General features: G+C 36.2%; 1 protein-coding gene and 1 long non-coding RNA gene across 4 annotated transcripts; one reads left to right on the top strand and one right to left on the bottom strand.

Moving 5' to 3' along the window:
* Positions 1-16,917: 16,917 nt before the first annotated feature.
* On the bottom strand, positions 16,918-39,425 carry SLC38A11 (solute carrier family 38 member 11). 3 transcript variants are annotated; one of them, XM_053948230.1, is made up of 12 exons: positions 39,271-39,425; positions 36,853-36,970; positions 36,414-36,488; positions 35,680-35,814; positions 33,947-34,012; positions 32,259-32,365; positions 32,018-32,097; positions 24,009-24,079; positions 23,016-23,177; positions 21,207-21,319; positions 20,405-20,536; positions 16,918-18,522 (listed from the first exon to the last, which is right to left on the bottom strand). In XM_053948230.1, exons 1-12 carry the CDS (start codon positions 39,316-39,318, stop codon positions 18,277-18,279), a joined length of 1,353 nt encoding a protein of 450 aa, XP_053804205.1. In that variant the 5' UTR covers positions 39,319-39,425; the 3' UTR covers positions 16,918-18,276. The 3 variants fall into 3 exon arrangements, with proteins under 3 accessions (XP_053804205.1, XP_053804206.1, XP_053804207.1); XM_053948231.1 differs by lacking the exon at positions 39,271-39,425 and adding an exon at positions 39,008-39,084; XM_053948232.1 differs by lacking the exons at positions 36,853-36,970; positions 39,271-39,425 and adding an exon at positions 36,180-36,272 and having other exon boundaries at positions 36,414-36,458.
* A 93-nt stretch (positions 39,426-39,518) lies between these two features.
* LOC128790983 (uncharacterized) lies at positions 39,519-54,884 on the top strand. Its single transcript, XR_008431921.1, has 4 exons — positions 39,519-39,662; positions 45,447-45,499; positions 52,300-52,348; positions 54,788-54,884. It is a non-coding gene; the product is annotated as an uncharacterized LOC128790983 (long non-coding RNA).
* Positions 54,885-55,197: the final 313 nt, after the last annotated feature.

The raw sequence follows: 55,197 nt of genomic DNA, 5'->3' as shown, positions 1-55,197 counted from the left end.
AAGGCTGTGTGTTACAACTGAATGTGGCTTTAAGTCTAGTATAAGATTCATCACGGGGAGATGAAACATTAGTTACAGAAATTCTTTGAGGTTTTAATCTGAAAAATTATTACTGCTCTGAGTTTGAAAGCTTGCATAAATAATTTCAAGTAATTTCAGAGCCCAGCTTTGACTGCTTCTTTTCTGCAGTTTGCCATTGTCTCCTTGTAGAATTACCTCTTTAGTGAGCATCTATGAGTAGTCAACACAGCTTGTGCAGGCATGTCAAAGACAATTTTAAATTAGCATATGCGTAAAGCTCAGCTCAAGCTAACAGCTCAGTTTCAGAGCCAGGTTTCTGGAGAATGTAGAAGTGAAATTATTTCTGTCCTTGGCTATGCTTAACAGCAGTACACAGGACAGAATAGCTCAAGGTATATTCTCTGGTAAGAATCCACCAGTATATATATCACTATATCTGCTCTGTAAACAAAAAATGGTAATTAAGCAGCAAAGCAGTCTCGCATATAGCAACATGCTTCTGGCAACATAGACTGAGGAAGCTGTCTTGCCTTTGTGAGATGTTGTATAAAAACATAACTTGTATCCACACCTATTTGCTATTGATGTACCAAACTGCAGTGTATATATTCAGCATCATTAAATGCTTCTAATTTAAGCAGTTACATTTTAGTTACGTTTAATTTTATTTAAGAAATGTTTGAAGCATTGTCTAGCACTAGTTTTCCCATTTGTTTCTAATGGAGGGATTGTGTCTACAATACCATAGCATGCACTCTTCCTGGCACCAGAGATGCTGTTCTTTCAATTTTCCTTCCTTCCAAATTGCTGTGCTAAAATCACTGCTTACTATCCACTAAGTAAGACATAGTTGGGAAAGTTTTATTTGTACCTTGCCACAATCAGGATGGAAAAAAAGCTTAACAATCTAGTTTGGATTTGTTCTGTTTACCATGGCATAAAAACGAATATAATAATGCTTAGAATTCTCACATGCTAGTTACTATGCATACAGGCAGCAATTTACATTGCTTCTTACTGTAAATTAACATCTGTCAATTCACTCTAGTTAAGTACTGTGTATTAATCAGAAACGGAAGTTGCATGAAATTGTAAAAATATTTTCATAAAAATAAAAATATAAACACATTATATAAATATATAAATATAATATATATAAAAATAAAGCTAGGATAGGCCTTTTAATATGGAACCTGCAAAAGAAATGCCCTTAGCTCACCCAGTCTGATTCAGGCATTAGGCCAGATTTAGAAGACTGTGCAATGTTCTATTCTGAGCAGTATGACTGCACAATTAAAACATCTGAAGATTCAGCTTTTAAGTAGCTCATTAAAGGTATTTTCAAGCTTTTTCTTTGAAAGAAAAACCCAGCTAAATATAGCAAAAAGATTTTGAATGCATCAGTCAGTCCCACTCCATGACCAATGCATAGCTCCCATGTCATGCATTTGTGCCAGAAGCTACAAAATTGCCATTATCATTCTAACTGGAGCTATAGGCTACTGAGCTGCTATAACAGCACTATAGCTATTTCTGACTTTGTAGAATGGTGCCAATGTTTTTCTCAGAAATAACAGTTAGAAAATTAAAAGAGCACTCATTTTATCTCCCCTGTCTCTTCCTGGAGAAGACTGGGAAAGTTACCAGTAAAGAAATTCATCAAGAGTTCTTAAATACAAAGCACCATCTCTTGCTCAGGAAGTTCCTGAGCCACAGAGTGCTTGATGATAGGAATATTTGTGGGAGTATATATGTTTTCCCTTCCTTTTCTAGTGTTCCCTCAACATCCATTTTTGGACATTACCTGAGAAAGGATACCAGGTTAGATAAGACATTCAATCTGACACTGAGAGGCCATTCTCATGTTTGGTGGCTCTTTAGATATATTTGGAAGTCTGACTTTAAAACAGCAGGACCTCATTTTTTAATAAAGTTAAAGGAGTCCTACAGATGTGTGCTGTTTCTTTGAACCTACTGTAATTATTATTTCAAGATTTTGCCTTCGGTCTTATTTTTTCATTGTAATGCACCACACCTTTCAAGCACTTAAGCATTCAAAGAGCTGGTGAAGGCAGTTGAATGATTTACTTGGGTATTGACTTTAGATGCTGTATAAAGTGGCGATGCTGAATGGCCTCATTAACAGCTCTGAGGCCCGTGTGCCTGAGAGATGGCACCAGGACAAGGAGACGTTTTATCTCTCTCTAGCAGTGTATGAAATGCTTATTGACTGGGCTGAACCTTAAAAGTCAGGCCATTATAGGCAAATACAAGTTCATGGGCTTCATTCCAGAATAAGATTCACAAAGATAAACATGTATATGCTAATTAATGCATCAGAGTGTATTTAGGCCAAACAGTTAAAGAGAAAAGACTGAAACAGAATTGAGCTGCCTAGATGTAGAATCAGGAGAAGGGGAAAGGAAGGGTAAATAAAGAGTCAGCCTAAATAGTTTGCAATTTTTTTTTATTTTACCACTAACGGAACTGCATTTGAGAAATAAGCAGTCATAGACTGATCAAAATTATATCAATTTGAACTGAGGCACACAGCCACGTTTTAAGTGAACTCTTGTCTCCTGATTTTACAGATAGAACCCTCCTGCATAACCTGTTTTAAGTAATTCAAGATGCACCTTAGAAAATCCTTGGCCCAAGGGCAGAAAATTTTGGAAACATTTAAAGTGAATGAAAAAGAATGGGAAGATAAAGCTGCACAGTGGCTCAGAAGCTAGATTTCTGTGAGGGTAGAAGGAAATTGTTTTAAAACACAGACTATGCCTATGTTTCCTATAGGAAACATGACATTTTTCAGCGTAAGATATGAAGACTGAGATGAGAGAGAGAATCAACAGGTTAAAATGTCTGGCAAGGACAGATTACATGGTTAAGGAACACAAAGGTATAAGAGCAAATTCATGGCACAGGTGAGAGTAATGTCCTTGAGCTGGACACATGGTGAGGCTTTAATCCCCAAGTCACTCTGTCCCCTTTAGATCATAGTGACTCTAAGGATAGATTGTATAACTATCATAATATTTATATAAGAAACAACAACAGCAGCAATAACAACAACTATAATAATAACCTGTTCCTTTTCTAAACTTTTCCAAATCACCTTTTTTTCCACTTCATGTGCCATGAAAAAAAAAAACTGCTGAGTGCATAAAGAAAGTTGCTATTGAATTTTGCCACAACTTCATCCTTCTTCAAGACAGAAAGATCTTAATGCTAGTATTCGGCAACGACTTTGATCAACAGTCTTCAGCAAATCAGATTTGTTACTGTCTCAAGGTATGAAAAAAACAGATGCAAAGCAATGCAGCTAGATCAAGTAGCTATCATTCCTTTGTAAACTTGAAAGGTATTGAATGTGTATCTGAATTATGTACTTCAAACTGAAACGGCAAGAACTACTAAATTTCTAATATCTAGACAACTGTAATTTCTGGTTGGAATTACTGAATATAAAATTATTTTTTTTTTGCCCATATCTTTCAATAAAATAACATATTTTTACTCCTCTTTATGATAAAAATTTTATCTGCTACGAAAAAGACAAAAAGTACACTCTAGTTAATGAAGACTTAAACCAGTGATAGTTAACCTAGATACAATTTATGCAATTATGATGCTTCTGAATTGCAAATCAAACTATATATGTGTTTTGTTGAAAGCAAAGCAAATAACAAAAGTGAATCTGTTCTATTCTAAGTCACATCACAGAAATGTATGTGTAATGCTTCTCCAGTTAGACATAATAGAAATTACTCTTGGAACAAAAACAGAACCTCTTCTGCGGTATTCTACTGACTCACCAATTCAGAACAAACACACACCATGGTGAACTCCAGTCTACTGGCTTCAAGGGCAAGATCAAGATCCTCTGTGATTCCTAAGGGAGCAAATTTCCTGATGTTTCAAGGTGCATGCAGAAGTGTTTTCAAGGTTGCTGAAAATCTCATTTTTCAAAGGCCACAGATACTGAAATCTCCTATTCCCTTTAAATTACACAACACCAGGTAAAAGACTGGACTTAAGAATCACCTGGGGAATAATGAGGAAGGGGAAAATATCTTAAAATTATTTAAATTTTTTCTTTCTTCTTCCTAGTAAATTTTATTATTGTGGACAACATGTAGCTTGCTTTATATATGACATAATACTATCTTTCATACTTTTTATTTTATTAAGAATTTACATCCTAAAGCTACATACAGCAGGTTTTTTCATGCATAATTTGTGACTGAGACTATAACCAGAAACTTGTGCTTGTTCACCTGCACAAGGCAGACAGCTGGAAACTGCTGTCCTATCTCCTGAGTGAATTAGCACCAGGGTGCCCAAATGCGCAATATATCTGTGCCTGGAAGGCCACTGATAAAAATTATGGATCATTGCAAAGATCCCTCCTTACTGATGACTTTTTCAATGTAATTTTTGAACACGTGCCACAATTTACTCTAAGTTCAAAGACAGACAAATCACAGTGCTGAAGGAGAAAGAAGCCAGGAGGTAGACTTCAGAGCAACAGTTTTGTAATGCATTGAAGTTGTACTGTTACAGATGTCCATTTTTCTAGTTTTAACTGTGTCTCTATTAACTGTGAGTTAAATCGTGAGATATATACTGAAAGTTACTTCTGTTTAAGAGCCCTAGAAATCTGGGGTTTATGATAAGGAAAGAAGCCCTTTACAATCTTCAGCAAAATAGAATACAGGAGAGATACTGAGGGCAGCATTCAGAATTCATTATCACAGTCACTGTGAAGAGAATCCTTTCTTAAGAGCTGTGGCAATTATGTGTAGCTAAAAGACTAAAACCTGGAAGCATGCCCTGATGACTGATGACTGTGAAATCAAATATGATCCAAGTAAAAACCAAGAGTACAGCATAGAAAAGGTATCCAAGTTGACTACTGTATGACAGAGAAAACTAGGAATCTGTAATGTGCTTAAGCCATAAGAACTTTACCCTGATGCTGGAAAGAAGAAAATGAAATAATATTTCTTAAATCCTTCTATGCAACACAGCTTACCTCTTGTGTTTATCCAGCAAGAATATTCATCCAGCTTACTATCTTGTGTTTATCTGGCCTTTCCAGAGATCTCTCCAAGTTGCACCAGAAAGCAGCGAGTATCACACACAGCAAAATGCCATAGCAGATTTCCATCTGATTAGAACTGTACCATTTCATTTGCAAAGTCTACTTCAGTTACAGATTAACAGAAAGGATTTAAATTATTGAAGGAGAAAATTAGTAGCTGGTAAAAGAAAAAGGTAATAAAAAAGCATGCTGGAAATTATAGGGGAACCACAGGACTTGACTATATTATATGTTTTAGCTTTTGCATACAGTTTAGCATTTTTATGTGAAAACTCTCATCAAGACCAAATATATTTTCCAGAGATTAACTTGTCCAGTGAAAAAAACATAGATTTTTAACTGAATTGTAAGTCAGCTCAAAGCCTCTGAAGTCAAGTCTCAAATTTACATAGTAGGCATGATGAAAAATGTGACCTATTTGGAACAGTGGAATTATAATCTAATCTATTTAACTTTCATGGTTGCCACCATGGAACTGGTAAAGGCATGAGAACTCACAGTAAAGACACAGGGTGTTAATGCCTTTCCCCTTTTTTGCTAGAAATCTCACTCCTCATCTGCTTCAAGATCTACTTCACCAGCAGATCCTTCCTGAATAGTACCCATCTGCAATACATGAAACAGAAAAGATGGGTAGAATCCTTTGCCAAATTTAGAACAAACAGCAAGTTACAACACCTCCTCCAGTCCTCCCTTTCACTACCCAGAGGTGTACAAAAGTCAGGTAACTGTTGTAATTTAATCTCTTTAACAACATTTGACCCAGCAGGCCTAAGAGTATTTTTTGTATTTCCATACCTAAATACATGCATTAGGCACCATAAACCCAGTATTATAGAGCCCATTGTAAGGATGGGTAGGTTTTATGGAAAATTATCTGTGTCAGTCAGCAATAAAAGCTTTCCTGAATTTCTTCCACTTGGCATTCACTGTAACCCTAGTCACTTCTCAAATAGGGCTCATAAACCCTTTTACTGGAAGCATGAATAAGCAGAAAGGTTTCAGTATTAAAAATACGATTAAGAGCAGCAAGTCTTAGCACACCATCTGCAGTGATTGCATTCAAATATTATGTGAGTTCCACTACAGAATAGTCAATGAGGTTTGTCAGAGAGCTGAGGAGATATCAGAGGAGAAAGCTATGTCAAGCAGCTTGTGACAGTATAAAGAGACTACAGAAATATATGCATCCAAGGGGAGAGTTTTCAGGCAGTGGAAGTTGAAATATAGCATTCAGTCACTCTCAGTTTCATGAATACACACTAGATTATTACATGAAAGGAAACTGCAGTTCTAGCAATTCTGTGTACTGCAATCCAGGTGCGTTTTCTGCCAAGGATGACCTCCTGACAAGCACCTTATTTTCATCTCAATGCCCTGGATTCTCCATTATATACTTCATAATCACTTTGACATAATGAATACAGACTTCCTAGAATATTATCTGGTAGTTTGTCCTAAGAGCAAATCCCCAAAAATAGAACGCCTGGTCTCAAGAAGAGGCAGAGACCACTCTTGTTCCTTTCTCTCTGTTTCTTGAAAGTCTGTTCTCAACTGTTAGACTGCTAACTTTCTAACAGTCATCTTCACTTTCAGAGGCATCCAAGGATCAACAGCTCTATTATGAATAGGTTCTCAAGTGTTCTGTACTTCAGCTTGTCTCTTGTGCAGACTTATACTGCTCTGCCAGTGTTTATTCAGCAGTTGCCATTGTCTGATACAATGGGCCTGGGTTACCATTTATCAGACTTGTTCTTCCAGCTAGTCTACATTCCTTGTCCTTGCCACTTCCAGGATCGGGAGATACTTTATGAAGATACTTCCTGAGCCTGCCAAAGGGGCATGCTCTCCTCTTCAAAAACAAGAATCACTTTCATACTCAAAATAAAACTGAAACAAATGCTTTTAAAAATATTTGATTAATAGCCCTGATATAATTATCTTTTTCTTCTTACACTTCTTGGTTCCAAGAAAAAAAAATATCACCTTTCTCCATTCTAGCTTGATTTCATTATGTCTTTTTCAAAATTTTCATATTTGTAACTTTTGCCACTCTCTGCAAGTTTGGTACAAGCTTTGTGGAGTAGCTTTATTGAAAAGATGTTTAAGCATTTTTCACTGTGCAAAAACTATGTCTAACAATTATTAAAATGCAAAGGGTTAGAAATTAACAACAATAATTTAAAACACTTTATAACTGTTTTATAAAATGAAAAAGTAGTTCAGCTAGCAAAATGTATTTTTGCTTAGGAACATCTCTGACCAGCTTTTACCACTCTTCTCACAACCACAGTTTTCATCTGTTTCATATGTACTCAGCTAGAGGTTCTCAGAATCTTCACAGAAGACAGATATGCTCAATAAAGCAATTATCATAAAGCTCCTGATTCATGCACCCGTAACTGAGATAACCATAAACAATCCTTTCACTGTCAACTGGAGAGTAATGATGTACTGAACAGTATGAATGCCCTCTGCAGGTAAAACACAAAACCACTGTAATTCTGGACTTCATTTGTGTCTGCCTAGTTAAGTGGGAGCTACATAAACAGGCCTACGCTAAGTCCTTGTCAGCCTGCTCTGACATTGTCTGAAAATTTTAAATGGTTCAGTAGCATCTCCAGGTACTGTTGACAGGCAGTTTTTAATCTAGCACACACTTTTCACCAGTCACCAAGGCAGTCTGTGTCTGTACTGCTGAATTAGACAGGAACATAGAGCCAGATCAAGCCCTGGTGAGGTTTGACTATACCAGCTACTATTCTTTCCCATACCTTCTGTATAATGCTACCTATAAGTCTTTACCAGTCACAGGAGGTGTTGTGCATCCTTCCCTTAATTTTAATATTTGCATACATAAATTATGCCTGAAGCCAGAGCAGTGCTCTATTTTGTCCAGGGGACATCAAGGGCCAACTGGTGCATACTGTGGATATAACCCATTCTATGCCATTTGGCCTCTGATCTAGAGACCAGTCCCCCTCTCTAAAGCCTCAATAAACTACTGCAAGAGCCAGGTTTTGAAATGATCAATACTGCATTTTCCTGAAAGGCCAATTTAGTGTGGGGGACAGTATATGTTAGGTAGCACACAAGCAACAGGTGAAAAGAGCTTCCTGTTGAAGCTGTTATTAGAACAGATGCTAAACTACCAGGCTTATATAGGCCTGCTCTGAGCCTACTGCTGTCTTTGTCCACTACATGTTGCCAGAGGTTTCAGAGCCTGTGTCACAGCAATCTGCTATTCTTTACAGGAAAACAGCAGTCAGCAACAATTGCATGCCTGAACTCCATGACCCTCAGCCCCATGATCTCCATCTCAGCATATTCATGCTGGTTTTCTGACTGGCCAAGTCTACTGTGGATGAGATCAACAAAAATGTAAATACATGCACTCAGTTAAGAGAAAGATGACCTCATCCCTTAGCCAAAGATTAATGTGAATAAAACTGAAGACAATTATGAAATCAGAGCAGGAAACAAGGTTTTAAACACAGTCTTTACTGGAACAAGAAGACTGATGAACATCATGTGGAGCACAGTAAATGTCATAAGCAACAAGAGTAACAAAGCAACAAAAGCACTAACAATCAAAACCAGAAAAAGATGAGAGTGTGACAGCAAAAGACCAATGACTATGCTTAACTTAGTTACCATCATTTTTGTTACTTTCACAGGAGCTTCTGACCTCTTTCATAAGAACATGCCTAAAACAGCTTGCCTTGGGGTAGACTGACTCTAATGGATGGCCTTGACTTTCAGCTACACATGAGCTGCAGCTCTAACTTCATGTGCAGTACAAATTATTAGGTGTATTGAAAGACTCCAGATGTACAGACAAATTACTTGCTTGTACTTGTCCCTAACTCTGCCACAGAAGTTTAGGTAATTCATATAGTCCACAAAATCAGTACACACAACTACAATTCCTGTTTGCTTACTAAAAACATGAATAAATCACTTAATTCCTGCATTTGAGAAAGCAGAGTGGTATTCTACATACAGAAGCCTCAGTTGCCACTAGAATAAGAACTAAGGAATAGAAAACCATTTGATCAGCTTTGAGTTCAAAGACTGCCATAGCATATGTAACTTCCAAACTGGATTATTGTGACATGGCAGTTACAAAAATACTTTTCTTTTTCTGTCTATATGTACAGCTTACCAGTCAGGTCCATTAACATTGCTTTGGACTTTCTGGATAGTCCGATGCATTCTCAGTTTATCAAAGGTCTTGAGACACATATTTAAGTTCCATGAAAATCACATTGTATGTATGTGTACACAGTTCTGAATTGGATCCTGATGTATATTTTTGCAATTTTTTTTTTTCTGCTGGAAATACAGCAGTCTCTGTAGCTGACATCAGAAAACCTTACAGAGACATGCTTCTCATGGATGCTGCAGGTGTGCCAAGAACTAACCAAGGCAAGTGCAGATCAACTATGAGAGCTGTGATTACTTGAAAATGCTTTTCTGAAGGTCCTGTATTGTTTCATTAGCATTAGGGTACCCTTAATGTAATATTGTATTAAGATCCCTCCTTTTATGTGCAACCTAACAGAGAACAGATAAATCCTTACTATTTCTCCCCTGACACCTTTGTTGAAACACTAATGGAAAGATTATTTTTAAGATTAAGTCTATGACAATAGGCTTAGCAGCAAGAGACAAAGACCAGTACCGTATTTGCATGTTGTTTTACAAGTTTTTCTTGTTTCTAAGCTGCATGTTCTGTTTTCCAAAGAATGCACTGGTGGTTTTGATTTTGTGTGTATGCCCATATAAAATTTCTACATCCCAAACTCCAGTGTAGTGCACACTACTTGCATTTTCCTGGAAAGTATGAAGCCTAAACTACTTTACTTGTCACAGACTTCTTACATTAATTGTGAATTCTGTAACTGTCTCCTCTGATATGCAAACTAGCACTCTACACAACATGTCTGTCCTGCCAAAGACCAATCTAATTCATCCCTCCTGCACAAAATGCCACTGCCACTACACCACTTGTCACTTTTTAAATTTTTCATCACATTTCTCTCTCCATTCCACTACAGCTACCTCAAGGCATTTACTGCCAATATAACGCTTTTAATATTCAAGCAAAACATCTTCATTAACTTGCCAATATATTTAATTAAAAATAGACTATATGCCTTGGGTGGGGCTTACACAGCTCCCACGTTAGGTTCATCTTCACACTCTGCAACATAAACTGAACTGGGAATTTATCAAGGTGTCTGCACATTAAATATCCAAGAAAGCAGGGACTGTAAAGCTGCCAAGTTTCATACCACCTGGGCATACCATCCACAAAATCTGCAATATAGCATGTCAACAGGTTGTCACAGCATAGACTGAGAGTCAGCAGGATGGCAGAGTATGTTGAATTTACTGCATTTTAACACAGGCCAATGCTTATTTTCTGAATACAACATTAACACTGGATTTTCTGATTTGCAGAACGTTTTATGTTTAATGGACTGTCTGTAGAATTCCCAAGGCTCTTAAGATTACTGTGTATCATTGCAGCTAAACTTCAGCTCAAACAGAGAATATTTCTATTTTTTAAAAGAAGTTAATAACCATCATCTGCATCTACCATTACCCCTCCAAATATTATTACATTTATGCTTAAATCTACAAGACAAATCATCTCAGTCTGATTGTGAGAAAAGCCAGAGTTTAAAGATAAAGCTGTAAGCATTTGAACTGAAATTAAGTAATAGAATAAGATAAAAATTAAACCCAAAAATTATTGTTAGGAAAAAAAACCCAGTAAGAATTCAGAGACAGAATTCCACAAATTGCTGGGTATGCCATTCTTCCATCCTTATTCATAGTTTATTTAATGAAGAAATGTGTGTAATAGTCGTTCTATAAACAACAAAAGTAAACCCAAACAAATAAAAACAAACAAACAAAAATGAACTGAAAATGCACAACTCAGTTCTGATGCAACTAATTTTCGAGCACCATCTGCTGGTCTGCTTCTGAAACAACAACCAAATTTCCCAATAGCTGATAACACCTGGATAATCATCAGGTCTGTATTGACTTATCTGTTACATATTTATTAAAAGCTCCCACGAGTCATGCATTGGCATCATACCAGAGGAAACACCAGAATTCATGTAATAATGAATGGCTATAGAGGGGATGTGTTAAGAAGTTCAAAATGCCTGAAGTTACAAACACATTCTGAATTCCCAGTTTACATCTAACTAAAGAACAACAGGAACAATGTTGGGGTTTTTTTTTGCTCTAGTTTTGAAAGCCTTAACCATCAGTGCAGAGTACTTGCAAGTTCTCAACGAAGTTCCTTATTCAGTTCCAGGAGTGTCCTCTTTTGATGTCCTACTAAAATTTCAGGATGTTTTTCTTGTTGCATCCTGCTTTTGTTGCAAGATATAAGCCCTTCTGGAAGCACCCTACAAGTTTCACAGTCTTCCAAGGGAAAAAAATTACAACAGAATATCCATCTAAGGAAGAACTGCATTTCAATAAAAGAACGTGGGAACAGACTACCAGTAATTAATAATATAAAGTAGCATGCAACAGAACCCAGAAAATCTTACAGAATAAATTCTGCTCCAAGAAGTCCAGACTTTTTTACTTTTACAGATTGAGTTATGTGTGTATTAGAGGAAATAGTATTCCTGTCTATTATTTCTGTCTATTTTCTATTGCATTTTGAATGCTTATATTGATATCCTGGTCCAGCTGGTGTTTAATAGCAAAAGCTGCCAAAGTGAAAGATTTGTTTCAAGTTTCCTTGCATCTTTCTGCATTTTCCTGCCCTTTTAGGCAATGGTTGCAGTGGACTTCAGAGTAGACAGAGGTGGCTAAATTAATCCCAGATGCTTGAATTTGTTTACAGCAAGCAGAATTATTATCTTTCTGTTGTTATTCTTAGGCAATACAAGATTGGATATTCACAGAAAGTAGATAAAAATATTCATCCTTTATCTAAAATAACAACCTTTCTCTACCATACTATCTATATTTTTCATGTGCATGAAATTAAATATGTTCTCTTATTCAGTTTCACAATGAGTTAACTTCATAAGTACAATGGCATGGGCCTTCAGAGCAGCTGCAGATCCACAGCTACACCATTCCCTCTGTTCAAGCTTCTCACACTCTCTTCTCTACCTACAAAGTCACAAACACTGATCCAGCTTCCTCACTCTCATGGTCTTTTCCTATTGCATCTTAAAATCTTACAATGCCCTGTAAACCACTTCATGCAATAGATTAGAAACACAGGGCTGAAGGGAGAGACTGTGAGGAAGAAATGTAATTTCTAATGTACTAAATGTAATTTCTAATGTACATTTTGCCAGGGATTTCCTCTGCTTTTGTAGCTGAAGCTAAGAAAACTGACAATGCTACATAGCTCTATGGTCTAGATTCCCCTTCCTTTCTCCCCATGGGCTGCTGCATCCACATGTTTTTCCCACAGCTGGGACAAGTACCACAGAACCCACCAGCAACAATTTGATATGACATCAATTCTGTATTTGCATTTCACCACTGAGGCCTACTCTTTTTTTATAGAATCTGGATTAAATTACATCTGATTTTTCAAAGACTGAAAATGTCAATTATCCAGTGATAACTGGGTAACTGTACATTTGTCCTACTTTTCCAGGAAAGCTTCTTGGTGGTTATGAAGTCCCTGGGAGGACCAGCACACTACAGATTGTTCTTGGATAAGATTTCTGCACAAAACGAGCTATATAATAATCTTTTTGCATAGTTAAAGAATTACTGTCCTCTGAGACAGGGTAATATTCCATTCCATTGCCCAGTCAGTAAATGGGAACAGATTTAATATATACTGTTAAATAAATGAATGGGAGTCTGAGAACACCATCTGTCTCACACTGCAGGCCGACTAACACCGTTACAAAAGTTTGGTGCCAACATACAGCATGCCACTAATTTAAAATGCTGGAAAACACTGTGTTATGGTATCGTCTTATATGCTACTTCCTTCAGAATTTAATTTTAGGGATCTATCTCTAGGGATTTCTCTCTTCTCTGGAAGACAGCTAAAACACAGTTCAGGAAAGACAATAACCCTTTTGTGAAAACTTCTGTTATTTTAATATGTCTATTATTCTATAGTAGGGTGATGATAAGAATATTAACATTAAAAAAATAGAAAATACTTTGCACTTCACACATCAAAACACTGAGCTGTGATATAAAAGGACCTGATTCAAATGACAGACAATTCTTACTGTGAAAAAATAAACCACAGGAAAAGTAGAAAGAGAAAGAGCAAATAAGCAGAAGGGAATTTATGTGACCGGAACATTGTTTACATGTGATCATGTTTTATCATTTCTTTTCATTTTTTTTTACGTGCCTAATCAAGTGACTTCTTCAGTCAAACAGCATGGGAAGGTATCTGTATGTCACTCAGTAATGTATCTTTTGCAATATGAGAGAAAAGAGCCTGAAACTTACTGCTGCAGTTCATTAGAAATATTCCTTTGTGACAGAAAAAGGCATGGTGAAAGGAAGAAGTTAGTGCTCAGTATAAGGGAGTTTTAAATATATGTCCCTGTAATCATGTCATTTTGTTGCTCTGTAGGGTATGTTCCATTTTTTCCCAAGCAGTCAGTTTAAGCTTTAAAATATTTGTCTTTTGTCCTTGAAGTTATCTTTCCTAATGTGTTGATATGAAAGATCGCCAAAATTAAGCAGCTGTCATTCCAGCAAATGTCACACATCCCAGCTATGCCTTCTTTGATGAGTTAATCATTGTTCCACAAAGGCCAGAACTGCCCTGTGTTTGAGCATATTGTGTATAATAGACAAGGTACTGCTTTTTCACAAGCGTTTTCCTGCAGCACTGCAAAAACTAGAATAACTACTAGCTACTTTGACTACTAATAAGGCATATGACACCTATGTCCTTTTCTGAAAAGCCACAAAATGCAATGAACCAAACAGTGCGAAGGTATCTTCTAAACGTTTTTTCCCACAAATAAAACCAAAAATAGAAGCAAAGGGACCCACTGTCACCCAGTGACATATTTATGTTATCCACTGATGACTGCAACAGGATATGATAGAGAAACAGTAAAATATGGCCATAGTATAATAATTACTGCTTGTGTTACTGGCACCTAGGAGGCCCTGTTAACAGGAGCCACTGTGCTCAGCAGTGTATGAATACAAAACAAAATATGAGACAGCCCCTGCCTCTAGAAACAGAAGTCCCAAGAGGTGGTCGCAACATCCTGCCATGCAATCTCAGGCAGGCGCTCTTGGCAGGACAGCAAATCACCACTGTCAGCTGTCTTGCCTCCATCAAGACAAAGGACACTGCTGAAGAGTCTGGCCAAGTGTGCTGCTTGTGGCAGACATAAGCTGCTCACTGAAAGATAATTTACAAGACTTCATCTCGATGCAGGTTTTATAGAATGACATCTGTCATTTATTCCTACAGTGTCTTATAGTAATTTTCACTTGTTTCTAACTTGCTTTGTCTTCAGTTCATTACTTCTCTGTTTGTATTAATACAGTAAGTCCATGAATCTTGCTGGGAATTTGCAGTGTTTAGTGGATACTGTCTCTTTCAGGAAATTACATGTGAAAATTCAAACCTTCCTGAACTTTTCTTGAATGCTATTTTGGAATTCCATATGGCAACTATAGCTTTTCCATATGGTATTGCCTTATGAAACACCTATAATCAACATTTAGTCAGGAGAGAACAGAAAGATAAGCAGAAAGAGGAATAACCATATAGTTTACTTTCTCTCCATGAAGAGTTTTGAGTCATGTATTAAGCATTTACCTGAATTTCAACTTCTCCAACAGCATTGAATAACAGAAACTGGAAAGCTGCTACTTATTTCCTTCACTGGCCTGAATTCAAATCTTGAATGTTTTAGAATTTACATCAATTCTTAAAAAAAAAAAAATCCAAAACTCAAGAATTGCTTTTAAAATTAGATCTTATAACAGATATAACAGAACTACTAAAAAAGTAGAACTCTTCTGTGCATTGTTTGAATTTTTCAATCTCATGTTTTGCACTCCACATTTGTTTACCCTGCCACTTTTATTACTTTCTCCCTTTTACCCCATGTTTCCACCAGACTCCAAAGACATCCTCACACTACTTTTTAAGTTCTGTTCTCCAGTGAGTCATAAATACTAAATAGTGTATTAAATAAATAGTGTAGTAAATAAATATCCTTCCTCTATCAGATGCAGAAAAATATACATAATGTTATATGAGATACAAAGATTTTGCGTGTGAAAAATATATAGAAATATGTCCATTTAGCAAACCTGAGCCATTTTGCTTCCCCCTCCAGAGAGAAACTTGAGGAGGAAGGAAAATTCTCTAGAAAGTCTCAGGTAGTTCACAGGGTTTGGTCATCTGACAAAATTTTAGGAAGTATTTTGTGAATGCTCAGTATTCTGTGATTGGTGAGAAGCATTTTGCTCTAGAAAGTCATAAAGTGTCTGTTTAGCTCCTGTGAGAATGGTAATTGTACATCTGGTGTCCTGAAATGCCTTCTCAGCTGGAGAGAGGAACTTGGAGAAACAGTGAGTCACACTACCAGCTTTGGATATGAAAATCCTGCCAGCAAGTGCTTGTGGAACATTCTTCTCCCTCCATGCACACCATGAAGTTCTGTCACCACTGAGCATTTGGAGCTGGGGATATTGCTACCCCCAGCATACCTCTGCTTGAAGTACTAAGATTGTGGTGAGATCCTGCACATGCTAAGGCCAGTGAGAGCATTACAATTTTATTTTGCGGAGTCTTAAGTATTTGCAAAAAACAATGATTATCACAGGTTTTGTTATGATGAATTATCTTTCTCTATTTGGACTGCCTTGGTTCTAAGAAAGGATTTACCAGATTGCTGTTATTTGTCATTTTAATAAAGGTAAGTTTCAGTATGCAATATTGGAAAAAAAGGGATCGTGGGTTTTATAAAGCCATTAGGCAAATAGCAGTTAACTTTAAATTCTGCCATCTGTGACATCCAACCTCCCGTTTACAATATACTTATGGCTGGGAGAGCCCCATCAGCACCTGGGAAATTCACAAATGAAAACTGCTGAGCATATGATTACATGAATTCAATTAGTTTTGGCAAACGGAACTTCTAAGAGTAAGAGAAGCTTTAGCAGCAATGAAAACATTTAACTGACCATTACTACTTCAGATTTTACACTTTGAAAATTAAAAAAAACAGTGAAAAAAATTCTTTACATTTTCATACATAGAGTAGAAAAGCATATAAAGACTCATCCTTCATAAAGGACATGCAAACATGATTTAGTAACAACACAGCCTCAGTAGAATGAGATGGAAGATATTCCATTGACACTATAGCGAAGATAGTTTATAATTAATACCTGAAACAAGGTAACCTACTTTAAAACTAAAAAAAAAAAAAAAAGGAAAAAAAAGACCAACAAAGGTCATGAAAGAATTATGATTGATCAAAAAGATCTCCTTAACTGTCACAAGGAAATATTATTTGGGTTTGACTCCATTTGGCATAGAAGAAAGTGAATCTATTCAGTAACAATTCACACACAGCTAAGACAAAATCAGCTATTACTGAATCTAAACTGGTGAGAAATATTATTTGTGAACAGTATCAGGTACCTGAAGAACAAATAATCACCCTCAAAGTTGACACTTTGTAGAGAAATGAAAGCAGAGTAATACTCATGCTTCTCTCTAATTGCTTTACAACTTAAAAAAAAAAAACAAAAAACAAAGAAACAACAAAAAATCCCAGTATATTTAAAGCTTTTATTTTGGAAGCACTACTTTTTAGAAGTGTGTTATTCTTATAAGTATTATCACCATCTAGTGACCCTTGCTTACACTTTTGTTTAGCTGGAAGTCTTGAATGACATAGCTTTTTCATGCAAGATGAAGACAAAACCCATCCCCATTAAGCAGCATAAAAATGAAGTAGCATTACACATCTAGCTGGCATGAGGAACCACAAGGATCATAATAATGCAAAAATTAACTCAAGTTCACATTTTGATTTGGTAACAAAACATTTTCAAAATGACAGCATTGATATGACTGAGGATACTCATATTACTCAGCCTCAAATTAGTCCTATTCTATAGGCATGGGAGTTTATTTATATATATACTTATGTATATTTGTATATTTATACACATGCATATATGTACATGAATCCTTGATGTTAAATGCATTTTGGAAAACGTAACAAATCACCAAAATTTGACAAACCATGACAAAATCATTAGTCATATACTGAAAAGAAACAGAGGACTAGAATGATAATCAGGTTTAGAATGTTAGTTTCAATTCAGTTTCAGAAATAATGAATAATATTATAAATGTAAGAATTGAGCTGCAATGTAATTTCCTTCTTCGTCAACCTTGAAGTTTTTACAAAGACTGCCTAGTTGAATCTTTTTAAATCAACTCTTGTGGATTTATTTGTGCAATATCTTTCAATTATAAGACCACATATTGTAACAGTTATAATTAAATTGTATCAGTTACAGTTCAGTCAGAATACAAAATTTCCTTTGACTTAAGATCCAGTAAAAGGGAAGCTTTCAGCTCTAAAGGGCAGTTACTGCAAAATCAAATACAGAATTAATAAGGGTCTTTTGATTTAATAGCAGAATTGTCGTACACAGAGATCCAGAAATACATTTTCTCAGGACTTCAAAAAACCCCCATACTATAATGTGCTAATAAATACACATGAAAGATTATAAAATTAATAAAAACTAAGTTAAATCAATGAAACATGGGAAAGGTTTATATTCCAAAGCATTTAATTTATCACTTTTAAACAGCACTGCAGACTAAGGTTAAAAAATGCAACCTTTTTGATAGGCTTGCAAGTTATTCAAGTAATGTCTACTGAAAGGCACCTCTGAGATTTTGTGTTTCAACAGTTAAAACCAAAGTCTTACCTGAAAAAGGATGGCAGCATAAAATCAAGTATGCAAATACAGTTTATATAAATTTTATACAGTTTAAAATTCTTAGTGCATCTCAAAACATGAAAAATCTTTGTTCCACTCTCCTTTTAACTGGCACGTATGGCTCATGGTGCAATGTGCCCAGTCTAGTCTTGGGGTTGGTGTGCTACCTACGGTGGAAGTGTGCTGTTGGGTAAAGAAACATTACTAGGGGAGCAGTAGAACATTTCTTTTCCATGGCTACATTCCTGGGGATGCAAGACAGTCATGACAAACCCAACTGCCATCACTAGCACACCAAGAACAAGAATCAGGAAGGATATGAGGTTATCGGAATGGTTCCACCGCTCCTTGGACAGCCTTAGATAACACGCTGATGGGATGATAAAAACAAGTGGGGTAGCACTCAAAACTCCCTGTGTGTGGGAAAGAGCAATAGAAAAAACCTCATAAGTATGTTTATTTAGATGTAAAGAACAAAAACCTAAATTTTTTAACAGTTGTGATTAGACTGATGCAACAGTAAAAACAGGATAAAGGTCTTTTCCTGTGTTGTTATATGGAAAACCTCTTTTTCCAAAAAAAAAAAAAGGCCCAAAAATATGCAAAAATATCTGTTAAACTATTTCCAATAATTAAATGCTTTGCTTTGCTGATACAGAATAATAATTTAACATTGCAAGAAGCATTTAGAGTAAAAGTCCAAACATAGTTCTTCAATACTTGAACTGAATTAAAATATTTAAGGTAATTCCATGGAGGAGTTTAAATATAACACTGCCTTTAAAAGGAATAAAATTTTTTGAAAAGTGGAAGCATCATGTCACAGTTCAAAGAATTCTGATCAGTTTTGACATTTATAACCTGATTTAGGTTGACTTCCCTATGAACGCAAAGTTCCTTTTGACAGAGTAGAACCTTTCCTCTCACTAAACATTCAGCTCCTCTTTAAGTGCTCTCTTAGAAAGGGACAAACAAAAAGCACTTTCAAAAATTCTTTTTATAGTAAAGCCACTGCAGATTAGCATATGAGTTACATGCCAAAAGAGAGCAATTTTATGTAGAAATTTTGAATGTTTATTTAGTTACATAGTTAACAAGCACTATGTTTCAATTTAATTATGGCCAGATAGTAATCCAGCCTAAGTAATAACTTTACATCATCATTTGTACAAAACATGCAATATTTGTATGGTAGTACCTGTTAACAGTGAGCAGTATAGACAGCAGAAATAGGTATAAGCACAAAGTATCTCCTCCATGAAAATTAAGCTTTAGGTCTGTGAAGTAACACAAACCAGCACCCCAGTAAAAGAATAACAAAAAAAATTCTGTGGTCTTTGACTCCCATATGACCCAATAGCTTCCCTGGGGAATTACCACCAGGCAAACACAATGGCTTGTGTTTTATTCTAAAACCAGAAAGCAGGGAAAGAATAAGCAGGGTCAGAGAATTAGTATCAAATGCCATCTGTGGTGAAGAGCCAAAAGACAGCTCTTCTGCTGACAGAAAGCCAGCTGAAAAGACAGATCACCTTTCTTTCACATGTAAATACTCTGTCTATTCATTTTTCCCTCCTGCTAGATATCAAGACTGAACCATCTTTTTGAGCACTATTACATCCAATAAATACCCACAGCTGTATTGTCAAATTCTCTCTTAAAAAGGAAAAGCAAAAAAACCCACAAGATAGGAGCTACTCATGCAAATGCCTGGCTATCAACTTCTATTTGTAACTGAATAAAGCTATCAGCTTGACTATTGATTAACTGCTTAGGAAAAAAAAAACACTGCATTGATGGAATGCTTGCTTTTTTTGCTTGCTTTTGATTGTATATTTCCAGTGACCATCTCTGTGGTCTAGCAACTACTGATTCTTTCTTTCTACCTCCCTCTGTTTTTTGCCCCTGTGGCACAAGGCAGTCACTAGAATCTGCCCCAGTGTTAAGTAATTTGCCAACTTTATCACAAGCAGAGACTAGAGAAAGAAATGCTAAATTCAGTACCACTATACAGTTTGGATGAGTATTTCAGTGATTTCTGATGTGGCTCAACACATTTGGTAGGTCATAGCCACTTGCCTTATCCACAAAACTGTTCTAAAACCCTCCCCACAACTGAATTTTACTTCTTGAACTTCCTTTCACCTTTAGTTATCTATTTTTGAAGCAGTAATTCCTTCTAACACTACTACTGACTATGTCAAGTTACACAAGATTTCTAGTAGAGCTGTGGATTTTAAAGGTTATTTATTAATAAATTATTTATTAAATAAAAGAGTAGACAGGTTCACTTACATTCAGCTCTAAAACTATTCCAAGGCAATCATACACTAATGATACACCAGTCGCCACAGCAATGATAACTACTGTCACAACAACATGGAAAACTGTTGAGAGGTTCCCATGGAAAAACACATTGGCAATCACCTGAAATAGAACCACAATTTTAAATCTTGATTTTTCTCCTTACATTATCAAACAACTTAATCTAAACTTTCTAACCTCAGGAAACTACAGGAACGGGTGAGAATACACTGGCTGAATTTTACTTACCTTGCTTCAAGAAAACATCTTCATCTGCTTCCAGAAATAACTCAAAACAATCATTACTAAAATTGCAGAACACTTGCCAAATTGACTTAGTTATACTTGTAGGATTTCAGAATTTACTCTTTTCCCATTTGCCCATTACAGAATAAATCCACTTACAATTATTCATTGAATTGATGAATTTGCTAGATGGAGATACTTCTAAAAAGAAACACTATTAAGATTGAAAAGTATGTATTTTTGGCTGTTCTCAACACAGTAACAACAGTGTCATTTATGCCAAACTTGAAATTTTAAGCAGTCTTGATATTATTATGTAATTATTAATATAATGTTGACTAATATTATAATAAATGTAAAACAACATTATATGGCCAGTGTCTAAACAGTACAACGAGTTCCCCATACTCATTGCACATAGTAGGATAAAATATGCTGCTATTTATCACAGATCAACCATAGGCTTCAGCTACAATATGTATTAAGAATGTGACAATATTATTAATATAGAACAACAGTGTTAAAGGGAAATGTAATAAATTCTTACCTCTCTGGTCACAAAACATTCAAGGGGGAAGGTCAGAATTACAGTAACTCCATAACAAAATCTTCCAAATGTAGCAAGGTTGTCATCTCTACAGTAGTTTTCAAATATATCTCCTGAGGTATAGCAAAACACCAATTAGCCTGAACTTCACATTTACCTGTATTTGCAACTTGAAGTGCAGGTTACTGGAGTAATTGAGATTTTCTGATCCCCTCATCTGACATGTAACTAGAAACTAGTTATAGTCACAAGTTATGTCTGGGAGAAACTTTCAGCTTATCCTGCTGGTTCATACTTTACCTCAAGTAGCACTTATCTTCAAAAAATATTTTAAAATATACATATCAGAGTTTGTCATCTGTTATCTTCCCCATAACACAGATTTTGTATGAGACGCTGGTGTTTGATTAAATAAATGTGCGATAGGTTCAGAAAGAAAGCTTATGTGTAGAAGATAAATTTTCCCTAAAAACTCCTAGAACAACAATTACATTCAAAAAGGTGAGAGTTACCTGTGGAGAACTGCATTTCCCTAACAGTATCTAATCACAGCTAATAAGCTGTAGAAAATAATTTCAAATATTCTGACCTCAAAAGCCCATTATAAACATATGGATTATTACCTAGCAAATCATCTTATATCTAGAAACAAAAGCATCACTATAAAATTCAGATTATCTTGCTTGTTTTTTACCACAAAGAATCTGTAATAATGATCTCTGAAGCACAAGAGGCAGTGCAAGACAGTGACCAGATGATCTATCAGTTCCCTTTTATGTGGTTACTATACTGTCTTATTATTTACTACTTTAGGAACACAATGGCACTGAAGAAGCAATAAGGTGTACTTTAAACAGCCAAAAGATTTTGGCAGGGGAGACAGAAGGTGAGATGGAACTTGCTAACACAGGAGTCATAAGCTGAGAAGGAGGTGCAGGCAGAGCTTTCTCTACCTGAAAGTTCTCAGCCAGCCTGCATTTGGTCTACCTACAGTACATCTAGGACAGTGACTTACTCTGCTGGAATAAGCACTGGAGGCAGGAAAAAAGGACAGAAAAACCAGGAGCCCCCATCCTACAATTTCTCTGTTCTCAATTAAATGCTGCTGCTCATCAGAAAAGGAAAAAGCTTGGAAGCCTCCTCCTACAACCCAGAATGTCACTATTAAGTAACAGAAAATATGCTTGCTTATGAAATGCGTATCTTGAAGAAAGTAATGCACTGAAACCAATTTACACCTTGTTCTTATGAACATACCTTTTTCACTTCAACAAAATTATGTTAAATAGCATGATGCAACATTGGTCATATATATCTATGTATATTCATATACCCACAGAGGGGACAGTAGGATTAGTAACACCAGAACAGCTGTTGCAAAGATAGGAAATACCTCTAACTCTAGGATGCTGTGTTAGTACAGACAAGAAAAAAATGTAAGAAAATATACACAGATATACACCAGATACCCTGTAGGAAATTTTTGCTCTTACTGCTCTCTGCTGCTGGATCATGTGGATAAATCATAGCTGTGTAGTCTTCAAAGTGTTTTAATAATGGAAGTATTCAAATGGGACTTCCAATGGTGAGGCTTATGCTTAAGAATCTGGCACCTATTAGCATGTAGCTGACATTTCTGGATCGTGTTTTGGTTGTTGGGTAACTATGATGAATGTCCTATTTGTGCCCAAATATACTATGATATTTGCATTTTTACAGTCACCAAAACGTTTACAGAAAAAATCAGACAGGAAAGCAGAAACGTAAGGATTATAGCAAGCACCAAAATTGAGGGATCAAGCAGTTTACCTTCCGTATATCCTGTAAAAGTCATATATCCACTGGCAGCAAATACTACACTGATGACAAGAGCAAAGGCCACAGACATATGTGTGACTTGAGACCAATTCTTTAATGTGGGTTCTTCCAGAGACCCATATATTAAAAAGCTGTTATGATGGCAGATGAATGCTGAAACACACATGACAGTTAAAGCAAATGTATGAATTCATGCATAAATGCATAGAGACACAGCACAGTTTGAATCCACTCATTATTAAATACAAACATTAATCTTGCAATGAGTGGCAAAGATAAATGGCTTGAACCTTTGCTTGCTTAGTTGATTTGATAAAGGTTTATATTCATCCTGAGATGATTCTGATTACATTATCCTTAAATGCTATGCTGTTTCCCGCCCTCCACATCTCCATTCCACAGCTATTTCCTCCTCCTGCTCTTCTTTTACCTAAGAACCCAGCAGCAGATTTGAGAAGTTGTTGGTTTTTTTTTTTTTTTTTTTAAATCTACAGAGCCATTTGCTACTTTCAGACTTCATATGGCATCCATTTTAGGCAGCAGCAATCATTGGGATGCCTCTGATTACCACAACGCTAACAAGAAATAATATATCAGATCCTGCAGGCAGGAACAGATTTCAGAATGAGGAGTTTTCTGTTTGAGGTTACCCAAGGGAATGCAGCATGATCCTAGCCCCCTCCATTTATCAGTTAGACAAACCCACTGATGCAGGGGCTTTGGGATGACCTGCACAGGTGAACTGCACTCACCCGCACAGTGTCACCGCTATGGTGGCAAGCCTCCAGGGCCAAATGGAAAATGAATGAGGTTAATGTCTTACACAATAACAATGACATTCATATGGATCATTCAGACAATTTCTTTTTTTTTCCAACACCAGTTTAACATGAATATTAAAATTTCTAGTTTCAAAATATTAAATAGTTTCTTACAATTTATCTTAATATTGGAAAAAAACCCCAAACAGCAAAAAACACTTACCAAATGACATCACCCCAATGGCTTGTACTGCGTTTGGTTTTGCAAATATCCATGCATTTTCTGATTTGGGTCTAAAACAGACATTTAAATAGGTTACCCTATTTTCCAATATCAGTTATTACTCTCTGACATAGCCCCAGTGTTTATTAACAAGCTGAAACCAGGGAGATACCTTTCTCATCTCCCTGTTTTGATTCAAGTATTTCTGTAACCAGTATTTACAGTCAAAAAAGTTAGCCTGTTTCAGTTTTGTAAATAAACTCTTCAAGTCAGCATATACCAAGAAACAGCAAAATGGAAGGTAAAAGCTGTTACTGATTCTGACAGAATATCTCAACTGAAAATGTCCTCTGACTAGAGGCAACTTCTACCTTTGAATTTAAACATGTAATCGATGCAGTCTAGAAGATACCATTTTACTAGGCTACAAATCAAGTGAGGGAGTTTGCCTTTCTTTACACCTCTTCCAACTGTTCCTCATAGTAAAGAGATTCCACTACTTCCCAAAACATAAAAGAAATTTTAAGAGAGTACAAGAAGACTTTTACAGTCAGGCAAGTATGTAATACTCCCTACACCTCCTCCTCTAAGATATGATCACAGATTTGGATCTGTGGTAATTAAAATGCCTAGAGGAGGACCATCAGCAATTTTTTTTAAAAAACCATTTGCTGCATGAACTTCATCTTGGAATAAAGAGCCAAAATGAAAAAAATAGGGAAGGACACAAAACATCCTTTTCCAGAAATACAATTTGCTAAAAAGATCAAATGAAATTCACAAGCTAGTTAAATACTGAATTTGTAATATTAGAGCACAGACAATGAAAAACAATCCAGAGAAGCTTGCTCTTTAAAAGTTGGCTACTGCTAACCTTGATTGCTCTGTTTTTATTTAGAGGGAAAGCTGCTGCCACCTGAGGCCTTAAGATGATCTTTTCCTACTGCCCTAGGAAGCAGTATGGAACTCAGGCCAGTTCTGTGAAGGTAACAATGGCAGTTTTATTTTTCCCTCTCTTTGGTGATCTCTCCCTCTCGCTGGTTTTGACAGATGCAGTGGCATATGCTATGTCAGGTTTCATTGCTTTCAAATGTTTAAATTACACCTCCAGCCCCTAAAAATAAACAGATTAAAATAAAAGTAATAGTAAAAAAAAAAAAAGTAAAAAAAGTTGAAGTTTACTCTTTCAGAACTCATATCTTACTATTTCTTGATTTCAAATAGTCAATCCTTCCTTTTTCATATTAATAAAACCCAGACTTGAAGTACCTAATGCACATTCAGTTCAGACTTCGAGCAGCTTTTCAGCTGTTACTATGTGGTTGCTAATTTTAACTTTGAAATTAACAGAACCTGAACATAAAATCAAGTTCCCTTTTTTTGTCCTCAGGTAAAGTATATTGTCTTGAACTGCTGTAACATACTGCTTCGAACCTTCAGCAGCTGAATATGGCCCTCCTAAAATATTCTCAGACTCAGCAAGTAGATGTAAAGCACTGTGGATGAAATAGAGCTACCTGGTATTTGTGTTGAGAAATAGGAGTTCTGACCCTCTATAGCTGCTGTTGTTCCTTATATAAGCTCCTTTAATATTAGAGCACCGCTGATTTCAAATCATTACACCTAGACATGTGTCTGGAAAATTAATATTAATAATTTTGAATGTAATATTTTTAAGGAAAACATTCACATCTGATTGGAAAAAATCCAATAATATTTCAAAATAAAAAGAGTGTAAAGGAAGCTAACACTCCATTTATTCCATTCTGTAACCACTAGAGGTCAGCTTTGATAATAAACATACAAAATGAAAATTTGTTTTATTTTTTCCTTTGACAGCAGAAGTTTTCTTTGGCTCTTTCCTAGTAGTAATAAAGTTAGACTATTTAATACCTTATAAACCAAATGCAAAGAAATAAAGAATACTTTTGCCTGAAACACATTTAATTTCTGTGAAAATGGTACATCCTGTGCAATGTTACAGCTATATTATGAGCTCCTACCAATTCAGATATAAAAAGGGAATTCAGAAAGCATATGAATTTCACTTGAAGCATTTTTAATAAAGTGGCCAGTTAATTAAAAAATAAAGTCCCCAGAGCTGGTTTTCCCCTTGCACAGTGTTAGCTTATGCACTAGCAATATGCAAAAGACCAATATATTGTTTTGTTTTACTGATGAATGACAAATCAGATTAGGAGTATTATTAGGGGGAAAAAACCCAAAAGAACAAAATCCTGCTTATTTAACAGTCTAAGAAGATAAATTTCTTCCATTCTAGTCGCAGAATAGAGGAAGAATTTCAGATCCCTGATTTGAACACTACCAGCAGCTTGTAATGTCCTACAACGTACGCTGGTACAGACGTGCTATTTTCTTTAGTAACTCATATACTGCTGCATGTGCTTTGAAAAACATTTTCATAGTGTGGGAATAGAGGGATCTCATGCAGTGAAAACACACAGCCAGAAATTTAATTTCTGAGTGTTTGGAACTGAGAGTCAACAGTTCTAGAACTGTGATCACATCAGTAAGACATTACTCCCAAGTTCAGTCTGCAGAACAAATAGACATATGAAAAGCTCCTGGGAAAGGGTGCAGGTGACATGAAAGTGTCTATATAAATTAAGACTTCATAGAAAGACTTTCTGTGCCAGAAAACAGTAGGTGTTAGTTATAGAAGAGCCATATAGTGAACAATCACATAAAATCACTCACAAGCCAAAGGGCAGCTAATGGAAACATCATCTGTCAAAGTAAACATACACAAATTGATTTAATATATGCATCTCTGTAGGCAGATGCATGTACACACTGAAGGAGTATCACAAGAATACAGGATAACTTGTGGTTTTTCAATCCTGCTACTGTTCAAGATTTTTTTTTTTTGAGGGCACCTTTGTTCTGGCCTACATTCTTGTTAGGAGTTATTAGGGGAAGATTTTAACTGCTGCTTATACAAGAACGGCATTAGCTGTGAAAATCCTTGAATGACAAAATCAGCCAGCTCTCTGCTTCACACTCAGTGTATAAAAGCATAGGCTATGCCTGCATGAACATGAAGCTTTTTTCACACTGAAGAAGTATTAGTTAGATGAAACAATTAAATGTAAGAGAAGAAATACATTTTTTAACTAAATGCACTTGCTGACAGCTGTACTGTCTATAATATATAGTAGAAGCTGAAACACAAAGTAAAACCTGAGATGGAATTTACCTGTAGTTCTTGAAACAAAAATAGTAAAAAACTGAGTAAAAAGACAGACTAAGGGAGTTCCCATACAGGGAAAAAGTCTTAGCTGAAACTAAGACAGAAGCAAGACAGACTGCAGGTAGTGAGGCCTAGCAATGAAGAAGACCTAGAGGGTAAGAAAATAAGACTTTACTGAGTCTTCAACATAAGTGAAAATATACCATAATAAACAAATTAAAGTTCTAAAAATTTTGAAAATATTCATGTTTATCTACATAAGAACGAAGAAATTGAGAACAAATGAACCAGGCAGAGAATAAGACATCCTAACAGGGTAAGCATCCAGATCATGAGTAAGAGTTGGGCAAATTTGTTTGGCAGTCTAAGATGGCCTCTCTTTTACTTCTTGTAAAACACCTGCAGCATAATAGTCCCCATTTTAAGATCAGTGCTATACAAAAATATTTTCTGTAATTTATATAGAAATGTTGCAGTAGAAGAGTGCATGAGAAGCAAAACATCTTTAGTGAAGGCAAGAGAAAGAAATATCCCTGACTGCAACCAGCTTGTGGCTATAAAACACTGACTTGAAAAGAGAAAGGTGATTTCTAGAGAGGAACAGTCATATTTTTGACAGGGGAGCTACATGATGGAATGCACAAACGACTTCCATCGTTTTGGATTGAAGATCAGTGCCAAGTTTGGGTGCAAACCCAAACTTAACAGCAGTTAACAACATAATCCAGAATCACCTCATAGATTCATTCAGGTTTAATTAAATTATTTAAATATTTAGAAAATTAATTGTAACATTTCAATTTAATTCTATTCTTAAGTAAAATACCTTTCTAGGTCCTTTTGAACTTTAAAAGTTTAAAGTGAAAAACTGAAAAGTTCATAGATGCTGAATATAACTTTAATCAATATAATAGAAAGAAAATGAGTACAGCTCACATTAGTCTTGGATTTTATATTAATCAAAGTCATCCTGTGAAAGAACACAGACAAGGCAAAGCTATTATGCCAGCCCAACTTAGATACAGCTAAGTCTACTCTTCTTTCTTCCTTAGTGAATTACTTAACAGTTCTGTAAATATAAAGTAGCTTCATTGTTTTTTTTTTTAATTCATCACACATTAAAATTTACCTTTGCTTACTACTAGATTTTTTTATATGAAGGAAAGAATCAGCTTTTTACTTTCAATTTCTTTTTTTCCTGAGCCCTTGGTGTTTTATCCCTGGAATCAGCTGCCTGTTGAGTAATTCTCACATCCTCTTTATGTGTAGCAGATGCTCTTGAAGTTTTTCATAGACATTTATGTATTATGGAGACACTGACATCGTAACATTCTTGCTAAAGAACACCAAATTAAATTAAAATGATCCCTCTTTATAAGCTACATAAAATATTTCTTTTGACAGCAAGGAATTTTAGTTTCAGGCTAGAAGCATGAAGTCATTTCATACAGTATTAACATGCTGCACTTTACAGTTCAAGTTAACTCTTACCTATTTTTTCTGATCACAGTACACAAATACCCAAACATAAGCAGATGGGCATAAAGATCAGGTCAAAATGTATTTTTATCCAGCATCTTAAAATACTGAGAATAAACTCTTAATAGTCCAGAACACTGTATTCTATCTGCAAGTTTATTATGTTATTCAGTTAACAATAATCATATGGATGATAGTTATCAAAACCAAAACTGAAAACCAGAAGTACCTCAGTTTTATATTTGTCATAAGAGGAAATAAATTAAACCAAGTAATCCCGCATCTTAAATACATTTTGCTTTTCTAATCAAAATGTTACAATAACATTCTTAAAATGTCCTTGGACAACCAGTCCCACACCCAAAGCAAATAAAGCGGAAAACAAACAAAAGCAAAAGAAGCAACATTCAAAACCTTAAAATTCCTGTTTAAAATAGTAATAATCTTGTTGTTTCTATGATGGTCTAAAGCATTGCAAGATGTTTCAGATTATTGCAGAAAATATCCTTTATTGCTTTGTTGTCCACATAAGATTTAATTTTCAACTAGAGCATGGACTGCAGTTAAGCAAAAAATGTTTTATCATTTCCACATAATGATCTTGTACCTCTCAAAGGGATGAAGTATTCACCTTGAAAAATCTAAAGGTAAATGAAAACTGATTACTACTCAGAAAGTAATTATCAAAGCAGGAAGATATCCAAATGGGATTCCAGTGGAACCTGACCTGAGTCCGGTACTTTTGAATGTATTCAGCAATGACTTGAATATGGAAAAAAAGCAAAAAAGTGTCCTTAATGGAAAGCATGAAATGCGCAATTAACACAATCATGCTGGAGAATGGGATGAAAAAAGAAAAATCATAAATATGTTGGTAACTGGAGAAATCATCTGATAAAGAAGCATTCAATCCTGTAATGACAAATTCTACAGTTACGCAGAGGATAAAAAAGCTTCACAAGAAAAAGGCAGAGAGAACAATCAAACAAACAAAAAAATCCCAAACTTCATGAGAAGAGTGACAAAGAAAGGAAAAGTCACCAGCACACAGTTCTGCAGAGTATCTCATGCTTGGTAGTTCCACTAGACTGCAAACTCAAGGCACATTCATGATACCATGCTATTTTCCAAAAAAGCTAACATCAAACTAGGCTACATAAACAGAGGCATGGCAATCCCCAAGGGATACAGTTGAAAGGGACCTTACAACACTCTGCATTTAAGATACATCATCTTCTCTGCTCCTCAGAGAGAATATCCCAGGCAAGTGGGGCACCACGATTCCACTTTAATTTGCAGAAGACTTAAGGCAGCCATTGAGCATGATTAGAAGCACTAGAAATGACAAAAAGAGAAACCCTAAAGGAACTGTGCTTATTTACTCTATAGAAAGGATCCTCAAAGGGGGTCAAATTACAGCCTTTTTAGAGGTGTTTTTCAAGAACTTGAAAAAGCATAAATAGTTTGCTGTCCATATCCACTGTGGTTAGGCCAAGAAGCAACCAATATGAAATGGAATCATAGAACCATACACAGGAAGAATTCATAAGAAAAGGCCAGTTAAGGATTGGAATGGGAAACCATGGCATTGTCTAGTTTGTTCTTGGCAATCACCTGTCATCAATGGCAGGCACATAATCAGTTTTGCCATACAACAATCGTGGGGATAAAATATTCTTGTCCCCGTTGAGCCTTTATCCAGGATTGTACAAATTCTTTTCCTATATGACAGATACAAGGACTGTGATTTTTAAAAATCTCTTTGGGAACTCTGACTTCTATTGTATTTTAATAAGGATTCAAAGTAAATGTGTTAATTCACTTGTTTCACTTGTAATATGATGAGACCCATATTAAAATATAGCAGTATTCTTTCTTTTCATTGCAAAAAAAAGTCATATTATACAACAAAATAGAAGATAGTTTTAACAATTAGAGTATATGTCTATGTCTAAGTGTAAAGTAAAAATAGCAAAGACAGTAAAAATAGACATTAACAGAATGTTGGTGAGGAAAAAAAATTAACAACTGTTTATCTACTTGCTAGATGCATTTTTGAAAACAAGAAGTGTAAAAGTAGAAATGGAAGTCTCTAAAGAATTAAGAAGTAAAACTTCCAGAATCACTCAAAACCAAACAGCATGTATTGTAAGAAAAAATAAAACCATGCATTCCATATTTTTCAGTGCATCACAACTGTGGAGAAGAAATGTTACCATAGTAACAAGGTTATCAGTAATTATTATATATAGCTTCTTCCTTTTTTAACAGGGAGTTTTGAGATTAACCTTTTAAATACTCCTTTGACACAGTGTGAAAAACATGCTGCTCCAGAAATATGGTGGTGAGGGAAATTCCACACTGTTCTGAGAGAGAGATTTTGTGGATGATAGACAACATCATCTGGTACAACTTAAGAAACTGCTATTCCAGGCATCTTCCTACCATTAAACCCAAATACCCTGCAATTAACCCATGTTTCACAGCAGTAATACAACTGAACAATTGTGCCTAACAGGGATGAAACAATCCTGGTGTAAGAATCTACTTAGGCAAACATAAGAAGTAGCATATAAACCTGTTCCAATAAATAAAAAAGCACGTTCAGAAATAGAATTTGTCATCTTTTTTAATATATCTATACATTTAAAGGATGAGAAAAAAGACAGCCCTTCTACGCCTTTAAGGAAAAATAACAGATTCCTAACACTTTCTTGCAATACAATCATAAAAATATTGTCACAACACATATTTATGTGTACTAAATTGTCTAGAACACTCCAATGTACTATGTTAAATATTACTTTCAGAGCATGCGTGAGTAAGAGTTTTTTGTATTATAGTTTTTTCACATGACAAAATAAAGATTGTGTTGTTTTTAAAAAATTCACAGTGTTTGTATTTTATTTTTATTATGAAATTCTTATATTTAGCTTATCAGAAAAAGAAATATTCCTAAGATAGTAGCTATTTTCATGATTGCAAATCATTAATCTGACCACAATGGATAAAAAAAAATCTCAAATGACCGACAATCTCACATGCCGATTCAGGACCCACCTTCTATTAGTCATCCATAATTTCCCATTTATCTCTAGGGGTCTTGAGACTTTCTCTAAATTTGCTTATACCCAGTAGAAATTAAAAAGGATTAAGTATATTTAGCTATTCATTTTGTATTACTGCTGATAGAGATTTTTCAATTATCTGTCTGTTTCAAAGCAGGCATGTTCCAAAACTATGCAGGTAAGTGAAATAGTGAAATATCAGATTATATATGAACAGAAGTTCACTTTGTAGCAAGTGTAAGAATACTCACACTTGTGAACTGAAGGTTACTGTTCTCACCATCACAACAACCAGGATGACAATGGTTAGAATCAGAGAAAGAAGAGATATCTGTAAAGGTGAAAACATGACTTCAGTCAGTAAGCTGCTGAAAGGTGGTCCTTTGAGCAGCATAATGAATTTGTTAATTATTTACACGAAGTTATGACTGGCAATTGTTTTCAATGACATACAGAACAATAAACCAAAAATCAACTGCTGTTATGATTTACCTTTCCCAATTTTGCTATGTCTCGATATAAAGATATAGGTAAGGTAAAGATGATGGTGGTAAGAAGAATTATGAAGTGACGGTCGGTAAGCACGTTATCCACCCCAACTAAAGCAAAAAAGAAAATAATTTATTTCTTTAAGAGACTAACCTGAGTAAAAGATTAGCTACATTTGAAAGGTTAGAAGTAAAAAACTGTTGGTGATCAAGCTTTTATTCCCTTCGCTTACGCTAAGTAATACTGAAAACTGGGCATTAACTAACAATGAGAAAGCCATGCACAGCATGGGCACAAACACAAGAATTCTGCAAATTCAAACCAAATGCAAAACATATGGGATATATTAAATCAAAATTGCAAAGTCTGGATTCCTACATATAGATTGGTATTAACGTCTTTCATTATGTCTGGGTCAATGTTGGGAGACTGCAAGTAAAAAATTCTACTACTTCTTTCTGCCATTTAGTCTTGAGAATTTTTTGATACTCTCGGTTGACATAGACTACTGTGCTGTTTAGGATAGCATTGTTCTCTAAGAAATGGCCTAAAATAAGTTAATTTTGAGGTTTCTTTTGGGCAGCTGCTTTCCTGACATCAGCCGGCTTCCACTTGCAAAGTAGATTACCATGTGAAGGCAACAATGCTGTTATAATATTCCCTGCTATCAGTGGGACTTGCTTTGCATTACTGGTGGTTTTTTTCAAGACAATGACAACTTAAAATAAAACATCTCCAAGTTTCAGTGAGGCCACCATAAATCATTGGCTTGAATGAATACTTGATGAAAAATTAAGTATATTTGATGAAATATAATACTTGATGAAATATAATACTTGATGAAAAATCAGGTATTCTACCGGATAGGTAATAAGATTTGCCTTGCTGGGGATTCCCCCTATAACAGAAGTCATATTATATATAAATTATTAGATATTCACTGTCACTATCAATTTGATCAGGTATTCACAGAACAACGGAGTGTGACAATTAAAACTACATCCACACACTTCAGGTTTCACATGCTGAAAATTACAGTTCTCCTGTGTAAATTAAACAGTTCATACAAATTCACATTTCTACTTCATTACAGACATATTTTCTCTCTGTTTATTTTCCCAGTGAAGCATGTTTTAACTTAGCTGCTTTTTTACTGAAGTAGATATCAAACAGTTACACAAATTGCTCCACTGATGTTGCTGTGAAAACTTAAGAGCACAGGAAGGGAAACAAGGGGGCAAGAGTTAAAAAGCATTGCATTCATTATATTATTTGCAACTCATCCAGAACTATTCACTACATGAAGTATTGTTTCGCTATTTAAATTATTATTATTATTACAGGAAGTATCTAAAAAAATTTACAAAACCCAATAATCTTGTAAATACACAACTGTGGAAGACTCACTTCTATTTGCTTAGTATTTCACTGAAGCATCTGGTATCTTCACTGACACTGAGTCCACTGATAGCCAAGGACTAGGATTCATAGGTTTTATTTGGGAAAGTCTTATTAAAGAAAAAGGAACAAACTCAAAAAAACCCATTCATAGACATATGCTTCAAGTTCTTAATTTGAACTAAACTTAAGAGTAATTTAGAAGATAAATTACAGGTAATTCCAAAATACTTATGCTAAGCTTCTATTCAATACATAATTCCCCATTCTTAAAATTTTTAAATGCATCTTACCTCCAGGAATTCTCTGAAAAACTTTAGTTAAAGTGTCTCCTGTTATTATGTTGTAACTGATCATAGCTTAAGGAAAATAAGTTTTTTGTTAGTACAAGTCATATGCAAAATATTTGACTAACACTGAATACACACATTTTGTAGACTTCAGGATAATATGCCACTATCCCTCTCATATGAATTCTGGCTAGCAGCAACAACTGTAAGTTTCAGGTTAAAAAAAAATTATTTAACACTTCCTTTTTTGTTTTTTTTTTTTTAAACAAGTACAACCTAAGCATTAATGCAGCCTGATAAGCAAGGCCATTGTGTTGAGTGGCCATATAGACTTACTTCAGAAGAGGATAAAAAAGGCTTTCTAAACCTGTCTGTTTCAAATAGCGATTCTTTGTCGGTTTACTTTCAAATGCCTGTTTCTATTTAGTAAATTTCCTGTGTTAGTCTAACAATCAGTTCTGCAATTAAATGCAAAAGATTTTCTAGCTCATGCAAAAAACTAACAAACTCGTTAAACCAGAAAAAGGAAGGAGAAAATAGGATTAAGATATGGACTTTGATTCCTCCCTCTCATTAATAAGTGCTGTGGCCTTAACACCCATAGTTCATTCTTATCTAACTCTACACTAAGAGTACGTAAATTTGTGCACATGTGTATGCATACACAAGATATATTTATACATTCTCATGGTCTTCAGCATTTAGACAGCATATATGTAGGTATTGACCTTAACTATACATAAATATTCAGTGCTGTGAAATTGTAAGTCATCAACTCTACTTATATAAATTAATGCAAACATATACAAATGCATAGCCATAGCGCTATCGTAAGGACTAAGATCTTTACAATTCTTTTTCTGTATTATCAGTGGAGTACTTGGTTTACAAAGCAGTACAGTTAAATGTGTAACACTGTTGCCCTGCACTAACAGTAACCTGACACCCTTAAAAATCTCAGGTACCTGTAGCCAGACCCAAGATAGGAATTTTGATCTGTGACTCTGTGATCACCAAGTCCAGTCATCTTGCAATCAAGTCACCCCATCTTGCAACCCCACGTGTGAAAATATCAAGACTATTTAATATTTGATTGAATTATGTTGCTACAGCAGGGGACAGATTCAGAACAGAACTTTATTTCAAATTTCTGGTCTAATAAATTCCTGCCCAGATTATACCTTTTTGTTCAGTTACTATTTCCTCTTCCAAGGGGTCTCAACTACCCTATTTCCTAGTACTTCGTTGAGTATGAGGCTGAACTAATGCTTTTGAAGAGCAATGACAGCACATAATATTCTAGCAAGACTGAAACAGTGGCTTCTACAATTAGAGTAACATTGCATCTCTGAAAATATACTAAGTCAGTATACTCCTAAATTTGTGTTTTCCTTTTCTTTCAGACACATCAACTTTGTGCTGTGCTACTCAGTCTAGAACAGAATCTCCTTTGCTATTTTTCTAGCTACTTTTGTAATTAATTTTCATATTTGTGATCACACATTTCTCTATTACATTTCAGTTCATTTCTATTATTCTGATCCTCCAATTCATTGAATTACTCCTCAGTCATTCTTCAGAACCCACAAAATATATTTAACTTTTTAAAATAGCAAACAAGCATATACAGTATATTCTTTATATAGTTCTTAATATTCAATCAGTGAAATGATGAAGTAATGTGAAAAAGCTTGATACTTATAAAACTTAAACATTTATATTTTATGTGATCTTACCAATAAATGGATATAAAAACTGGAGAACTGAAAGGATTAGATAACCTACAAGACCATACGTTTTTTTCACCAGCTCTTGATAGGTTTTGGTACTGGACAAATTTCCTCCTTTGATCAGTAATATAATGGAATAATCTGTTAAAATATAAAACTACTGTTAAAGAGATATGAGCCAACTTGCGGTAGATTACTTTTCACCTTCTTTCACTCCTCCAACCAAAAAAACAAAAAGGCCATAAGAAGAAAAGCAGTGACACTAGGAAGAGCAGGGATGAGAAATCTCACAAAATCTCTCAATCCACTAAACCCAGGAGCTATAGGCTCGTATCAGAAGAAGAATACTTAAAATCATAGTACAACCAAAGGCTTTCATTCTGCGGTCTATTTTTAAGTCATATACAACCCTCTCAGGATTCAGTCTCTTAATTAGTCCATTCTTAACAGTGGACTCAAACAAGTGATTATGAGGGTACAAATAAAAATATTCTTTCAAATGTTACCTCGACTAGGAAACTAAGGCTTCATGAAAATAAATGCAGTCAAAAAGCAGCTTCATATGTTGTACAGTATAATTCTCTACTTCTACTAATCTGCTGGAGATTTGGGAGGTAAGGAAAAAATTAGTCATTTTTATTGTCATAGATATGCTTTTTTAAGGTATCATTAAGCTCAAGATAAGCTAAAATATTGCATGACTAATTTTATCTTTACAACAGAAACTGCCTTCAGAGTACCTGTGATTAAGGCAACCACAAACAAAAGCAGTATTCCTAGAGGAAAACCGGCTTCCTTCATCGAATATGGCAATCCTGTAAAGCAGAAAAAGAGAGATTCTAGAAGTCTCTTTCCAAATATTTATTTGTGAGAATCAAAATAAAGAAAAACTCAGATTTTAAAAAATGCTAGTAATCTCCCAAATTGGATCAGCATGCTTAATAACCTCAGAAAGATAAAACCTCTCTGACCATTATGGCCAAGAGACTCTGGGGTGTTTATCACTAAAGTGTGGTCTCAACTGACACCTCAGCATATTTGCAAAGTAAGCAAATAAATACAGAGAAAAAACTTTTAAAACAGCAGCAGAAATAAGGAGTCAGTATTATTCCCCAAGCTGGATAGTCATGCATGAATAAACAAGGCTGAACACAGGATAGTGAAGAAAAGTAGATTTACCTATAACGCCTGATCCTATGATTGAATTAATAATGTTAAATCCAGCTGATGCCAGATCACTGTTTCCTCCTTTATTCCTGGGCTTACTAAGGAGGGCTATTTGGTCATCTGTTTCTACCTATTCAGGAAGACAAGGAAGACATTATACATGAGAAAAATAAGTGAGAAAAAGTATTTTTCACATAGTCAATTAAAGATTTTTAAGAATTTGTCAAACACTCAGGTTTGTAGAGGCATTTTGATAAATTTCAGTGAGAAATCAAAGGGGTATTAAGCAGCTAATTCCTGTATAAGTCTGACCCATAATCTTCTGTAATTCTCTGAAAAATAATAAGTGGAAGGCAAGAAATATATATAAACTCAGAGGTAGGCTGCTAAACAAAGACATTCTTAGTCATGTTTCAAAGGCAGAAATGTGAATCAAGTATTTTTGAAAACATTTTGGCTAATGCAATTGGTCAGTAAAAAAGTTCCTGAATCAGGAAAATTAAATTATTTTAAGACTTACTAGTAAAGCATGCCAACATCTTAACATACTCTAATCCAAGGTTTTATCCAGTATTTTAAATATTTCTGTGCCATTCAATGGTTTAGTTAAGTATGAATCATTAATGACACTATAAAATCAGCTGGTACCAGAAAGTTTCTATGGGAAAGAACCAAAGTTTAGAGCACAATATGTAGCAGTAGCTTGAAAAATTAATGTTTGTATCTTCATAAAAGAACTTCTTAATAAACATGCAGTAATCCTCTCCTTAGATCACCACTGTGCTGCCAGACAACATTTTAGAATTATTCATCAGAAAGACTGTATTTTACCTTAAGTTGTGAAATTCAAGAGAGGAACAAGAATTTAATGAATAAAGTGCTTGCCTGTGTTCTGTGTACTAAGTATGAAGGTAAAACCACCATTTCATGGATGCAGAAGCCTATTTAACATATATAGCTTGCCACTAATATTCCTGGGAAAAAATTAAATTACTGAAAAATCTAAGCCATCTGTAGATAGACACATAAACTGACAAGCATAAGATTGCCTGCCTCTAGTACGGCTACACATTTAAGTGGAACCTTTAATCCTTAAGCAGCACTAAATTAATATGTCTCAGATCAAAGGCCAGTATAGCATGGTATCCCATTTCTGAGTGATTACTATGAAAGGTGCCTAGGGAAAAGCATAGGAACACAGGAGATAGCTAGTTAGCAAATAAATTTCCCCTCCCAGCTTTCCTCAGTTCGTGTATTTTGGACTTCCCAAAGTGGTTGTGTTCTTGGTGCACCACACTTCTAAATGGACAGCTGCTTGATTTTTCCCTTTTTAGAAACTGTGCATAAGTTTTAGCATCTACAATGTTATGTGTCAGTGAATGCCACGTTTCAATTATGCATCCTAGGAAGAGACAGGGAATTTAATTTGTTCTGAATCTACCACTCAGTATTTTCACTTGGGTGTCCCCAGGTCTTTTGGGTCATCACAGAGAAACTAAACACTATTTCCTATCTTCATATCACACAGTTTCATAAGTAACATTCTCCCTCAGTTGTTTCTTATCTAGACTTGTGCTACATTTTTATTTCACTACTGATTTCAGCAACAGAAGCATCACTGTCATTCTCTCCTTAAATTCTAATGCCCTCTGCTAACAGCACAGTACAGGTAAAATTGCACTGAATGGAACAGTCCAGGTCCCTCTCTTCACTTGTTACAAGAAATTAACACAATGTGCGTTGCTAAGTCCTGTTCCATTTCCCCAGCTGGAAGGGACATATTTCAGTGGGCAAAAAGAAAGGGCAACAAAAAGTTGTGACACAAGTGAAACGGCTCCTGTGTGAAGAGAAGCGCATCCGAGGGTGTCCCTGGCCCGCAGACAGGGAGGGATGCCAGCAGCGAGCCCGGCCAGAGAGCTGTACAACGCGGGAGAGGTGAAGGCGAGGCGTCTGCCTCTCGCAGGGTCCTCTCCTGGGGCTCCCTGCGAGCCATGGGCATGCCAAGGCCACCCGCTACGACAGCGACAGCCGCGGGCACGGCCGGAGATGATGGGGCACGGCTGGAGACGGGGCGCTAATGCGGCACCGAATTTCAGCCGAGGAGCCACCCTTCCCCGGCCTCACAAGCTGAGGTCCCCGAGACCGCATCTCTCCCCCTGCGTGGTACCTAGCACTTTTTTCCTCCTACGAATTCGGGGACAACTGAACAGAGATGAAAGGGCCATCGCTGCCGCCCGCTCGACCGTGGAGCGGGGACGTTCCAGCGGCCGATCGTCCTGAGCCGCCTCAACCGGCCGCGGTGCCCCTCACACCCATCCCCGCCCCACGAGCCGCGGGGCGCAGAGAGAAGTCCGGCGGGTGCCGGCGGGCGGGCTCGCTGACCCGCGCACAGTCCCACACCTCGCCTTGCCCCCAGTGTCCGCCCGGTACCTGGCGAGCGGTGGCCGGCGGCGGCTCCGCGGCCGGCGGCGGCTCCATGGCCGGCGGGCCCGGGGCGGGCAAGCCGCGTCCCTCGCGGCGCCGCTGGGCTGGGGGCCGCCGGTGCCGCCCGGCCCGCGCGCCCGGCACGGGCTCCCCTCAGGCGGGCTCGGAGTGGTCCCGCGGCGCCGCCGCCGTGTGGGAAAGGCGGGGGTGCTCCCGTCCGGCCGCGCCCGGCCCGACCCGACCCGCGGCTCCAGGGACCTGTTGGACCGCGGTCAGGGGCTGGAGGAGAGCCCTGGGCTCGTACGGGTGGGCGGAGGCTGTGAGATGGCGGCCCATCCTCCAGACGGCCCCTGTACTGGAAACATTCCAGAAAGAAAGCGCTTCTCTGCCTTGAACTTGTAAGACTTCAAGTTCACCCATTCCCTGTTTCTCCCGAGAGCACCAGGAAAGCTTTCTCGGTGGGATGTGTAACGAAAACCAGGTCCGATGTCACAGCTGCTAATTTATGGCTACTTTTCAATATTAGTGTTGTTCAGGGAGGGTAATCTGCTATAGAGTGATCAATCAGATAAAGAACGTACTGAGGTTCTAGTCAAAGATGGGAAGAAGCCAAACTAATTAAAACATGGGAAATGACAGTGCTGAAAGTTTAGTCGCTAGATATCGAGCTGAGACCAATCAGTGTCCAGCAGGAATACGCTTTGGAAATGCAGAACAATCCACACAAAGAAAAGTACATCTTAAATCGAAACTCGTAGGATGTAGTAGGCTTTGATAAAAAAATTGGAGGCGGTAATTAATTTTGTGAAGTATTGCGGGACAAAAAATGTAGGGCCTACAAGAGTAAAAAAATCTACCTAACTTTAGGGACTTACTCCAATTACTGGAGGGATCATCAGAATGTGGACCCAAAATTTTCAACAAGATGAAATCATTATGGGGAAAAATGCCTGAGAGATGACAACTAAATAGTAGAGAAAATAGAGCGTGCTAATTTCCTTTCTATAATCTTAAGAACTCCTATGTTTGATAATACTTTGCTAGGGTAAACTGTGGTGCTTAAAGGAGCACATGTGCTGTGCATCAGTAATTTTGTCCTTAAAGATCTATGATGCATATGATTTAATATGGAGAACAAAGTGCACATAAAGAGCATATATGACATTTTTGTTCAATAGCTTAAGCACATTAGCTTCAGCTCCTTCAAAAAAATCTTTAATCATCTCCATGACAAGCTACAAGCTGACATGTATTCTTGTGTGACTAGTCAGATGACATGACTCAGCAAAGTAACTTTGAGAGGCCTAAGACGCAATTCCTGTGATTTGTAACAATGTTATTTTCTTTCTTGGACTGTACAAAGAATTCTGTGTGAAACCGGAGAATTAAGCTGTTTTAAACAGAGTGTAATAAACCATGTAGTAGGTTTTTAAGATAGTCTTCTACCAGACTCTCTATGTTTAGTACTGTAGCAATTTCCTCACAAGGCCTCTGTATCTAATACCCACATGCTGTACAATAGTGCCCTAAATAATATTATTTTGTTTTAATTCTTATTTGGAGTGTGTATTAGTTACCTTAGAAAATAATTTCTGTTTTGTGCAAATACTTTCTCCTATATAACCTTATAATTAATCAGATACATTCTTCAGAATTTTTTTGACAAATCAAGCTCCCACTATGCAGCTCTGAATGTGGCACCCACCCACTTATTTAGGAGTCCTAAAATTTTACTTCTATTGGTCACACTGGCATGATTCTGAGTAGTGTTTATAAATTTCTAGTTTTAATTCAGTATAGTAACAGTGAATTAAGGAAAGGAATAGGCAGTTCCCAAAAGATTGTGCAGAGATGCTTTGAGAGTAGTTTTTGATTTCTTGGATTGCTCTGTGCTTTTTGTTGTGCTTTGGAATGTGGTTATTGTCTAGAATGCTTAATACTGGTTTTAGTCTTAGCCTTAAGACTTGCAGTACATTGTGAATAAAATTGCAGGGTGCAATGCAAGTCCATAATCCACTGTTTACATTAAGTTCTTTGGGAGTTTGCTGTAGGACAGTTTGTACAGTTGTACACCACACCACCATTGGTTGTGGTGCAGGATCAAGCTCTGAAGGATGCCAACACAATTAAACCACAGGAGACAATTATAAAAAAAACCAAACAAACAGATGGCACCTTCAAAAAAGATAGGCACAAAGGAATTTTTGCCTAAAAAAAGAAACAGAAAGAACCATAAATTTTCATGAAATGCAGAAACATACTAAGGAGGCCAAAATGAGTTAGAGCAACAAACACCAAGAAGGAATCTTTATTAGTACCCTTAGTACTTATGAACAGAAATTCTGCAGGAGAATCCTGAAGATCCACAGAAATGTAAGGCTGGGTGGGAAGAGCAATCACAATAAAATCAGACCAGACAAAGCAAAGAGGGGTGTTTTTTTTTACTGGAGAGTATCTTGGGATATTTTCCATGGCAAAACACTTTCCACAAGGAGGACTAGAGAGAGAGTATCCCTTAAATTGAATTATCAATAGAGTGACTGGAAAATATAAGCAATAATGATTTGGGATGATCAGATGTATTCATCTTGAAATCATAAATTAATTTGTGTCTGGGGAAGGTAGTACCATTGTACTTCATGTCAGTGGTACTAGTGGTATTGGAAAATGGCACATTTGACATGAATATGGCTGCCTGAAAGAAGTCCAAGAATGATCCAGGAAACTACCTACAAACATGCCTGACATCCCCACTGGGCAAGGTGTACACACTGTAATAAATAATAGCATGAGATGGCGTTGAACAGTGTTGGCAGAGCTTTCTGGAGAAGCCTACACTGTTGCAACTTCTGCTTTGCCAGTGTTACTGCTTGAGAACTAGATTTCTAAATGCCAGTGAAACCATTGTTATCTTTCACAAGCATTAAATATATTAAAGCAAACAAGGCATTAAAAAAAACCAAAGAAGAGTCAATACTATAAGCTCTTTGTGTACTCCAAGAATGTCTGAATCATCTGAAACCATTTAAGATTAAAGATATAAGATTAGACACAAAGTAGGCCTAGAAAAATAAGTCATGTGATGCAAATGACATATAAAGAAGAATACATTTCCTTTTATCGCTAAATGAAGGAATAAAACAGAAAAAAAGGAGCATTCTTTGTAAGGAATGATTGTTATAATCACATGACACTTTAATGTCAGATTCTTTAGTCCTCTGTAAAAAGGTCAGTAATCTTTTACTTTTAAATAGTGTCTCTGTCTTTCAGACAAACATATTAAAAAAGGACTAATGTTTTCAACAGCAAATGAATTTAGTTGTGAGATACATAACAGTCTGCCAGAAAGAGATTATGGACCATTTTAAAAAAAGATTTTCTTGAGAAATATTTGGTGATGCATGTGAGCAATGAGTGTAAAGTGTCCAGGTATATTGTGCCCCCTGCAAGGAAGATCAGCACTACAGGGGAGTGCAACCTCGTAATATGACAGCTGTGGGCAGTCTGCCTGTGTTGTTTAGCTGATGAGCTTAATAAGTACCAATCACCTGGTCTTCTGTAAGGGTGTATAGAGCTTTACAGAAGCTACTCAAAAGAATTATGGTTTGAGGAAAATGTTTATATCCTAAAACTTCTAAGCTGGTCTTCATAAGAACTTGTAGTATTTGTGAAGTTAGTGGACAAAAGCTAAATAACTGACCTGGAAGTTATCAGTACAGTTTTTCCTCTCCTGCAAGTTGAAGGTACCATAACTCCTTTTGGAGAAGCAGAGTCTTTAAGCTTATCATTGATAAGTCTTGTGTAGGCAGTGTTGCTAACCTTTTGTTGATGGTTCTCACTGTGGATCCTGAAGCTTCAGTCTGACGTGATAACATTTTCTGCCTCCTGTTCTGCACTGTTATGGTCAAAGTAAGCATGTGGAGGGAAAACAAAATCTTAAATTGCAACTGGCTATGCCTTACTAGTTGGTTGTGACAAACAATATACTGCTTATTTAATTTAATTGTCACATAAAACCACATAGGAGAAATTGAAGCTTTACATATGATTTTTTCTTATCGCAACTTTGAAATGTAAATTCATTGTTTGTCTCTCTGTTCCATTCACTTCTGAGAGCTGTAGCTGGGAAAATAAAAACTGAAATTCTTCTAATTCAAAATAGCCACAATGAAACCTAGAGAGCAGGCACACTGTCCTGTTGGAGAGCTATACTAAGAACTCATGACTCTGAACTGGGAACTGCCTTGCTGTGTTACACCCTGTAACTCTTCAGCTAAAGTGTATGAGTCCAAAAAGAACTGGTTATTTGCTTTCCTAGAAGTTTCTTTCATATTTCTAGAAGCTTGGAAGGTTTTTCCTTGTGTACTTTTGAATCACAGCAATTCTACTGTTTTTTTTTTTTTAATTGAAAAAGTAATTAAGAGAATAAATGGTTGCTTAATATTCCAATTACTCGAAGGTGAGTGCTGTGACAGCTGTGGGTTAGCAGCTAACTGTGCTTGTGTGTAACTAGGGGTCTAGGATTAAAGGGGATACCACATTTTTACCTGCTGGACTACCCTTCTTGGAGGCGGGGGAAGAGGTTGAACAGGAGTCAGTTGTGTCTCCTTGGTTGTTTACTGGGTATGAGCTAGAATTTGAGTGAGGAGGAAGCTACTAAAATTGGGATTTGTTGGAAGTATTGATGAAAGATTTTAGATGAAAGAATCTAAAGAGAAGTAGGAGAACTAGAGGCAAGAAAGTAAGGCACAAGTGATTGATAACTTACTAGCCATCAGCTTGCCTGAAGGCATCCAGTGTTCAGAGAACAAAAGTAAGGCCACAGAGGCATGTTTGGCAGGCTTATATTTATATTTACGTTATATTTAGAGCTGGTTTTGTGAAGTATTTGTAGTTTCTTTGCCTCATGCATGGTATTGATTTATGTTGAGTGTAATGGCACTGTGTTAGCCATTTGTTAGCTTAATTGATTCGGTTCTGTTTCTGATCTGTAGCAGAAGATGCTAATATTGCACGTGCTGGTATTCTGCTGTATATTACTGATTCACTGGTTATGTGAAGCCACGTGCAATTCTAGAGTTTTCACTATAGTATTTTTCCAGTGCCTTAACAGATCTTATACAGAAATAAACCAAGTTTCTTTGATTACTGCTTATGTGCTTTTATTTTCAAAGGATTAAATTAGGTGTTACAGTATTAATTTCTGTTACTAGTGCTTGTTGTTCCAGCCGTGCTTTTTGGTCTTTCATCCTTGAATGTCTTCAGAACAAATCCTAGTCAATGGCATGATTCCCTTCCTTTTTAGGGAATATATCTTCTGTATTTTCTGAAGTGAACGGATTACTTGTAGTATCATAAAAATGCTGCTCTTAATATGGTAAGCTCCTGGTTTATTGGAAAAACTAAGGTCAATTTACTCAACGTTTTTCTTCTAGTGTAGAACACAATATACTATTAAGTATAAACAGACCCCTTTCCTCATCTTTTGACATGCAAATCCCTTGTATCCCTAATACACAATATGAATTCTTTCCAGGACTTCTTTGTTTTTAACTCCTCTCTGCAGAACGGAGTGGTTCTCGCTCAGGTATATCCTCATACCGTTAATTTCTAAACTATACCGCGAGGAGCTCACCCAGCAAGGGTTGAGGAGCACCGCTTTTTTGTTGAGCCTTGGAATTCCGCGTTACCGCCATGCTCCGCGCTGCCGCTGCAAATTGCCCCGGCGAGCCCCTGCCCTGCCGGGGCAGCGCGGGCCGCAGGCGGGCGGGCACCAGGGGGCGCTGCGGCACCGCGCTGGCCGGGGCCGGGGGGCGGTGCGGCCCCGCGCTGCCCACACAGAGCCGCCGCAGGGGAGGGAAAGGCTTTCCACCGACGCGCTGGCAACTGCCAAGAGATGCTCAGAGCAGCCTCTGAAACCATTGTGGGCGTTTTACCGTGCTCGAAAAGAGTTATTAGGGATGGAAAATAAAGATAAAAATCAAGTGATGGAGTGTCGTATTATAAAAACATGACAAAATTTTGTAATGTAATTAAGATGATTGTGTCAGAGATTAGTCAAACTCCTGTCTTTTATTGACTTGTTCAGGACCATCTTTGTAAGCTGGCATTCCTCACAATTGCCTGTCCATTTATGAGTCTTGACCGCTTTCAAACTCATGTTTCTCTCTATTTCTATACAGAGTGGTGAGATAAGATATTGCAAATCAGGAAGTTGGTGTTTGAATGATGCTATGTAAGTATTTAACTTTTTTATGATGTAAAATGTTACAAGCAGTAAACTGATTATAGTTTATTTATTATGTACCAAGGGCCAGAATATTTTTGTTATCCTTTTGGAAACTATAAACTCCCCATGTATTTTCACTTGCTCATTATTTAAAACTATGATTTATAGAGACAGCATAATGATGAAATCTTGGGCAAAGATCAGTCAGTGGTGAAACTCCTAAATGCTCTATGGTATTGTATGAATATAGCAGAAGAGCTAACCAATTCCTTATGTCTGTAGGATGTAATGGATTACTTTGTTATGCTTCTTGTGTGTTTTTGTTATTTGTAGATGTAGCACTCTTGTTTGTATGTATCCTGTAGCTGGTTCTGCAGTAATGCAGGTTTGGAATCCATTAGTAAGTGAAAAGAAGTGTTCTTCTTTTGAGTAGAAGAACAGGTAGTTTTTGTTCTGCCAAAAGGACTAGCCAGGGGAAGGAAGAAAGAGGGAGAAAACTAGAAAGGACTGTGGGAAGGGATAATTTTTAAATGGTTGAGCAAAAATAAGTAGGAGGCATTCAGGCTTATCAAGTATTATTTTGCTAATGACTTCCCTGCCATTTAGCTTCTCTTTTGACTGCATTTGCAACCTCTTCCATTTTTTCTTTCAGAAGCATTTTCTGATTTGCCAGTTCTAATGTTTTATCTTAGTTAGGTGATTAAGTGCTTCCCAATCACTATTCACTTTGTAATCATATTTGATTGCTAATTTTAATCCTAAATTAAATTGTGAAATGCAGCCAAGAAGTATCTGACAAGAGCTGTTGATTTTATTTTAGAGGTTGAAGAGATACATGCAAATATAGTTTCCATTGAAGTTCAGTAAAACAGTAGCTCTCCTTTTAAGTATCTACTTGATATAAACCAAGAGATATGGTAAACATATAGAGAGCAGTGTTTGGTTCAACATACTCCTATTGGTATGTAGGGGCTCCATATACCATACTGAGATTTTCCATTAGCAGTAGGATGTGGATGTACCTTACAAATCTCTCCTCTTTGTCAAAGCATATATAACAGATGGTTAAACTGACACCTTAGTTCTGTCTCCTGCTTCAAAATAGACTTGCTGTCAATTAAGTCAGACTAGGAGTGAATTAGATTTGGTTATCTATTTTTTATTGGTTACTTAATACATCTTATTAGCTGTTCCAACTTGTTTGTTTGTTAACATTTGGCAGAATAAATCATGACCTATAACTGAGCTTCTATCTATTAGTATCGTGTGATGAATTAGATCAAATAAAAAAGTTGCATTCAACACTCCATTTAAATAACATCACAGAACAATAGTAAAAACATAGCAATATTTTCCAAACACTGGCAAAAATTAAGAATGAAAAGGATTGTATTTTCAGAAAGGTATTCCTGATTTCAGCATATTCTTCTCTTATGATGCTGCACATGCAGTTCACTATCTGTGCATGAGTTTCCTACTGCTAAAATGAGGGCAACGATATTTTCCATAAAATGGAACTACTGTGAAGAAAAATCCATTAATATTTTATCTCAGATATTAATGTGGTATGTGCTATAGAAAATGCTTCAGGTAAACAACAACCAACCACCTCCCACCCCCCTCAAATCTACTACCTTTATTTGAATTTGGAAAAAAAAAAGGAAAAATAAATATTTTCAGTAAGAAATTAAAGGATAAAATCCTTTGGAGCACTGAGCTTAATTTTTTCCACTTTTGATCTGTTTGGAGAATGACTTATGTAGGAAGAAATCTGAGAGAAGTTAGAAGTTGCTAATGTGGAGCCTGCATGAAGTTGCTAAAAAGGAAAGCTATGTAGGAAGAGCCTATAATTTTCATTCCTATCTTTGGACTTGGATTAATGCCCAGAATAGTGACAAATAAAGCGTCACTGGGGAAAGACTGAGAATAATCTCCATTGGCAATAGCAACTAACTAAAGGAAGGGATAAATGCAAATATAACAATAAAGTATTTGCTAATAAAAACAATCTCCTTCTATTTTCAGTAAAGATAACTGACAGGAGAGACTTCTGTAGCATTTTCAATGGGAGGAAGAAATGGAAAGGTTGATAACTGTTTGTATGTGCAACTGTATGAATATATGCATGATATTTATACACATATCTACGCTCAACAGACAAGTTCAGCTGGAGGTATTACAAAATATCCTCCACCTCTCAAGGCCAAAAATATAGTTTTTCTAGGAGAGTTACTGAAGAGGCACTGTTTTGAAGAGCTTGGCATAGCAAGTGCATATATACCTGAGAATATAGTTTTCATAGATGTAGGCGTGGCATGTAATGTGGTAGTGGTATTTATTTAATTTGTCCTCTCTGTAATTTAATCGTTTTTATTAAAAAAATATATATATAGACAGACATACTCTAGTTTAAGTGTTATGTACTTCCCCACACATCTTAGTCCCATTTTGCTATTAATGGTATCCCTTCAGAGCCCTGTTTCTTGTGCTCCTCAAGAAACACTGCCTCACCTGCTGCACTATTTCTGCCTTCCTTCAGAAGATCTAGGCCTACAGAAAACCACCATGTGCTGTCTGAGTTAATAATATCCTTTGAGAAAAAGGGTAATGGACTTTTCTGGCTTTCTTTGAAGCCTGAAGGAACAACAGTGGCCGCTGTGGTTCTCATATCCCTGATTCAAAACTGAAGTCATTCTGTCTCTTTGTTTTGCAGGTAAAGTGTTTATGAATGTAAGATGCAGTGTCTCTTGAGGCTCTGCAAAAAAGAACAACAAAAAGGGGGACAAATGGAGCAAAATTGTAGTATTTTGTAATTACTCCACATGTTTTTTTTAAAGCTTTGTTGGGCTTGGTTTTATTTTTGATTTTTTAACATGGCTGCATATATGGAAATGGACAGCAGATCGTACCAGCTAGGTTTGTGTATGGAACACAATGTTACTCTAGCACTGCATGAATAAAAGTTCCCCTTGTGTAAGGAGGTAATAGCTGTATTAAGTTTGTGGGTTTTGGATTCCTTGGGGTGCTTTTGAAGCATGGTTGACCTAAAAGGAATGTAGAATTTCAAGAAATCCACTGCCAGTTCTGGCCAAAAGCATCCAGAAACAAGACATGGGATTTAAACAGTGGAGGTATTTTCCTTATCAAATGGAGAATTTTCTTACAGAGATGTCAGCTTTGAAGTATTCGTGCCACTGTAGAATTCTCTGACCTTATGACTTTCCTTATTCATGAACGTTGTTACTGTCTTAGGAAAAGGATAAATCATGTATGAGAGAGGGTCTGTCCAGGTTGGGTCTGCGTTGAAATACCAGCAGACCACTGAATTCCCTTCATGTTTGTTATGACAGAAAGAAGTCTTCCAAAACATCTTCCTTTATTATAGAAAAATATTAATGCAAACATGTATGTAAAGTTAGATATATGTTATTTTTTAAAGTTCTTGCATATCCTGCACATTCTTCCCTAGTATGTATAAAATCTGATTATGACTATTGAAACAATTACATCTTCTTTAAAGAATGTCACAGCCTTATCTTTCTATTTTGGGTATTGCTTACTGTGCATATAGAGTAAAATGAAAGAATGTATAGTAAATAACTGAAGTAAAATACAGTATATATAAAATTTTAAAATAAGCATCTATATTTATAGGAATAATTATCACTATGCGATCAAATATTTTAGACAATTCAACATATCTGCTTTGCTTCTACATATAAGGAGGCAGAATTATTTAAGTCAAACCCATGTATATATTTATATATATGTACTTGTGTATATTTTTATAGTAGAACCAAGGGTTAATAGATACTAGCTGGTAAAGAAATCTACTTTTGGGCTGAAAGGCTGCAGTCACTCAAACTAGTGGCATTGCTGGGGAGGTAAAGACATGCTGTACATATTAACTGGAATGAAATACCCTGTTGAAGCCTGTTGTTGACACCCGTTCTTTAACAACAACAAGAGTCTGTTTGCAAGCAGAAATAGAAACGTGTGATGCTGTGGCTGAGTAAAATACAGTTCTCCATATTATGTGCAGTTGCTAAGGATATAAACCTATCAGTGATATCTCATTTTAGGAGTTCAGAGAATGAATAATAGCTCTGTGACTAACTATTAATGATATGGATTGAAAAAGAAGAACTGTTGGGTAACAGAAGGTAGAATCATTTTACTATATGCAGCAATGAACATTACCTTCACAAACAGTACAGCCTTGAAGTAGGGTGGGTGGAGGTGCAGCTGGGTGGGAGGCAGAAAAGGATTGAGAGAATATGATTTATAGGTGAGAAACTTCTACATTAAAAACTTAACACTAGAGATGCTGCAGACTGAGCTGTGAGTTTCCAGATGCTCCCTGCTTTCAATTTTGTATTATTGACAATTATTTCCACAGCAACCATTAGTGACATTGCAGAAAGGACTGCAGACAGAGTTTTTCTATTGTTAGACATTGTTGTGGATTACAGCTATTGATCCTCTATCAATCCCTTTCCTCTTTTCCTCAATACATATTTTTACTAATATAATATATGCAAATAAGCATTACAATTGCATAATCAAAAATTAGCTAAACAATTTTGCCCAAGGTTTCTAAATGTTGATTTTGTAGCATAGCAGTAGAGATAGCACATTATTCAAATGTTTTAAAAATTATTTTAAGATTCCTGGTGCTGCCTTAAAATCATAAGTACAACTGATTATAAAATTGGAAACACCTGCAGGATTGAGGTGATGGCAGGATTGAGGTGATGACAGTAGGCTACTGGTGCAGTTAGAATCATAGAATCCTTAAGGTTGGAAAAGACACCCAAGATTGAGTCCAACCTTTCACCAACCACCACCATGTCAACAACTCACTAAATTTGGTCCAGAAGTGCACCAATGATGGTCACAGTTATTATAGGTGGGATAAGCATAGGTCTGATAAAGCCAAGAAACACACGTTGTTATTAAGGAATTGAGTATCTCAATTCCCATTACAGCCAAGAGATAGAACTGCATGAGGAGTTTTGGTAGGGTCTTTCCACTTAAAATGTTTTGTTATTATTCTGTGAATAATTAATGTTGAAGCATACTGTGATAGTAACAACTTGTCTGACTACTTTCTCTTCAGTCAGTTTTATTTGTAAAATAAATATTTAGTAGTCCTGATCTACAGTGCCAGTTCAGAAAAGAACACTTGTGTAAATCATTTTTTTCTTGCTGAATCCTCCAGCAGCAAAAAAATTAGGTCCAAGGAGTTCTCTCCCATGCTGATAACTGCCATGCCACTCCTTTCCTATGGTGCATCTCTGTACAGAAGAGACTGCACGCTATTGAAACAAGTAGCAGCGAGCTATTGCATTACCACGCCAGCACACAAGAGTGCAGTGTAGGGGCTGCACAGCCAAGGATGTCGCAGCCAAGAACACAACGTAACTGATATAGTAAGTCTAATTTTAGGTGCAGGAGTCTCAACAATTTCTTTACAAACAAGAAAGATTTTAAACTATCTCAGTAGATATTATAAACGTGTCATTTGGTGTCATTTTTTATCTGTCTCAAATTTGTATTTTGTGTATGTGTGTACAATTTATTTAGAGTTACTTAATTCATTTTTTATTCTCATATTGTAAGATAATTCAGTCACAATTTCCATATTTATTTGGCAGCTGTGTGTTTTAATAAATTTCACTGCATTACATATTTTTAATTGTTGTTTAATAATGTAAGCAAATGTTTATTTCACTGAAGATGAACACAGTTTACAAAGAAAATATCTAGTATGACTCATTTTAAAAGCATTTTCTTGTGGGATTTCTTTTAAATAGCAGTTTCTGAAAATTTTATTTCCTTTAAACTAACAGCAGCTTTTGTACGTGCAGCATTTTGAGGAGTTAAGACATTTAGTTTAGTCCTGCAACACACAGGTTGCAGCACCTACATAGGGATAAATACTTTGAGTGAGCACAGAATGACACCCTGCCAGACACATGTGTAAAATGCCTGCTACAGTACTTGTCAATCACTTATAAATAGCAAGGGATCAGTTTATACAACATGAATCTAGTTATTGGTTAGCCTTGGCTCCAGAAGTATAGCTCACCTTTTACCCTGTTAATTTATTTTACCCTGTTAATATATTTTACCTGTTAATTGCATACATTGGATTTAACAGAATGAAATTCTCTATGCCTTGAGCTAGATGGAGAAGAACCTTTTCAGTAATACATCCTTGACAGCAGAAGTCTGCTTAGTATTGTAGAAGTTGACCTGGTCCTTCCTGAGCTGCCGAAAGCACTTAAGACATAGAGGATTAAAAAAATACATTTTCACAAGGATATTTCTTGGGTTGTTACTTAATTTCTCCCTTCACATCACCAATCTGAATGGACATGGGAGTGGGGTTTTTTCCTTCTTTTCATTATTTTTTAAATTGCACTTACCTTTAGATCTATTTGGTCTGAAGGACACTAAAGGGAGTTAAAACTTGAGTGACACAGACCTTTATGGTGTTGGAGTACCTAAATATACATGCAGAAAATCCTGACACCAGAAATGTGACTTCACTAATTTCAACAATTTCTGTGGATAATGCTCTTAAAAATACATATGTAATTAAAATTAAGAAATTGATTTAAAAGTGGGATTATGAATAGCAAGACTCTTTGGTCGTATAACAAGGGTCCATAGCCTGTAGAGTCAGAATTTGGGCATGCTCCCTACATGCTTTATTAGCAGTTCAAAGCAGAAAAAGTGGTTCATGATAGAATTTGATTTGCTTTCAGAAGGAGTCTTAAAATTTTGACTTGTTCTTGCAGTACTAGTATCAGAAAGAAAATCCAGCATAACCTCCTTATGTAATACAAGGTCAGTAATGGTAAAGCCAATTGTAGTGTTTTAAATTTATATTTGAGATATTTGCTTCTAAGAACTTATACTTAGCTTCCAGATTTCTGTGTGTTTGTGGAGACCTAGTTCTGTCAAAAGGGAAATGGTGATAAAATATGCATAGTATTGTTAATAGTACAAACATAACCCAGTACAAAAACCTCTTTAGAAATTTGTGCCACAGATTGAGGACACAGTAACTTAAACCTGTCTTTAGATAGTTCCTATTTTAAATCTGTGTGCTCTTAGTAAGATATTATTTTATAGTAGATTAATTTCTTTTGTCTAAAATTTGATTTTTATTGTTATATATATTAAAAATGCTTCTGTTTCTTTTGCTAGGCTTTTCCTGTTCAGTTATATGTATAAAGGGTCAGTTTTCTGCTGTAGTAGATAGAAATTTTCTGCACTTGTAGTCTACTGCCAGTGGTGCAGCTACTGGCAGTAGATAATGTTTTAAGCATTTGCATCAGTGAGCACATTTTACAGGCACTTTGAGCTATCCTACCATACATTTGAAGGAAACACTGTGTCTCTTTTGACCACAAATTGAATTTACTTGCAGGTCTCCATTTTATAAAATATAAAAAGATTTCTGCAATATTCAGTTTTGTGTTTTAAAGTATCTCTTCTTAGGACAAATTGAAAGACATTTGAATCAGGAAAACCCTTGCTTTTCTGTAAAAAAAGGGGAGGTTCAGTATGGGATATGAATACTGGGAGGTGCAAGGATTGACCTGTAGAATTGTTTTTAAGTTTTCAAAACTACATAAAATTCAAACCCAGAAGTTGGTAGGAATTAAAAATTATTTTGCTTTCACAAGATAAATTTGTCTATTCCCCTCCTAGTCCATTTGGAAATTATATTATTCAAATCAACTCTCCTCTACTGTCCCATTAGGTGCTGTGTCATGAATTGTAAAGTTCTGTCAGGTCCAGTGCTGCATGCCATTTTTCACCTTCTCCCATTAAAGCTGACCAGAAACAAATATATTTAGAAAGGAGTTTAAGGATATGGGAAAGTTAATTTTCCTTTAATTTTGGAGGCTATCATGAATTGCTTCTTTTTTTACAGGGACTTTTTTAGCTATGTGCAAGCAGCACTTACCAGGTCTAAGAAATTGCAAAAATGGGAATGGTAGCCTAGAGAAGAGACAGTGGGCACACTGGAATTTTTTCAGTTTCTGGAGTATATTAAAATAAGAATATTAAAGGCACAGTGTATTAAAAAGGGCTGGTTTGTGTAGGATGTTGCAGAATATTTCTGGTTTTTAACTATACTTGTAAGACAAACCTCTATGCAAAATGCTGTATGTTTTTTGCCCATGATGATTTATTCTCTGGAAAAAAGCCCAATGTATTGTCAAAAATTAGTGAGATTTCAGTAAACAATGAATAAACAAATAGCTTTCCATGTTTTTGTGTGCCCTGCAATGTCTGGTCTAGTGGTCTCAGAAGTTTATGGGTCCACTCTTTTTTTTCTTTTTTTTCCCTTATAGCACTAGTGGTCTTTTTAAATTCTGCCAATCCTGTGTCTAGGTTCTAGGTCTGTCCTCTCTCTCTCTGTGTCCTGTAGGGGTATTGAAGTTCCATTCCTAGGAAGATTTATTTGTGTAAACCTATATATAATTAAGATTTTTGTGTTTTTAAAGTTGAGTAATGTCAAACTTAACTTGCTTAAAGTTTATGTATCTGGAAAGCAGCACAAAAAATTTAATATATCCTTATATAGGTAAAGAAACTTTGAGATCAGACTCTTACGCTCCTGAAGCTATTTAAGTCACTTGTTTGTTGTAAAAAGGTGCATTTCCTTTTGCAAGTTCCAAATTTAAAATTCTTTAGCTTATAGAATTAAAACTGCTTCTCATTTAAGTTAAAAAACAGGCATGATCCAATTTTTTTATGAATGCGGATATGTTCATAAGTATTTCTGCAGTATCTTCTGAAATCCTTGCAAAACCTTTTGTGCTTTTTGATAAATAAGATCTGTATGTGAAATTCATATGCATCAGGACTTGTGGTACTTTTTTGTCAAACTGAGTTTTGCAGTGTATATTTTTAATATGAGTGCTTAACTTTTATACTCTAAAAATGAAGCTACTTGTAAAGTGGACTCCACATGGTGTTTCCATTCTGTAGCAGAGAGTAGGTGTTCACCTGCCCTGTTCCTGGCTCTAATGTAGAGAGAATAGGGAGAAAACAAAGGGATCATGTCAGCAATCTGTCAGCTAACCCAGCAAACAGAGATCGAAATGTCAGCAGCTTATCTGCCAGGGGGATGAATCACTTGTGTCCCTGTCTGGGGAGAATCGGACGGAGCGAGTTGATTTGCCTGACCATGTGCCCAGAGGTGCTGCCCTGGAAGGGAAGCTGGCTGTTGGCTAATAGCCACCAGGTTAACCTGTAATCTTTTCTCAGATGGTACCACAAGCAAATGAATTGTCTAAGAGAAGGAGAGAATAGTAGAATGATAGAATCCAAACAAAAGTTACACTAAGGCAGAATTCTTCAACGACGAGAGGTATATTATTTAAAGAAATATCTGTTAATACTTAAAGCTGTTCTACTGGTGAAAAAAATACTGGAGTCAAGCATGTCATCTCATGTGCATGATAATGCCATTGAATCCAAACAGATTTTTTTTTTGTACAGGGTTTTTAAAAAAAATTAATTCTTGGTATTTTATGGTTTTTGAAGGGATTTTGTTATTTTATTCTTTTAGGATTCTAGTAGTAATTCTAATAACTCCCCCTTGTGAGAGTAAAAAAAGTTGCGTAAATCATAGTAAATAGAGTGATTTCACAGGGCTGTAGCTCTTATGCAGATAT

The sequence above is a fragment of the Vidua chalybeata genome, chromosome 7 (genome assembly GCF_026979565.1).
Source record: "Vidua chalybeata isolate OUT-0048 chromosome 7, bVidCha1 merged haplotype, whole genome shotgun sequence".
NCBI classification, from domain to species: domain Eukaryota; kingdom Metazoa; phylum Chordata; class Aves; order Passeriformes; family Viduidae; genus Vidua; species Vidua chalybeata.
The sequence above is the reverse complement of the archived record's forward strand: the minus strand, read 5'-3'. Positions and strand labels throughout refer to the sequence as shown.

Coding starts and splice junctions, on each gene's coding strand:
- SLC38A11 (XM_053948230.1), bottom strand. CDS start 39,318: ATGGAGCCGCCGCCGGCCGCGGAGCCGCCGCCGGCCACCGCTCGCCAG. Junction 36,489..36,852: donor CATAGGATCAGGCGTTATAG/GTAAATCTACTT, acceptor TCTGCTTTACAG/GATTGCCATATTCGATGAAG. Junction 21,320..23,015: donor TTTTACAGGATATACGGAAG/GTAAACTGCTTG, acceptor GCTATACCTCAG/GAGATATATTTGAAAACTAC.